Source organism: Tiliqua scincoides, chromosome 2 (genome assembly GCF_035046505.1).
Source record: "Tiliqua scincoides isolate rTilSci1 chromosome 2, rTilSci1.hap2, whole genome shotgun sequence".
Taxonomy (NCBI): domain Eukaryota; kingdom Metazoa; phylum Chordata; class Lepidosauria; order Squamata; family Scincidae; genus Tiliqua; species Tiliqua scincoides.
In genome coordinates, this window is record NC_089822.1 from 139,231,975 (window position 1) to 139,302,619 (window position 70,645).

Below are 70,645 nucleotides of genomic sequence, written 5' to 3' on the forward strand. Positions count from 1 at the left end.
TTCTCAAGAAAAAGGCATAGTAACATTGGCAGAAAAAAAAAAAAAACACTGGCAACCTCAATACACACTGCTAAGGAAACCAAAAAAGGCAGAATTAGATAGTATTTCACCAAACATTGTATGTGGTTTCAGAAGAGATGCAAAGGTGGGGACACTTACAGGGGACACTTGACAGGCAAGAAAGGGATGCTTAACCTATTCTCTACATGGCAATTCTTCCCTGTAAATTCTGCCCACCCATCCCAAAGCAGTTATTTCTTCCAGTAAGTTGATTTGGAACCCAACTGGGAAACATTTAAAAGTGACCTTGGGGGCATTTACAAGATAGAATCAGTGGGATGGAGAAGGGCTAAGCATCTCATCTCATCCATCAATGCTAGTTCTCCCTCATCCCTATATTAGTAGTACCGTATATGCAAAACTCTGCATTTCCATCTAATGTCTAGTTCTACCTTTTGACTATATGTCTTCCAAGATCAAACCTGGATCTATAGTCAGAAGAGCCATCTGAGGAGATACAGAATTGACATGTGAAAACAAGAGAAGCTGAAAAGCTAGGCATTGGTTCACACTAGCCTAGGTCACCTGACCCAACAGGAATCTTTGATAAGGATACAGGATCAGAAGGACCTCATCCTAAAGCTGTTTCAAGATGACATCACCTCGAAAATGCCGTCAAAGAAGTCCATTGTGAACCACATTTCAGACTGGGTCAGCGACATGGAATTCTTGGTTTTTGGTACAACTCTCCTAACTTCAGGACTGCTCAAGGGGATGCTGTATCTCTCCGGTGTGAGACTGTATTCTCTCATGTACCTTCATCATACAATGCAGATGCTCATTTTCATCTTTAAAAATTTGTGTTGCCAACTGTTTATTGGCCTTTAACAGCAGCATGAAGCAATGACATTAACAGGTTGTAGCAGGGGTGTCAAATATAAGGCCCACAGGCCAGACCCAGAAGCTCTTTTTTCTGGCCCTCAGGCTTTCCCAGCATACTATCTGCTGCTGAGCTGTGTTGAGGTATCACTGCTGAAAGGGCATGTTGGGTAGTACTTCTTGACCAGTGGTGAGATGGCAAGATAACGACAGGTTTGTGAAATAGGAATTCATATCTTCCCCCCTATACCTGACTGTATGGTTTAATATTTATTTCTGCTGAAAGGGCAGCACACATGATAATTGGGTTCTTCCATATCTTAAAAATATGATCAAGATTTGCATATTTTCTCTTGTCATTTGCAGATGATGACTTGCTAAGAGAGAGAAAAAGTGCATATTTCTGGTCATGACCTGCTTAACTGATATAACTTCCTGCTTAATGACATCACTTCCAGGCCTCAGCAGGCATCATGAATGCTATTTGGCCCATTGTACCCAAATAGCATCATGAATGCTATTTGGCCCAATGAGTTTGATACTCCTGGGTTATAGTGTTTAACTCCATTCTTTGAAGAGCTCTGTGAAAAGTTCAGGCTGCTCTTAAAGGCACAAGAGCAGGTCATTCTGTTTTTCTGGTCAGCAGGCAATGCTTCTAGCTAGCTAACACCAGTGTGCTGTGTCTTTATAATGGTGCTTGTACAGAATGAATTTGAAGGGTAAGTTCACATGGTCAGTTCTGGCCTCAGATTTATAAGGGAAAGGATGTGCTCAATGGCTGATTTTGTACTATGTGCATGTTAACCACAGGCAATGAATAAGTTCAGGCAACAAAAATATGGGGCAATCACGGTCATGCAAATATATCTCAGGCCCATTCCTATTCAACCTGGTTGGCAGCACAAAGTTACTTGCAATAACAGTGTTTTATACTATGGTTGCCAGCTGATGAACTGGCCCCTGTAGTTGCATCTTTAACAGCAGCATGATGTGCACAAACTAGGAAGTAATCATATTTATCTTCGTATTGTGAAAAGCTTCACCTGCTAACTTTTCCAGTCAAGCTGCATTTAACTTCATGAGAGGGCATTAGGGTATTCCCCCCCCCTCCTGTGGGTTAGCTGGTAACATTTCTCTAGTAAGATGGATCCACAGGCTATATCCACAGCTTAAAATGTAGCTTCTGAGGAGCATAAACAGAGAGAGTGACAGTGTCTTCCTCCTACACATTTAGAAATAACCAATTGCACTCTTTCACCTTGTTCACTGTTTACATGCCATAAACATGTAACGCACAAGACCTGGTGGAACTTCCTCAAATGAACTAGTCGCAGTGTTTCTCAAACTGTGGGTCGGGACCCACTAGGTGGGTCGCAAGCCAATTTCAGGTGGGTCCCCATTCATTTCAATATTTTATTTTTAATATATTAGACTTGGTGTTACCCCGATATGTGACTGCCTTTGGGGAAATGTTATAGATCTGTACATTTAACAGGCTACTATGTATATACTTTAAACAATGATAGTCAATGGGACTTACTCCTGGGTAAATGTGGGTAGAATTGTAGCCTAGGCAGTAAGTGTTACCCTGCACATGCCAGATCTCGTATGATCTTGGAAGCTAAGCAGGTTTAGGTCTGGTTAGTACATGGATGGGAGTCCACCTGGGAATACTGGGTGCTGTAGGCTTATACCATAGTCTTTCGAGACTGAAGGTTGCCAACCATGCAGCCTAGGATTGTTAAAAATTGTCCTGCTTGATGATGTCACTTTACTTCCGGTGGCTCCTGCCAGATTCTCATTCTAAAAAGTGGGCCCCGGTGCTAAATGTCTGAGAACCATTATACTAATTGTATTTGCAGGGGACAGGGCTGATAGCTCTGAAAAGGATTATCCAAACCACACATTTAGACAACTGTGGCTGCAATCCAAACCACACTTTCCTGAGAGTAAGCCCCATTGAACAAAATAGGACTTACTTCTGAGTAGACCCGGTTAGGATTGTGTCCTGTGTCACACACAAGGAGGATTTTTTTAAAACCAATACAACTTTGACTCGATAAAGAAAACACCAATACAACAGAAGCAAGTTTTGTTTTAAGCCTGTATTGCATTATGCAATTAACAGAAAAGCTAATGCTGAGCAAATATTGCATTTTATTCTGAAGCAATTTGCAAAAATTACAGAAATTCTGTTACTATATTTGGCTTGTCTTCTAAAGCAGCCTTGTCGTTTGCCCCATGCATGACCTTCAGTGAAAGTATCTATTCCTTCCACGACCTCACACACCAAGCATTTCTAATTACATATGATAGTTTCAATACATTTCTAAAATGTCAAGGGTGTGTGTGTTCTGAGAAGAACTAAGATTCTGAGGGCACAATCCAGCCAAAGTGAAACAATCCCATGCATGCTTACTAGACAGTAAGGGCCCAATCCTAAACTACCTCAGTGCTGGCACTGAGCTCCTGTGCCAGTGCTAGGTGTTGCAACTGTGCCATAATAAAGCCAAAGGAGTAATCCAATGGCCAAAAAGGCAGTATGTAAATACCAGTTATTATTTTTATTATCAGGCACATCCACAGCACCTGGGGAGGAGGAACCGCCAGCAATGTTGGCATTGGGTCTCAGTACAGAGAGGAGACACTGCAGGAGTGCCCGGAGGTAAGTCGCACCACCGGGTGGTGGTGCGGGTTTGAGGGGAAGGGAAAGGCATCCCAGGGAAGGGGGAGGAAGGGGCGGGGGGGATTGGCTCGAGAGGAGGGTGGGCCGACACGGAGGTTCTCCAGTCTGCACTGGCAAAACAGCCAGCGCAGAGTCAAATGTCCCCTTCCCCTGAGGAGACCTTCAGCCAGTGGCGTAGCTAAGGAGGTGCAGGGGGTAGCAGTTGCACCAGGCATCAAGCTTTAGGGGGGCCACAAGCTGAGCTTGACACTAGTGACCAAAATTGTGAAAATCTTGGTATGTATGAATAATACCATCATGTTTTACGTATATCACTGGAAAGGTGATTAAATGCAGAGTGCAATGAAACAAACTGCACTGGAATATCTGTGTTCTATCAAACATTATGGCCAATTAACCAGAAAATGAAAACACAACTGTCTTGTGGAATAAAAAATGAATTTGCTTAACTCCAAACTGACCTATGAGACTGTTTGTTCTGAGTGCCAATGAGATGTTATTCTGATACAGCATGGAACCAATAACTTTTTATTTATTTACTTAATTAAATTTGATTTTATCATGCAAGGGGGCTACAAAATCTTCTTTAACCCCGGGTAGCAAAGAGATGTCTTAGCTATGCCACTGACGGGGGGAGGCAGCAGAGCAAGTGGGTGGTGAGCTGCTGGGGGGACGAGGTGGGTTCCTCCCAATTTTCACTTTTTAAAAACCCTGGGTGCAATGTCACTTCCGGTTGTGACATCACTTCCAGGGCAACATTTTGCGCTTGGCATCGGGCTACACGATCATTAGCTACACCACTGCCTCCGGCAGCCTCCATGGGGCCACAGGATACAGAGCCCAATCCTATCCAACTTCCCAGCTCTGGTGTAGCCACAATGCAGCCCCAGACTCGACAAAGTACTGCTACCAAAAACAGCAGCTCCCCCTCCCCCCGTGTCACATCCCTCACCTCTGAAAAATGTAGAATCACCCATGCTGTTTTCCTGCATTTTCCTGACCCCACTCCATATCATTGGCTGCTGCTGGCAGGGGTGGAAAATGCTGAGAAAAATGCAGGCAAGTCTGTCTAAACGTTATGGGAAGAAGAGAGAGAGCTCCATACAGAGCTGTCATTTTTAGCAGCAGCTCAAATTTGACTATCAAATCTAGTTCTGCCCCTTGAGATGTGGGGGAAAGAGTTGCAGCCAGGAGTGATTGAAAGGAATAAGGTCTGGATCACCAAAGTCACAATCCACAATTACTTAGGAGTAAGGTTTCTTCTTTAAATTAAATTCAGTGGAATTTATTTCTGGACAAGCAGGCATAAGACTGGATTGCACAAACAATAGTTCTGTATGAGTAAAGGTTGCAGAGAAGGGCCACTGTGACCAGATACAATGGAGCACAGAGCACCTATACTTCTAACCATTATACAGAAGAGGGAATTTTGGCATGTGTAGCATTTTTAACCCTTTCATGGGTTGCACCTGCTAAAATTCTTTCTGTACTTGTTCAGTTTGTATCCTTTTATGAACCTACCATTCTTTTTTTAAGATAACAATAGCAAAATGTTGGGACCTTTCTAAGGAATCAATCACTTTCTAGAGAGCCTAACCCCATGATTCACAGAGTGACTGATGACAGGTAGATATCTGGCATCTATGCATTACAAAGAAAGCTTGGCTAGATAGCTAAGACTGAAAAGCAATATCAAGCAGTATCAAGACAATATCCAAAGTCTTCAATGCTCTAGATACTCAGCAAGTCTGCAACCATGTTGTTCCATTTCATGTTGGTTTCTTGTTCCTTTTGTGTTCATTCAGAAAGATGATCTGGAAAGAAATATTGGAAGATATTAATTTTTTAAAAACATGAAGTCACTAAGGGCGCAATCCTAACCCCTTATGTCAGTGCTTTCTAGCAATGCATAAAGGCAATGCAGCTCCAAGGTAAGGAATAAACATTCCCTTACTTTGAGGAGGCCTCCGTGAGTGCCACCCAACTGCAGGATGCAGCACATGTCCCATTGGCACTGCTATGCCAGTGCTGGGAAAGCACTGACATAAGGGGTTAGGATTGCGCCCTTAGACTGTGAAAGTCATAAAAATCAGATTTTTGCTCAGAAAGAAATATTGAAAAATAAGGGGAAAGCTTACTGTACTGGGGCTGGGGAGAGAATCACTCATTATATCGGATGAACTAAATTCCTGTTGCAGTGTGGGTAGCAGTGTGGATTCAACCAATGCTCCAGAAATTGTTCTTCAGATCTCTGCTCTAAGATTTGGAGGTAAAGCAAATACTCCTGGCAAAAAAGAATATATGTTTTTAAATAAGACCTCTTATAGACTCCTTCAGTCCTTGCATACATGTCTTGGTTGGAACCTTTTTATAAAACCCCTTGGCTTGCAATTTAGATTGCTAGACAATTTTATCTAGCACTACTGGTTTTGACATGGGAAGAAGCAGGAGGATCACCACACAAATAGGTGCATCCCACTGTGCACCCAGAGATCTTGCACACTTAAGAGTTTCCTCATTCATTTGTCTGGAGAGGCCACATTACAAGGATGTGCACATGAAGGTGAACTTTGATTGAAGTGAATGTGGAAGCCTGTTCGTGTAGGATTGCTGAAAGTGCATCAGAACATGTGTAGAGCTCTGGGTTGGGAGTAATACCTTTTGAATCAGAAACAGCAAACATCACAGCAGCTGCTATCAGTGGGCAGGCAGCAACACTGTGGTCCCTTTAGTAAGGGTTTCTCCCTGCAGTGCAGTTTGCATTGAATCTTCCTTGGTTGAGTGTTTCTCAACCAGTGGTGCCTGCACCACCAGTGGCACCCAGGGGCCCTCAGAACCCTGTTGCGAGACAGCAATGCAACACGATAAACAGCATTAGGAGACTCAGTTCAGCAGACAGAGCTCCAGTGTGCACTTTTCTCATGTTCAAAAAAGCCCTCCCATCCACCTTGAGCCTCTCACTGGCAATTGTCACATTGCGTCTAGCCTCCCAATCTGGAAGGAACTGGCGCTGACGTCATCGCCACTTATTTCCAGTGGTACTTCCAATAGATAGACCATGCAAAGTGGTACGGTGGGGGACAAACATTGAGGAACACTGATATAGAACAGCTAGTTGTGCTCCACTTTCCAAGAAACCCCGTTTTCATCCCTTTCACTGGGCAGATTTATCTCTGCATGTGATGTCAACAGGCTCAAATGTCCCAAGATATCAGCCAAGGGAATGGAGTCGGGACCCGACCTTAGACCTGCCCCACCAGAGTGGTACAATGACTGGCGAGCGGGGGGGGGGGACTGAAGAAAAGAGCCATGGAGCACTGCCAAAAGCATCTGTTACAGGGCTGGAATAAGTTCCTAGTCAGTGATGTAAATGTGCAAGTGAGGAGTGGTGGCAGAAGGCTTAATGGTTGTATGGTAGCAACGTCCTAGAAGTTAAATATTCCATACTTTGAAGGAGGGCTTTGCCCTGTTGCATCTGAAGAGTGTTGTCAAGAGAGGTGGGCCCTGCTTGTAATTTCTCAAAAAAGAGAAGTGGTAATGGAAGTTTTAGGCCTTTGTGGGGCCATATATCCTGGGAGAGAACTCCTGATACAGAAGGTTCATCTTTTATAGTTCCATTTCTTTAAAATAGAGGCATAGCCAAAGATGGAAGGCAGTGGAACTAAATGGGTAGAGTCAGGAGCAGAGACATGGGACATCAAGACCATGAGTACCTGCAAGATATTTTTTTCTATTTACATCAGCCATAGTGATCATCTTCTGGTGATGTATTCATTGATTTATATTAGGGCTGCAACCTTTAATTTGCAGAGTAATCAACTAAAGCCTTAATCAATTTGTCACCGAGGACTAATTTTGATCAGTGATGCCACATTTTAGTGCAACAGAAGGAAAAGAAATTATGAAATACAATCTAACAATGAGCAGTAGCTTTTGTTGATTAAATTATATATCATCTTACCACTTTTTTCAGCATCTTAAAATTTCACCTATGTTCACATCTACGTAGTACCAATGCAAATTCATGTCAATTTAATATGTCAATCAAAAGACAGATCTAATTGATGAGATGGTAGGCCGATCAGATCATACATATGCTATTGGATAACAGCAAATTGAAGTAAACTGAGGGGTTTGGACAAACTACAGAATAATTTACACATGCCTAAATCCTAGTGAAATCAATGCAATTTATGCATACAACACTTAGCACCAATGTTGGCACTAAATAAAGAAGTAACAGTGGGCATGATCCAGCCACAGATGTAAACATCTGTAGAGAGAGGCAGCTCTCCTGATGCTCTGCCACAGCAAAGACCTTCCCTAGAATGGCTCATATGTAAATATGAGAAAGTATAATTAATCAGTCATAACTTGTATAAAGCTTAGTCCTGGCTGGCGCACAGCAGCCAAGGGAAGACAAAGAGTCAAGAGCTCAGTGCAGCCTAGGTACATCAAACATATCAAGCATATAGAATAAAGTATACCTACAGCAATCCATTTTTTTAAAGAGGCAGATCAATGAATGCAATGAATGTTCAATACCAACACAGAGCTACCTAAATCTCCATGAAAACCATGATCACCAGCATCCCTAGTGCCTGCTTTCTATATAAGGCAATGAGCCCAATCCTATCCAGCTTTCCAGTGCTGATGCAGCCACAAGGCAGTACTGAGGTAAGAGAACAAACATTCCCTAACCTTGAGGAGGCCTCTGTGACTGCCTCCCCCTGGATCCGCATGTGCTTCTTTAGTATGGCTGCATCAGTGCTGGAAAGTTGGATAGGGCTGGGCCCAATGTTATTTCATTTTATAAAAAGTTACTTGATAAGTACAAACTAAGGGCAACACAAAAAGGAACCTTATTATTTAAGGTGGCCTCTCTACACAAATATTACACAATAACAAATGGTCTAACATTATGGTCCTTTCTATATGTAAATAGTTATATGTGGTTGGAAGACTGGAGAAACAGCAAAACAAATTGAATATCTGCAAATAAGAGAGTGGAAGTTAACAGGTTAAAAATATTATGGACTCCTTTATTAATTGTCTGAAAATGAGATATGTTACTCATATATCACAACACAATAAATTCTCCATTCAAACTTAAATGTAGCAACTACATTTCTCTTTACAATATACCTGTATATTCACTTTACTCCTGAGTAAACATGCACAGGATAGTGCTGCATGTATACTAATGTGTACATTAATTAAAATATTGCTTAATAAATGCCATTTTCTATGGATGAGTACTATTTTCTAATTAAAAACCAAGCCCTTCTTAGAAACATATGCATGTCATTAATTCTCCAGTTTGGAGTGCAGTGGAAGAGGATGCATATAGAATATAGAAGTATATATAGTCATGTCATTATAGAAATGATCAGCGGGTCTATTTCTGCAAAACGCTCAACTACTAAACAAGGGATAGTTGGTATGATTTTAATGGTTCCTGCTATGCATGTCTACTCAGAAGCAAGTTGTTGTGTTCAATGGGACTTATTCCCAGGAAAGTGTATATAGGATTGCTTCTTTAGAATCTTTCTAAGCAAAAGCAAAAATGAATCAAAAACCCTATTTAATTCATGTAAATATAAAAATCACCCTCATTGGTTCATCAGGGAAACCAGCTTTTCTTGGTCTATCTTCACGGCGGGTTCTCAAAAGCTGTTTGGCTTCTTTTTCTGGCAGTATTGGAGAGGCATCTAAAATGCGAAATGGACTAGAATAGTTAAGCTTTCAGATATAGGATAAAATGTTTGCACCACACACACACATACACACACACGTGTGTGTATACATATACATTACATATATATTACAATTCACAAAGTGTTCTTTCATTACAGTGCCCTCTCAGGAGGATATTACATTCCAGGAGGCATGAGTGGAATCTGAAACCATTTTTAATAATAAACTACGGCTTGTTTATAAGTTGGATAGGTTAAAGTAAACTCAACCTACACAGAACACATCTCTTCAGAAAATGAGGAAAGTAGAACAGCACCATCTACTATATTTACTAGTTTTTCCATTGGGCACAATCCCCCCAGGGAAGAGTTCCCATGCAAGTCCCCATTGAAATGGAGTGTGTTTGCACAGCATTCATCAATTTCAGTGGTGTTTGTTCAGGATAATGTTCTGAGATCTCACATCCTTCAGGGCTGCTATGCAAGATAAGCCCATTATAACACTTCTATTTTGACAATAATATCAAGCCAAGGACATTGACATTGCAATGCTGAGAAGAACCATCTTGAAATGGTAGCTCTAAGAAGACCTCCTGCAGCCTTACTTGGAAATAAATTCCATTAAATTAAAAGTTGTTTACACTTGGTAAGTGTATATAGGCTTGCAGCAGTGTAGCAGGATCTAAATTTAGGGTTTTAATTTAGAAGTCATTTCCATTGAGTTCAATGGAATATACTCCCTGGTAAATATGTTTAGGATGGCAGTCAACATTTTGTTCACTGATCAATGACCCTCCTGTCCATATACTGAACACCCTTAAGGCTACAGTCCTAAACATACTAAAGAGCAAGCCCTGTTGCAGCAGGGCTTACTACCAAGCAAATATGTACAGGTTGGGGCTGTTACTGCTCTGTAGACTATCAGTAGCACTGTTGTTAAAATGACACCATTCAATAGCTGCAGTGTCATAGCATATGACTTTATATTGTAGGTGTTCCGTTAGAATGATAAAGACAAAAATTAAAATTAAAGAGAAAAATAACAGGAGCCAATGTTGCTAGCTACAGAGAGCTCTAGATAGAACAGTACATATCCCCCCACCCCCAGTGAATACCTACCTACAAAAATGGTTAGAAGGGTCAAGATAAGAACCAAAGTTGTCTTCCTCATTTTGATTCTGCAGTCTCTTGGTCTGCTTCTTGAAACTGCATTATCCTGATGGAAGTATTAGCCTACTTGAGGCAGCTACGTCAGTCACAGATGTTTGTTTATTTTTCGACTACTATGACTTAAGAGTATGGGTCTGAGGACATCTGGTCCCTGGGTTTTCAATATGGCTATTGTAGGCTTCCACATTCTTTTTGTGCTAATCTATTCCAGTGGAGAAGGAAACAGAAAGGCCTTTTTGCAGAGTTACACTTTGAAAATAAAAGGGAGGGGGGAATACCAAGAAGGTAGAAGTAAACAAGGAGACAGGAGTCCAAGGGGTGCTGGTGGCCAGCTGTATTTCCTCAGGTGTTTTTTCTTAATTTGAGAACATCAGTTATGCAACATGACATGCTTTAGATGTATTGAAAGCTGTGATTCCTACTGGACTATAATACACATGCGTATTTCTAATAAACTTGTTCTCACTTCCTTGTTGAGATCCATTTCTAGGTTTCTGAAATAAAAGAAACTGCATTAAGATTTTTCTGATTTTTCTCAAGGAAAGGTTGATGGAACTGTGCAGTCCAACCCTATGCATGTTTATTTAAAAGTAAGTTCACTATGTTCAGTAGGACTTACTCCTAAGAAATGTATTTAGGATTACAGCCTTATTTATTGATTTGTATAATCCCTTTGTTCTAATGCCTGTATAATCCTTTGTATAACCCCTGTCCCTTTGTTCTAATCTGCCCTGTCAATTTCATGACCCAATAAATATTAGGTCATGACCCACTGGTGGGTCCCAGATCCACAATTTGGGAACCACTGTCTTAACCAATTTCCCCAGCTCAGATTCAGTATTAGACAACTGATGCAAAATTTGCATACTGTATTTAAAATGATCTCGTTTATGCAAATGAAGAGCACATGGGCTTATTCTAGTTCTGGAGAAAAGGAAAGTTCTGGGCACTGCCATTGAAAAACAGGTACTGGGACTGGCTGATTCTTGGGGAACCTTGGCTCAATGAAGCCAGATCAGCAATTTTTGGCAGAGCTAAATGCTATAAGAAATGCACCCACTACCCAATCTATAAAATAGGCCTCCCCCCCCCAAGAAACACTTTCTTTAAAGTTGCCAAAGATGTTTGAACAAAATTAGAATATTTTTGGAATGCAGAATCCAAAATTGGCATTGGTTTTGCCCAGTTGGCTCTAGTTTGGGAGGTTTGACATAGCCACCTTATATGACAGCTCAAGCAGCTTCCTCTTGAGGAAGCCAACACCTCCACCTATTGGACTCAAGGAAATCCACCTTGATTCGAGAAAATTCCCCCTTGCACCATTGTAAGTGTGTTAGAGGGTAACCAATCCTTATGTAACTTTTTTTGAGTGTTTGTGTGTGTGTTCATTAAGAAAGTTAAAACATACCACAATCCAAACAAGGAAAATAGTGGGAATATAAACAATTCAAAAAAATGAGAAGGGGAAAAGAAAAGATACACAGGCATCAATTAATTAAACTAGATCAGAGAAGGTCAACTGAAACAGAAGAGTGCTCAGCCTTCTCTGAAAGACTGGTAGCTAAGGGGTCAGCCACATCTCATGTGGAGGAGGATTCAACTGAAAGGGAGCCTCCATGCTCCCATGCCATACATTCCCAAAAGCTATGCCTTTCCCAAAAGCCAACACCAACAGGACTAGCAAACTTAGGGCATGGGTTTACTCATATGGAGAAAGGTGGGTGTTCCACAACCTCAGACCTCAATGTAGGTCTTTATACCTGCAATCCCATAGATGCTTACCTAGAAGTAATTCCTACTGAACTAGGGGACTTACTTCTTAGGCACACATAAGCTTACATGGTAAAAGTCAAAACCAGTAGCCTGAATTGTGTCCAGAAGTGAAATGGCAACCAGTGCAGCTGGAACAACAAACATATAACATGATCATGAGCATTAACACCCGTCAAGACCCACAGTTGCATTTTGCACCTGTTGAAGCTTCTGGAGGGTCTTCAAAGGCAGCCCCATGGAAAGCTCCTTGGTGGAAAGGCAGGATTAAAAATGTAGTAACACTTTTTAAGTATTCTCCCCTTCCTCTTTTGCAAGCAGAAGAAAGTTGGAAGGGACTCAGGCTACAATTCCACATATTTACATGGGAGTAAGTTCCACTGAACTCAGTGGGGTTTACTTCTGAGTTCACATGTATAGGATTGGACTCTTAGTATGTAAATAGAAGATTGATAAACATTCCAGACTTCAAATAATGAGCATTATGACCAACCCCAAGTAGCATCAGACCAGTTAAAGGCTAGAGAAAGAACTTGTAGTCACTGAACAAACCTGCAGTAGGCTGCTAACTTGGGGTGGAAGGGAGAGAACTCCAGTGCTTTAAGAGCTGTGTTAGTAGTAGTATAATGAGTAGGGCACAATCTTATGCCTGCCTACTCAGAAGGAAATCCTATTGTGTTCACTGGGATTTTTCCCCAGGAAAGTGTGGATAGGACAGAGTGCCTCTACCTTTAACCATTGTATAGAAGAGAGAATGTTGGCAGGGGCAGCTCAGCATGGAAGGGTTTTAAAAGCTGCCCCTGCCAACATTCCCTCTTCTATACAATGGTTAAAGGTAGAGGCAGTGTCCTCATAAGAACATAAGAACAGCCCCACTGGATCAGGCCATAGGCCCATCTAGTCCAGCTTCCTGTATCTCACAGTGGCCCACCAAATGCCCCAGGGAGCACACCAGATAACAAGAGACCTCATCCTGGTGCCCTCCCTTGCATCTGGCATTCTGACATAACCCATTTCTAAAATCAGGAGGTTGCGCATACACATTATGGCTTGTACCCCGTAATGGATTTTTCCTCCAGAAACTTGTCCAATCCCCTTTTAAAGGCGTCTAGGCTAGACGCCAGCACCACATCCTGTGGCAAGGAGTTCCACAGACCGACCACACGCTGAGTAAAGAAATATTTTCTTTTGTCTGTCCTAGTCCTCCCAACACTGAATTTTAGTGGATGTCCCCTGGTTCTGGTATTATGTGAGAGTGTAAAGAGCATCTCCCTATCCACTCTGTCCATCCCCTGCATAATTTTGTATGTCTCAATCATGTCCCCCCTCAGGCGTCTCTTTTCTAGGCTCAAGAGGCCCAAACACCGTAGCCTTTTCTCGTAAGGAAAGTGCCCCAGCCCCGTAATCATCTTAGTCGCTCTCTTTTGCGCCTTTTCCATTTCCACTATGTCTTTTTTGAGATGTGGCAACCAGAACTGGACACAATACTCCAGGTGTGGCCTTACCATAGATTTGTACAACGGCATTATAATACTAGCCGTTTTGTTCTCAATACCCTTCCTAATGATCCCAAGCATAGAATTGGCCTTCTTCACTGCCGCTGCACATTGGGTCAACACTTTCATCGACCTGTCCACCACCACCCCAAGATCTCTCTCCTGATCTGTCATCTCTCCTCCATTGCATCTGGTCACCCTGGAATAGGATTGCAGCTTGTGAGCCCAACCCTATGCAAATCTACTCAGAAGTAAATCCCATTAGAGTCAATGGGGCTTACTCCCAGGAAAGCGTGGACAGGATTGCAGTCTGAGAACCCAATCCCATGCCTGCCTACTCAGAAATAAGTCCCACTCCAGTCAATGGGGCTTACTCCCAGGAAAGTGTGGACAGAATTGCAGCTTTAGAAAGCAACTCTGGTCAGTTTTAACTCAGAAGCAAACCCCATTGGCTTCAACAGGACTTCCTCCCAGGTGAGTGGATGTAAGTGGACCTCACTTTCCTGGGAGTAAGTCCCACTGAACACAGTAGGACTTACTTCTGAGTAGACCTGCTTAGGCTTCTGGCCAACTGAAGCCAGCGTGCAGCAACAGCATCCGGGCCAGCCCCAGAGCCACCCCTGGGCATGCAGGAGCCCGCCCAAGAACTGCTGGGTTCTGCAAGGGAAGACTCCACGCAGGAGGGTTCGAGGGAGCCCCGCCGGGTGGACCACCCGCCTCCAGAGCTCCAAGGCGGCAGCCTGTGGACTTGGCGGGACGCAGCACTGAGCCCTCTTTGAGCGAGCGACGCTGCGCCGGACGCAGCTGCACGAGGAGCCTCCCCCGCCCCGACTGAGCCTCCAGTATCCTCAGCCCTGCCTCTTTCTCCGGGAGGCGGCCTGCAATTGGCTGTCCGTTTCCTAGCAACCCCCTTCGGCAGCTTCCCTGCTGCTCGTCCTCCCTGCGCTGCGCTGCGCTGCGCTTGGCTCTTCCGCTTCCGCCGCTCATCCATTGCCGGGCGCGATTGTACCTTCTGAGGACCGGGTAGGAGTGGGGGCAGAGCGCGACTCTGTGGGGCTGGGCACGGGGCTCTTGGGGGAGAACTGGGGGCCGCTGGCTGAGTAGCTGCAGGAGCACCTGACGTGGGTGCTGAGCAGTCCCCACAAGTGACCTGTTTGGAGGGGAGCAAGGCTGCGGTCCTCGCCACACGTACCTGGGAGCAAGCCCCGCTGACTGTACTGGGATTTACTACTGAGTAGACATGCATAGGGAGCTGCAATCCTAGCCACACTTTCCTGGGAGTAGGCACCAGTGACTCTCATGGGACTTACTTCTGAGTAGACATGCAGAGGATGGGGCTCTGAGGCTGCCATCCTTTCCATTGACTATAGTGGGACTTACTTCTGAGTAGACAGGCATAGAGCTCTGCATCCTAACCACACTTTCCTGGGAGTAAGCACCAGTGACTATAATGGGACTTACTTCTGAGTAGACAGGCATAGGCTTGGGCTCTGAGGCGGCAGTCCTATCCACACTTACCTGGGAGTAAGCCTCTCTGAATACAATGAGACTTACTTCCAAGTAGATATGCATAGGATTGGGCTGTCATACCCCATGGAGGCTGATGGCAATTTAGTAGTTAACTCCTGAGGCTAGACATGAGGACAATTCCTGAAAAGGAAAAGCAAGTGGGTGCTGGGGGGTGGGGATGAGTTGCGGATGGTTCATTTAACTGAGGCACAGTTGTTTTTTAAAAAGTGCATTTTTTTTAAAGATAATCTGTCTCTATTTCAGATGACTTAATCTGGAGCTGCTTTTGCCTCCTGAGGTTCTGTCTGTGGAACAGAGTTGATAGATGATGCACAAATGCGCACCAAAGAAGTGGGGGGAATCCACCCTTGCACTGTTGTGAGTGTATTAAGGGGTAACTTTAACTGATCCTCATGGAAGTGTGTGTGTTTAGTAAGAAGATAGTTTTATTTGTTGTAAGAAAAGAGTGGGTGTGACTGAGGGCCCAATCCTATCCAGCTTCCCAGCACTGATGCAGCCCCTAGTTAAGGGAACAAACATTCCCTTACCTTGAGGAGGCTTCCCTCCCTTACCTTGAGGAGGCTTGACTGCCCTCCCACCACAAGATGCAGCACATGCCCTGTTAGCACAGCTATATCAGCAGTGCTGGAAAGCTGGATAGAATTGAGCCCTGAGTGTGATGTTTTTGGAGTTGGTGGTGGCTTTGAGAGGGATTATTGACTATTCTTTGCTTTTGTGAGTAGGTTTTACATTGCCTTTCTGTTAAAATAGGGGACAAATGAGATGATCTATAGCAGGAACTTAGGCATTTAGAGTTACAATTCATAATTTATAATTTTAAAAATTTGGTTATAAATTAGTTATAATTTGGTCTTTAGGGTAAACTGGTGTTAGAATTTTGAGCTGCAGTGAACTGACAAGCTGGGAAATTGATATCTGCCCAAAATATCAGGCATTTTGGTTAACTTTCTGTCTTTCTGAGCTGTGTTGACAGAACTATGCAGGCTTTTTTTAAAAAAAAGTGTTTGCTACAAATGAAAGAGAAAACGTGAGGCTTGTATTGCAAGGCCTGATGAGGAAGGGAACCACCAAATAGTACTGTATATGATATTAAAGCAGATGTTAAGGCTGCTGAAATTAACATGTCAACTGAGAGCCCAATCCTATCCAACTTTCCAGCACCAGTGCCGTCACAATGCAGCTCCAGGGTAAGGGAACTAATGTTCCCATACCTTGAGGAGGCCTCTATGACTGCCTCCCCTCCACAGGATGCAGTGCACACCCCATTGGCACAACTGCACCAACACTGGAAAATTGGATAGGATTGGGTCTTGAGCTGAGCCTAGTTGCTACTGAGCCCAGCTATTGAAAGAAATGCGATTATAGCAACACTGCTACTCTAATGCCTTGGATATCTAAATTAACCTCTTTGTGTCTTGTTTAATTTTAGAGAGATTTCACTAAACCAATAAAGGATGGAAAGGAATAAAAGCACTGAACCCGCATCTTTTTTGGAACTGTTTGCAGAATGGCGCTTAGCCTTCTGGACTTTTTGCTCCGTGGCTGTGCCCATACTGATCACCCTGTGGTGCAGCTTTCGTCGATCTCGGAGGCAAGGATTGGTGCAGGACATCTTGCACAAGAGCAAGCATGACTGGCAGTATACAGATCTCTTTAGCCAGCCTACTTATTGCTGCATCTGCTCCCAGCACATCCTCCAGGGAGCTTTCTGTAGTTGCTGCGGGGTGTGTGTCGATGAAGAGTGCCTGAAGAAGGCGGATCATCTTTTCCTTTGCAAGGAGGTTGTGATGAGGGGTGAAGGTGGGTCCCGGACCTCCATTTTGCACCACTGGATCCGAGGCAATGTCCCCTTGTGCAGCTACTGTGTTGTATGTAAACAGCAGTGTGGCAGCCAGCCCAAGTTGTGCGACTACAGGTAATGATGGCGGCAGTGTTAAGATTACAGTGGAGGTAATGCTGTGTTCAGTCATTCACTCATCTTGGGTGGCTGGAGACTTGGCCACTATAATATGTCCCATCTGGATGTCACCTGATTGTTATGGGTGCTGTTCCCCGTTGTCTATATTGATTTCCATGCACAAGGCGCTATGTCATATAGTGCTTTAAGCATCACCTTTCTTATGTTCTATCACAATCTCTGTAGTCTGCTGAAGACTGCTTCTTGATGGTATTCCCCACGTACAGAGGGGCAAGTTACAAGATGTTAGAGTAGATGCATTCATGAAGAATGCTTCTCAGCTTTTGAGTTCCCTTCTTTGGATAGCAATATAATTTGTTCTTATTGACCAAGGCAATCCCAATCCGTTTTAGCAGCTTTAAAATATAAATAAGAGGAAAGTTGCATTTATTTCTTAATAATGTGAACTGGCCCAAATGCAAGTCATACACTTGGACTGCAATTCTGTATGCATTTACTTGAGAGTAAGTCCCATTAAACTCAGTAGGGCTTAAGTCTGCGTGGATAGGATTACATTGTTTCTTTGGGTGAAGTTGAAGAAACTTTGGGCACCAAGAAGAAACAGTCTTCTGAATTAAAAAGGAATATATAAACTTGTTGTCTATAGCAGGCCACTGACCTTTTGGTTCACTATTATCTTCTCTGGCAGCAGCTTTCTTGGGGCAGAGGTCTATCCCAGCTTTGTTAGCTGAGATTCCTTATCTCTTGTTACTGGACATACCAAGGTTTGAACCTTAGGCCTTGTGCATGTGCTTTATAGCTGGTCTGAATTCTCTTTCTTGGAGCTGATTCTCTTAAAAACTATTCAAGTGTGATTTGCTTGGGTTTTTAATTGGGGGGGGGGAGGGAAGACCAAATATATGTAACTAAAATAGATTTTACTCGCTATCCCCAAACTGTGGGTCTGTGACTCAATTTTTGTTGGTTCATGAAAATGGCAGTGCAGATTAGTGTATGTGTATCAAGGGTTAAACAAGTTGCTACTGGGGGAGAAGCACTGCTGCCCAATCACCTTTATAGCCACACCCCTTGGCATTTATAAATCTGGCAGCAGCCTCTAGGGCAGAGGGCCAAAGTTAGCATTCAGGACACCTGCTAAAGGCCAGAAGTGACGTCATTAAGCAACTGATGGCCAAAAATCAGCACTTTGATCTCGTTAACTGCAAGTGACAGAAGAGAAAATACATAAATCTTGATCATATTTCAAGATATGGGAGAACGCGATTTTCATGTGGGCTGCTGTTTCAGCAGTAATAGCAGCTGAGAGCCTGAGGGCCAGATAAAAAGCTTCCGGGGCTGCATCTGGCTGCTGGGCCTTATGTTTGACACTCCTGCTCTAGGGCATCTTAAAAAATTTGGGAACCACTGTATTAATCAAAATAAGCATGAAATAAAATCTGAGCAAGGACAGCAAAATCAGGGTCATAACTGCGAAGTTATGGACCGCTAATGAATAATGCATGGTGAGCGCTTGGGGAAATGAACGTTAAATAACAGAATTAAGTAAAAAAAAAAGTCCATTATTTAAAGTTTTGCATTTGAGTGGGATGGGCTATGCTGCTGATCTATCACAGTGGTTAAGTAGAAAGGTTTCTGGTTTTGCTCTGCTCCTGTTGGCTTTAGTTTAGTGCCTTTCTTTTGCATCGCCCTGTGTGAACCATCGGGATCTATTTGTTCTGCATATATCCTTACACGGTGCGTTTTGTGGCATGCTACAGCCTGCCTCACTGTAGAGAGTTGAATGATCTGGAGTTCTAATGCTACAATTCTGTCTCTCTTGCATGACTCAGAACTGGTTTTCATAGCACTGCAGCTAAGTAGCTCTCAGCTTATTCTGAACCACTTTTAATCTCAAAGTGCAGCATGAGGTCTGTGTAATTTTGTGTGTATGTTTTTACAGTGTGCTCCACTTTCTTCCTCTCTAGGATACTCGGATGCAAATAGGGTCAGGGCTTTCATTTTATCTAAGGTAGTATTTTTAATCGCAGAGTATAGAAGAAGGAGCTTTGGCAGGTCCAGCTTGTCATACTGGTGACAAGCAGGATCTTCTGAAATGTTCTTTTCAACAAAACAGTTGAAAGCTCAGAGACTGTGCTGTCCTGTTTTGCATCTGATCACTTCTTATTGCACTTGGGGGTTTTTCCTTGCATTTGAGGGTGTAACGCATATGCAAGTCTTACAGTGCAATCTTGTGCATGTCTACTCAGAAGTTCCATTTATATTAGTTGTATGAATTCCCAGGTAAGTGTGTGTGGGATTGCAGCCTTAGCTTACCACCTAAAGACCAATGCTGTAGTTGTCTTCTAAAAATTTGGGAGTCAGTTGTGTGTAGATATTCAGGTGATCATTTCCGCAGGCAGTCTGCTCATGAGTAGATCCATCTCTGAAAAAGCATGAGCTTTAGGGTTCTGTTTTGATTTCTGGCAGATTCAAAGATGTTATGTATGTTTTCACTACTTTCTGTCTCTAGCAACTAGGATAACTGGGGAGTTCTGATGTAGCATAATAAAAACAGCTTGATTTCAAGGGCCCTGATCTCATTGTGTCAAAGCATGGTGCTGCATTCAACTTGTGGACTAGTACATTGTCTCCTTCCTATGTTGGTATGAACAAAGAGTTTCAGGTTTATAATAAGATGGCTTGTGCCTCAGAAGGTATGTGGTCTTGCATCATGATGACATTCTCCAGTGAGGCAAGGAGTGAGATTTTATAAATAGGCTGTATAATTATTCCACTGGTATGACTTGATGATACAGATTGGTCTACTGCTCAGATTATAGGCACAAATGTTACATTATAGTGGTTCTCAAAATGTGGGTCTGGGGCCCACTAGTGGGTTGTGACCCAGTTTTTGGTGGTTTGTGAAACTGACAAGGCAGATTGGGCTATGTGCATCAAGGGTTAAACAATTTGCTATTTGGGGGGAAGGAGCACTGCTGCCCAATCACTGTTATAGCCGCACCCCTTGGCATTTAAAAATCAGGCAGCAGCTTCTAAGATCTCTGAAAAGTTTGAGAACCACTGATCTGGCATATGATTTCAGCTTTACTGGAGGCTTTGAAATTGTTTTAAAAGTTCATAAGAGGCGTGCACATGTGTTTTATGACTGGCATATAATACTTGCATTAGATGCTAATTGTTACATCACTGAGGAATTGTAAAACCTCTTGCCAAAACAGTGTTGTGCACAGGGATGCTGGTACAGTATAGGAGCTGGTATGGTACGGTTTTAGAAGTGCAACATGCTATTTATTCTAAAATAGACATCTGTTAGGTAATTTTGATAGGTGGATGTATTCCATCCACGGTCATGTCGTGAGAATGGATGATGGAGGCTAAGAGGCAAAGACGGAAGGCCCATAGCCAGGGAGACAGACCAGGGACAGACTGCACTTGCTCCCGTTGTGGAAGGGATTGTCACTCCCGAATTGGCCTTTTCAGCCACACTAGACGATGTTCCAAAACCACCTTTCAGAGCGCAATACCATAGTCTCTCGAGACTGAAGGTTGCCAACAACGTATTCCATGTTAAAATAAAAATCTGCATTCAAGCAATTCAGATTTTGCACCAAGAAAAACTGAACTCTGCAACTTGTCTAAATAATGCAAGTTTTGCTCAAGTAGCCTATATTTATGCTGTGCTTTTGCTACTTTGCATACTTCATTTTGATTTTGGCAGTCATAGGTAGCAGTAAGGAAGCTCTGAAGCCTATATTCAACCCCTGCAAATGTTGTTTGTTGTCCTTCTTTATAGGTACAGTGTTGAGATGCCCATGGCAGATCTCTTAATAATAATGCTGCCTGCGACTTTCTTTTTGTGTGTTTAAAAAAATAGATCCTGTAGTGCGCATATTTGCTATGTGGCAGCTTCAGTCTGGAGCACTTCAGCTATCCAGGCAGCAGGAGAGACTGTCTATAAAACACATCTGCTGTCTTTCAAGCTTGCATATCTAGGCCAAGGAGCTGGTCTAGCATGTTGTCAGCAGAGTGAAGTTCAATACTTGTTTCATTCTGAAAATGGAGACGTCTGTGCTTATAGGTGCTGTGACAGGCACCTCAGTAAAGCTCTCTGGAGCAGAAAACGCTGTGACAACTCTCTCTTCTGACTTGCTAGAGAACTCCTGAAATTTTTTCTGAAGTTAACAGTGGGTGAAAAACTGCCTCCGTGTTTTCACCTTCTTCATGCATTAGGCAATCTCATTTTATATATTTGGCAAGAACAGGAGTACTTAAGAACAGAGAGACTGTAGATATGATTATACTGAAACAGACAACGTGCATCTTTTGGCATAAGAAACTAATCTTATTATTTGGGGAATTTAATCTTATTATTTAATTTAATCTTATTATTTGGGGCATTTGGTGGGCCACTGTGAGATACAGGAAGCTGGACTAGATGGGCCTATGGCCTGATCCAATGGGGCTGTTCTTATGTTCTTAATCAAGGAGACAGGCTCCACAGTGCAAATCTGCATTGTAGTACTGAAGCAGAAGACCAGCCTTTGATTGTAGGTGGGAAGGAACAAGCTATGACTACTCAGTTGTAGTGAAGAAATGTCTGTCTAAACATCCTCATGGGTAGTCTATTGTTTACTTACTACAGCTCAGAATTGTCAAATTGGTTTCTTGGACTTAACCCAGGAAATCTCAAATCATTAAAAAACTTCATAAGAAGTCTAATATATAAAGCTGAGCTGAGAGGTGATGCTGATCAGTCATGTTCCATCTTTGTAACAAAACGAGATGTTGTATATCCCTTGGACAACGGCAAAATAGTCTTCTCTTCAGAAAGCTAGTTCCTCTCTAGCTGCATAGAGCTGGCCTCCTCCTGTTCTACTTTAGAGCTGGATTAGCACACACTAAAAATAGGGCTGAATTTTTTTTTTCCAGTCTGGGGTTGGGATACGGAGAACTGGGACTAATCCTCTCTTGAGCTACAGTAGGCAGTACTAGCCGCGGTGTTGCTTTTTGCCCCCTCTCAAACATTCCCTAGTATCTAGCACTGTTCATCATCGGGGGCCTTGAACACATAGAACAGAAGACACTGCGTTGCATACATATTGAGCCCTCTTCCTCTTGTCTGTCTTCTCCCCCCCCCCCCCCAAGTAGTATCAGCAGCTTTTTTGGACAGCTAAATGGGCAGAGAACATTGTGTGCAGCCGAGTGTGTGTATTCCCCTGTTGTGCTTGAGGATCTGTTAATTGGATAAGCTATTTTAACAGAAGTGCTTTCCCTCCCACCCAAGCCCATTTTTCCCCAGTCTCTTGCCTGGCTGTAGTCCCTCTTGCTCCTCCTTTGAATAAAACCGCATATCCCAGTGTTGTATATGTGTTTCCGTCTGTCTTCTGTTTCTAAAGAGTTTAAAGATTAGGAAACTGAGGCCCATAAACAAAGCTGTGAAGCTGCTATGCTGTGGCCTTCCTAGCTGGGTATAAAGCAGCACTGTGGAGGTAGCCTAAGTGAGGGCAGATGCAGTTTTGTCATGTGACTGCTACTAGACCTGGGCAAATGGCATGGCTGAAATAATATGCAATTGATTTGATGAGTTGCTGCTCCCTGCTCTCCCACTTCACCATTTGGATCTAATTTGGATCTAATATTTTTGGTTTTTTTTTCCTTTTCTTTGTATTTATAACTTATGTTACCATGCTTGGTTACCAGTTACCAAGGGCACTGAAGGCAATTTACATCGTCTCCACAATAGTGAGAACTCTGCTTCTGTTTGAAAGGAAAAAAGAAAAGCTTAACTTGTTCTGGCTGTGTCTTTGTGGATTTTAACAGGAGTTTGTAAACCCCATAGAGGCTACTTGCTTACCTGGTGGGCATTCAGTTCCCCTCTGTGGCATGGAAGATCATGGCGGCTGCTTATAGAAATTGTTTCTCTTGGATTTTTGAGTGCACCTTTTTCTGTGGATCTTAAGTTACTTTGCCAAACTGCCTCTTAAACTTTTTAGCCAGGCTTGAGTGAATAGTTTCTTCTTAGTAGGCTAGTTTATTCAGCATGAATTAAGGCCTCATTCACTTTTATTCTCTGTGAATCTCAAATATGTAGCATTTCACAATATTTTAATATTAATAAGTTAGTACCAAAGTACACAGTGTCCCTCTTCCAGCAAGAACGCTGAAGACATTTTTGTATGTTTTTCCTCTTCATAGGTGAGGGTATTTATAGCTAGCCTCTTTATATGATATACTACATGAAGATGTATTTTTATTAAGATGTCCGCAGCCTGGCATTGCTTCCTAGTTATGGCTGTTATCTGCATCTTTTTACAGTTGGCCCTGGTCATTCTTTGGCGGTGACAGTTGTTTATCTGACACAGTATATTGTTCATTGAAACTACTAACAGACCCATAATCATACATATTTCAGATGAAGAAAAGTAAAAGGTTTTGGCAAGTGGAAACTCGGGATGTATGAAGTAATTTAATTGTAAAATTTGCATTTTATTTTGTATATAGTCCATCCTGAAGTCTCAGGGTGGTTAATAAAGATTTTTTACTTGGTAAAATAGAATATTTAATTCTTCTCTGACACTTTTTTGCCCTGTCCTAGCTGAACCCAAGTCCCAGAGGCCCTCTGGAAGAGGCCTTAAAGTTCTAGAAAGGGGTAGGCAACCTATGGTCTGCGGGGCAACCAAAACCATCCGGCCCAAGGTGGTCCTTTTGAGTGTTTTTTTTTTTTTAAGTTTGTAATTCTATCTCTGTAAGGCCTACAGCCTTGGTTTGCAAACTCTTCAGGAACTTGAAACCCAAGGTAAGTGTGGCAGGCCACGGCCCCATCTAGTTCAGCTTCCTGTATCTCACAGTGGCCTATCGGATGCCTTGGGGAGCACTCAAGATAACAAGATACCTGTATCCTGTTGCCATTCCCTTGCATCTGGCGTTCACAAATGGGTTACCTCTAAAATCCAGAGGTGCCATATAGTCATCATGGCTTGCAAACTGTGATGGCCTCTTCTCCATAAACCTGTCCAATCACCTTTTAAAGTTATCTAGGCCATGTGCTATCTCCACAAGGAATTCCACAGATTACTTGTTGGGTAAAGAAATATTTTCTCTTGTCTTTTCTAACTCTCCAGCTACTCAACTTTAGTAAATGTCCCTGGTTTTGGTATTATTTGGGAGGGGGGGGGGAGAGAATTTCTCTCTATTTGTCCCATGCATAAAGCTGTCTCAATCATGTTGCCCCTTCCAGATGCCTTTTTTTTAGACTCCCAAACGCTTTAGCTTCTCCTCATAAGAGAGGTGCCCCAGCCCAATAATCATTTTGGGAACCCTCTTTTGCACCTTTTTCAGATCCACTCTATCCTTTTTGACCAGAACTGGACACAATACCCCATATGTCACTTTACTATTGATTTGACTAAGGACGGCCATGTTTAGAAAAGGGAAAATGTCTGTGACTAATCTGAATAATAACCAGGTAGTGAATAAGCCTCTGGAGTTTAATGGCTGCACCATGCAGACTTCAGTTCCACCTCCTTTTTTTAAAGAAAGCTATCTGTTGGGTAAACGTCAGCTTCTCATGAGCAGAATAAAAAGTCACCATGGCAGCTGGCTGAGCTTTGTTGTCTTCTTTTCAGGTGTATCTGGTGTCAGCAAACTGTGCATGATGAGTGCATGCAGAACTCTTTGAAGCATGAGAAGTGCCACTTGGGAGAATTTTGCAACTTAATTATTCCCCCATATTACCTGTTCAACATCTGTCAGATGCGTAAAGACAAAAAAGTGGACTATGGAAAGGTAAGCCATGTGTTCTTTGTTGTATAACTAACTGTAGCTAGGGAAAAATTTGAAATGACTTGCTTTGTGGGATCCTTGCACTTTACAAAAGTGAGCCTGACTTGTGGCAGCCACTGTTGTGCCATACTGTGGCCAGCTGAACAGTGGGAGAAGTACCAGAAACTCTCATGCCTCTGGTGCGCTTTGTGGTTTGTTGAGAATAGACCCAATGAAAGCAAAGCAAAGACCCTATAGCAGAGAACCCATAAGACTGAGTGGATGTATGTGTGCCAGTACAGTCTAGCCCGTTGCCTCTGTTGTATTAGTAGGGGAAGCATCTGGGATTATGCCACCTTCACTCACAATTGCCCAATAGACTTGAGCTAGACTGGCAGTCATTCCTCCCAAAGGGGTGGGGTGGGAGGGAAAGGAACATGTTGTATGCCTGGCATGAATTCTGTCTGTCTTGGATACTTCTAAATCTCTCTCCTAAATGCAGCTGGCTTTAGTAAAAGGCTGCAGATAAAATCTGGTCTTCATGCTGGATTCATCTATTTGGAAATGAGCACTGTTCGTTTCAAATGAAATTGCTTTCCAGTCAAAAGTCGGTGTGGGGCAATAGAGAGGGCTGTTGAACTTCTGGCACAAATGTATAATCCTGGGTTTTAAGACTTTGGCAAATTGCTATTGAGATTATGCATCCATTGCAGGATCAAAGAGTGGGCGAAAGATTACCACTTGTTCACATACTTTTTATTGCCTAGCAGAAAAGGCATGTGGTGGGTTTTAATATAACGGTGTCAAATAAGGGCCGATTCTCATGACCGTTTGAACGTGTTGGCTTTCTTTGTCTTTTGGTGTGTTGAGCTGGCTCAGCAAGCGTTTCTGTACATGGCCAGGTTGCAACTCGTCATACTCTGACCACTCCTCCAAATGTGTATTGAGCCAAGAAGTGTGCTTAGCTGCTGTCTACTGTAGATGCCCAACTGAGGGCTATTCTGGACACTTTTTTCCTACTTGTGCCTTAAAGACCCCCCCCCCCCACATGACTACAAAACATCCAAAGAATTGACCAAGGCAGTAGGAGCTGCCTCCCCTTCAGACATTTTGCAGATTCAAGACATGCACTAATTCAGCATACCAAAGTTGCTTGGTCAGTACTAACCCATTCAAATCAACACTTGAGTCTGAATCCCCACTTAAGTCTTGCATTGAATTAGAAAATTGTATATAAACTTCAGTGTTGCCTATTTTTCTATAGCTGCTGTTCTTTCTAGTTGTAAAGATTCAGACTCTCATCATTCAAGAAAGCAAGTTTTCCAACTCTTTGATGAAGAAGCAAGAATGGAAAGAGTTCAAAACTGCCTTTTTCTCTCCCCCACCCCCACTTTGTCTCACAAATGTAAGAATTTGTTTCTTCTTGTGCAGGTAACTTCCTCCTGCAGGAAGGAATGGACGCCAGTCATAATTCTGGCAAATACTCGGAGTGGAAACAATATGGGAGAAACATTGCTGAGCCAATTTAAGAGCTTGCTCAACCCAGTTCAGGTAATTGTACCAGTTCAGGTTGCCTTGTTGACTGATTCAGAAGCGGAATCTATTTAAATATTGCTTGATTTAGACGTCCTTCTAAAGACTATGATATGTTTCAGTTTGCTTGAGAAACGGAAACTGTGTCCATTGTTAGAGCTAGACCCAAAGTAAGTGTGTTTGTATTTGGTTAGATCCGATCAATAAATTGTCCTTCAGTCCCTTTGTCTCCACTCCCTACGCCTCCACTTTCAAGGTTAAGGAAGGGGAAATAGAAGGGGAGTGGGAGTCTTTGCAAAGACTTTGTTCACAAAACTGACACTAATCATTGACTGACAGTGCAATCCTTATGCATATCTACACATAAGAAAGCCCCATTGAGTTCAGTGGATCTTAATATTAGATCTTACAGGTAACTGTGTATAGGATTGCAGCCACCATCAGTTTAGGGGGGTTTTAGTTACTATGATATTGACATAAGTGACCATTGGTTACTACTTTTGATAATGACACAAATACTGCCTCTCTGCTTAAGCTGAGAGCAAAATCCAAAGTCCAGCTGAAATGTCTGCGTGACTTCCTCTTTGCCGACGATGCAGCTGTCACTACCCGCTCTGCCAAAGATCTCCAGCAGCTCATGGATCATTTTAGCAAGGCCTGCCAAGATTTTGGACTGACAATCAGCCTGAAGAAAACACAGGTCATGGTTCAGGATGTGGACTCACCTCCCTGCATTACAATCTCTGAGCATGAACTGGAGGTTGTCCATGACTTTGTGTACCTTGGCTCAACGATCTCCGACACTCTTTCTCTCGATACCGAGCTAAACAAGCGCATCGGTAAAGCAGCTACCACGTTTTCCAGACTCACAAAGAGAGTCTGGTCCAACAAGAAGCTGACATACCAAGATCCAGGTCTACAGAGCTTGCGTCCTGAGTACACTTCTGTACTGCAGCGAGTCATGGACTCTTCGCTCACAACAGGAGAGGAAACTGAGCGCTTTCCACATGCGCTGCCTCCGACGCATCCTCGGCATCACCTGGCAGGACAAAGTTCCAAACAACACAATCCTGGAACGTGCTGGAATCCCTAGCATGTATTCACTGCTGAAACAGAGACGCCTGCGTTGGCTTGGTCATGTCGTGAGAATGGATGATGGCCGGATCCCAAAGGATCTCCTCTTTGGAGAACTCGTGCAAGGAAAGCGCCCTACAGGTAGACCACAGCTGCGATACAAGGACATCTGCAAGAGGGATCTGAAGGCCTTAGGGATGGACCTCAACAAGTGGGAAACCCTGGCCTCTGAGCGGCCCGCTTGGAGGCAGGCTGTGCAGCATGGCCTTTCCCAGTTTGAAGAGACACTTTGCCAACAGTCTGAGGCTAAGAGGCAAAGAAGGAAGGCCCATAGCCAGGGAGACAGACCAGGGACAGACTGCACTTGCTCCCGGTGTGGAAGGGATTGTCACTCCCGGATTGGCCTTTTCAGCCACACTAGACGCTGTGCCAGAACCACCTTTCAGAGCGCGATACCATAGTCTTTCGAGACTGAAGGTTGCCAATACTATTGTTTCTTGTTTGAATGATATGTGCTCCACTATTGGCCAGCCTGAGCAAGAGATCAAACACTTAGTCTTGTTGCCATATGGCACTTGTTCTACTACTATTATCTACAAAAGGACAGGAGTGGTCCAAGTCGAGCTGGCATCTGAAGCAGTGCCCAGATTTTCCAATTCCCCTGTGCAGGAGGTGGTGGTGGTGGTGAGGGATTTGTCGGGCCCTGCCACAATCCTGATTGCTTTCCGGGAAGGAAAGCAAATCAGAAACAATATTATAACAGCCTCCCCCCCCCCACCTCTTTCAGTCTTACTGTTGCTGTCTTTGGCAGCAGTATTGGGAGGGGGGAGATAGGCTACTGTCAGTCTCCTTCTCCTTGCTCTCAGGTTGAATAAGAGCAAGCAGGCTGAAGCGGATGGGCAGGTACAGCCCCCCCCCCCCACCAATTCAATACCCTAGCCAGGGGTCTCCAAACTTTTCAGCCAGAGGGCCACATCAAATATCTGGCAAGTTGTTGAGGGCCGGAAAAAAATTTAAATATAAAATTTAAATAAATAAAATAGAGATGGAACTTAGATGAGTGAATAAATGAATGAATGGGCTCGTTCATTCATCCTCTCCAGCCCTCAGAACACCTTCCAGATGCAACCAGAGCACAGCTCCTGGTGTTCAGTTGAGTGAGCCAGAGGCTTTCAGGGGACAAGAGGCTGACTGTGGGCTGCATCTGACCACCAGGCCAGGGTTTGGAGACACCCACCCAAGCCTACTGGTCAGAATGGCAGTTCACCTGGCCTCTTATGAATAAGCCAAAGGAATACAGCCAGGGCTGGCCCGTCCATGAGGCTAACTGCTGCCCGAGGCAACCATTTCAAATTGGTAGGGTCACCCATCTCTGTCCTGTCCCCCCTCCTCTTCATTGCAGAATGGCTGCAGTGTAACTGCAGCCAATTTTGAGTGCTCATGAAGAGCGTGTTCAAATCCATGTTTAAATTCACTAGTAACTGCCAGTGAGTGAACTCTTCCTTGGGAGTGTTTAAGAGGAGAAGCAATGTTAACTTCTTTTTTTTTAAGTATATTTTCATTCTGTGAGGCTTTGCTAAAATATTTAATCTGCTTTTGGAAACGGTTTGAGCTTTCTTCCTTGTTTTGTCACTTGAGCTCTAGGGGGGGATGGCACAGGATGCTGTGATAGAGCCCAGTGTTTTCCAAGTTTCCTGTTTAACTTTCAGTCAACTTCTTCTGAATCTCAAAACAGTGTTTAAATCTGGGCGAGCCAAGAATTTGAAATTCTCTGTGCAAGCGGACGTCTTCTGAAATAGAATAGCTCTCCAGATCTGTTTAAATGATATGCTGTTCTCTTTTAAGAAACAATTCAGAGGCGCTTTCCTGCACAGATGTAGACTCTGTTGAATGCATACATTTGCACTCTTGATACGATGGTGGTATTTGAACTGTGAAGTACAAGCCTTGTGGTTTCGGTCTTAAGGATGAACTTTCTTTGTACACAGGTTTTTGATCTGATGAAAACTCCACCTGCCAAGGCACTCCAGCTTTGCACTTGGTTGCCCTGCAATTCCGTTCGAGTACTTGTTTGTGGTGGAGATGGTACTGTGGGCTGGGTCTTGGATGCAATTGATGACATGAAGATAAAGGTATGGTGTGTTCGCAGAAACTTAAAACTCCTTCTGTCCAGTGTTGTCCACGTAGTCATTTTTTTCACTATTTATACCAACTGCATCCTACCTCTGTTGCACGTTGGACAAACAAGTTTAGTGGCTTTACCACCCACTAAGATGCTACGTACTACTGAATTGCATGGGAGGAATGTGGCTGCGCATGTTGTCTCCTGCCTCCCCATCTAGTGCATTGCCTCAGCCCTGCATATTTGTGGGGGGTGGAACACTTGAACTATCCCATGCCACACAATTTGAATATGGAGCTTCCAAATTGCCCTTCACTGAGTGAGCTAAATAATACTTTAACATTTGGGTGTTCTCATCCTGCCTCCTATTTATATGACCATGGGATGGATGGGACACACACACGCCCATACTCCTTCCTTGTAATTTAGTGGGGCCGGTCAGGTGTATCATCTGAACTGGCTCAATGTAGTCCTTTTCCATTCCTTTGCTTTCTCTCAGAGCTGCCATTTTTAAACATTGGTAGTGGGGCGAGTATTTTCAGTAAAGTTTAAAGGACTGTTGCTAGATATATTCAAGGTGATTATAGTTTAAAAAAATTAGCATTGTTTACAGTTACTAGCACATATGAAACAAATAAACCTTATGCCACCCACCCCACCCCTGTTTTTAAGTAAAGTCCTCTGGCATTCATTCAGATTCATATCCACAAACTTTGCCGTGGCTTTACTTGTTAAAAGCGACTTATTGGGTCTCTCCAGCTATCTTAGAAGTCATATCTTTGCCCTGAAAACACTTCTTTGTAATGCCAGATGTAGGAAGTTTCTTCCAGTGTTCCATTAAAAGAATCTTCTCTCTTATTATCAGGCCAGGAATCAATCTGGGTAACAATGGAAATGGGTTGTTGGCTATCGAAAGAGGCCCCCTTTTCCCTTTTGAATCCCTGTTATAGGTTTCTCACGAGTAGCAAGTCCATGCTTCCCTCTTCCTTACTTATGTTTTCTAGTCATACATGGTCTTTCTGTATTTCTATTGGTCACTAAAAAGTCACTAACAGTACATAAGAAGAAAATGACATACATGTTTCTTCATGTTTTCTGTGCTTGGTTTGTAACTTTGCCATCTGCTCTCCTTTAACCTGCACCTGTGCCATGTAATATTAATCCTTGCAGCAGATTTTCAATTAATGGTACTTAAGCAATCATTAAAATTTTGATTAAATATGGCAAGGTGGGGAGTGGGAACAATATTACAATCACAAGCCTTAACAAAGAATATTGTTGTATGGCAGGGACAAGAGCGGTATATCCCGCAGGTTGCAATTCTGCCCTTGGGAACGGGTAATGATCTGTCTAATACTCTGGGCTGGGGTGCTGGATATGCTGGAGAAGTTCCCGTTGAGCACATTCTGCGCACCGTAATGGATGCTGATGGAAACAAGTTGGACAGGTAAGCTGCATAGCAAGAGGTCTCTGTGATCTTGAATGTTTCACAGGGAAACTCGCTAAAAATTCTACCCTTGATATATGAATGTTGTGTTAAGTTCTAGCACCTGTCCTGAATTTCAACATAGCTATAAAATCATAGAGTTGGAAGAGGCCTAACAGGTCATCTAGTCCAACCTCCTGCCTTAGGCAGGAAATCCTCTTAAAATGTATTCTACTTTGATGTCTGTTGCTAGTTGCAGGCTATATCTTCCATGCACTACAAGTAATTATCATTTAATTTAACCAAAAAAGATGAGGTGAGAAAAAAATAAGCAAGGAAGTCTGATTAAACAGCTGAAGGTTTAAGGGGTCATTCACAGAAACAGCTGTGTTTGAAAGAAAAGTTTACCATGATTACAGATCAGGGAGCCCTTAGTAAGCAGCTAGGAAAAACCTAGTATTTCAGTATCAATCTAAATCTGTTATGTACAAGTGTAGCAACAACATACAACAAACCTTTATTAGGCATATATACAAGTGTAGCACTGCCAACCTCGTAAAACTGCAGCAGGATCGTATGTGTTTAGTGCCTTTTAAAATGTGGCTCTTCTGTTGCAATTTTTCCAACAATTAGTTTTTTTCTTTTTATTGTAATTGTTTTGCTGTTATACTTGGTAGCTTTCTGTTTTTCTATGGCTTGGTCTTCCTCTGAAGGACAGTAAATAAAACTACCAAGTATTTGTGAGCAGAAACACAATTCTCACTACATGCTAAATGGACAGAAGTTCGGGCTTTGGTCAAGGGGTGCAATACTGTTTGCCTCCACACATTCTATAGCAAGTAGAAGTGAGAATGTGAAATTGAGAACAAGGTATCATAAAAGCTCTGTATTTTCTGATCCTTATAAGGTGTTGGTGATGTGACAGTGTTGCACAGCTCTGCCATAAAGCCTTGGGGGCCTGTTATGACTAATGGCTTTTCTGCTCTTATAGAGAATTGACCTTACTTTTGCTTACTATTTGCAAAATGTGTGGTTTATGAAAAAATGGACAAAACCATATTTGTCTTTCAGGTGGAAGATACAAATAACAAATAAAGGATACTACAATTTAAGGAAACCAAAGGTAAGAACATGAAGGCCTTGCTGGACCAGGTCAAAGGGCCATCTAATCCAGCATCCTATTTCCCACATTGGCCTGACAGCCGCTTCTGGTAAGCTCAAAAGCAGGAGAGAAAGGCATACCTGTCACCTGCTATTGCTCCCCGCAGTGCTGCTCCTGAACCCAGAGGTAGCCCATAGTCATCGTGACTAAAGCAACTGACAGTTCTGTCCTCTGTGAATTTGTTCTCTTTTAAAGCCATCCAAGCTAGTGGTCATTGCCACATCTTGACACAGAGAATTCTATAGATTAATGATGTACTGCTGACTACCGATTGTATTCTTCTTTTTTGTTAGGTTTTTTATTTGTGTTTTCCTTTTTTCTTTTTTAATGATTTCATTATGGTATTATGTTGTTCATTAATAAAGAAAAGTTCTGGTAGCTGTAAGCCATCCTGACTAGCTTTCATACAGCTCTAACAGAGCCTAACTCTTTTCAGTTAACCCCACCAACAACTCCCTTCTCATTATCTAGGAACTCTAATTGCTCATTCCTAATTGGCCATGCTTTAGCACCGTACATTCTTTTCCTGGGCGGAAGGTGATTGGCTTGTTAACCATTTTAGGCAGAAGGCACATTTCCATGTCCAGCACAACAGGATGATGGCGAAAATGCATGCTGTTCTTTTTCATATCTCTGACATTTTGCAGGGTCTTTTTCATGCCTGCTGCTACTCTATTTTTATTTCTTCTTACCTTTACAGGTGTTCACAATGAACAACTATTTTTCTGTAGGGCCAGATGCTCTCATGGCTTTAAATTTTCATGCTCATCGTGAGAAGTCTCCCTCTCTCTTTTCCAGTAGAATTCTTAACAAGGTATGTTGGAGAAACCAAAACTAGCTGGCCGCCATTGTGTCACTGTTGAAGAAATATTTGATTTTTCCTGTTAAGTAGCATGTGCTAATGACCAGCCTGTAAAACTTGCCCAGTTGAGTTATATGGTTTATGGACACCTATGGTTTTCAAGCAGATATTTTTGTTGCAAAGTAATGGAGTCAACCAGGCATGTGTATGGTTTCATTGGGCACGGTTCATGAAGACTGTGGTAGTGCCTGTGTTTTGGCAGTGGTCTCGGGAGAACAAGCTTTTCATGTGAAAATGTCTTGATTAGAGGTAGAGCATGCAAAGAACAGCTTCACCATCTCCATGCAGGATCAGTCACTGTCGGTCTTCCCCCCACACACACATATATATACACACACACAAATCTTTTTTCTTTTTTTTAGGCTGTTTATTTTTTCTATGGAACCAAAGATTGCTTAGTGCAGGAATGTAAAGATTTGAACAAAAAGATTGAGGTAAGATGGCTGACTTTTTTTTTTTCCCCTTCTGTAATGAATTTGCTTTTTCTGTGTGGGAAATGTGCTTCCCTCCTTGTCAAACAATGAATCTGAAATGGAAAGCATCTGGGAGTCAGTAAATCAGGAGTGTACTTGGAGTGGGAAAACTCCCATTTGACCTTCTGGGCAGATGGGAGTCAAAGTATGAGATGGAACACTTTAGAGTGGGATAGATGGTTGCCACAGTGAAGATTGACAGAATGCTTTTGACTTGCCCTCACTCCCTCCTACTTTTAAGTCTGGGAGTATATACTAAGTATGCCATGAAGCACTCAGAACTGCTCTACTAGAAGCAAAATGTTGGTTTGGCTCTTATTGATCCCCTTCCTTATGTGCCACGGGGCACATAAGTGTGGATTGCTAACAATCTGTTGTCTGCCTTTAAAGCTAGAGTTGGATGGAGAGAGAATTGATCTACCCAATCTGGAAGGGATCGTAGTTCTGAATATTGGCTATTGGGGAGGCGGCTGTAGACTGTGGGAAGGAATGGGGGATGAGCCTTATCCTCTGGCAAGGTAAGGATGTACTTACTCTCTTGTGGGCAATCCATGTGCTGTTGGCCTGTTACTAAATTAGTAATTGTCTGGATGTAAAGACTGCTAAACTGGTTGCGATGTCATGTATATGAGACTTAAAGCTTTATGCTAAACTGGAATTGGGGACATGATGGCTGGAGTCTAAAAGGAAGTGGGAGGAAGAATAGAAGGAAGAGAGAAAGAGGGTGGATTTGTTTGGATTAAAATTCATTTTACTGAAACTTATGGATGATATAACAAACAGTCAAGTTCAGTAAATGTTAATGTATACTCTACTAAGCAGCTGAAACAACTTGATGATGATGATCATTATAGTTTTGTTTGCTGCACTTTGTTATTGTGAAGCCTATTTAAAGTTGTACCTAAGGTGGCTTTGCTGGCAATAAATTTCTCCTCTTCTTCTTTCTAAGACATGATGATGGATTGCTGGAAGTTGTTGGGGTCAATGGCTCTTTTCACTGTGCGCAGATTCAAGTGAAGCTGGCAAATCCTGTCCGACTGGGACAAGCTCATACTGTGAGGGTAGGTGCTGGGCTTTGGGGCATATGGCTGCTTCCTGTGCTCTTGGTTCTGCACTTCACTGAGCTTGAAAGTGCAAGTAACATTCTGGGAAAGGAAGCAAGAATCATGGTTCCCAGTTACATTACAGCCACAAGAACTGCATGTCACTCTGTGATCAGTTTGATCTGTTGTATGGACAGCTGGGTAAAATAGTTCCCTGGTGGGACACAAAGCAACATGTGGAGTGGTGGGACACAAAGCAACATGAATCCCCTTCCATTAACTTTTCAGGAACCTTCTGTTGCTTTGAACCAGGGTATTCCTTTTCTTCCATTGATCAAATCACCCTTCAATTAAAAATACAACACTCAACAACTGCACCTGACCCACATTTGTCTATTTGGAGTCCTCTCCAATGCTTTTTTTTTTTTTTGCTTTGCTGAAGATCTTGTTTCCTTTCTTGTCTCATCATTTACTTCCAACTTTGCCTCAAGCCTCTCCACAGTCTCCTAAGTTTTCCTCTTCCCCTTGCATTTCTCCTTCCCCATTTGCTCTTGCCATTTCTTGAATGGCATTGACTGATCTGCCAAGTTAGTTTTGATGCAACCATTCTGTAGTAATGCAGTGTTCTGCCATAGCAAGACTTCCAGCTTCACTACATTTGTTTGACATCTGTAATATGTCTTCCTAATTCCAGCTGATCTTGAAGAATTCGAAGATGCCAATGCAGGTGGATGGAGAGCCTTGGGCACAGGGGCCTTGCACTGTTACCATAACTCACAAGACCCACGCTCTGATGCTCTCTCACTCAGGTGAACAGACAGATGATGATGCATCAAGCACATCTGAACAGGAGCTGGCAAAGGATCAGACAGATGAAGACACATAGGTCTTGCCTGGGGATTTCACATGCTAAATGGTAATTCAGCTTGGCTTTTGCTGAGAAGTTTAGCGCTCATCATCTGTCCCAAATAAACCTCTTTATGCCATACTACGTCTGTACGTAAAAGTGGCATAGGTATAACAAAGCCATGCTGTTAGTGATTGTAGAAAGCTGACTCAGGCTTAAATTCAACAGGCGCTTTTGTTTTGGTATGTAGATCCAAGCTGAAAGGGGGCAGGGGAAGGGAGGGGGAAACCCTCCATGGTAACTTACACTGACTGCTCTGCCTTTTTAAGTAGGGTTTTGGAATTCATGTGTAGTTCTGTGGAACAGCTGCCAGGTTCTTGGTTTGTAATTATGTAGATCTAATTTTCAGGGACATGTAAAAAATATCAATGTACCATTTCTGATCACGTGCAGACATAATTCCCCCCAATCTTCTTATGATGGTTGGAGGATCAAGAAGGTCTTGTGGGCTCCTCTTCTCTCCCACCACCTCTTCTTATTAAATTAAAGAGTTAATTGCACAACAGCCGTTAGCTCTGCACTAGCATTCTTGTCAATGCTTTCATTTTATCCAGAAATGGATTGGAGAATTTGGGAAAAGAATGAAGGAGCATATACACTCCCAAGGAGTTACTGAGTGGGCACAGCCCCATCTGCTCTGGGCCATAACCAGCCTCTCTTTCTATACTGATTTGCATTAAGTATTACTTGATCTTACAGCTTTCTGTAATTCCATAAGACAATTCCATATCAAAGCAGTTTATATGGTGAGAGGATGAATACAGAGGTGCCTGCTCCTGTTGGCTTTGCTTGTCTGATGTGCAGCTTATCTGCATATATGCTTTGGTTTTCAAAGATAAATACTCACAACTGGAGTATATTGATCTTTCTCAGTTTGAAGGAATGTGTTCATTTCCTGCATTCAAATGTCCTCAGTTTTTATTATTATGGGAAACAAAAGCAGTGGATATTTGAAATAAGACTGTTTGTTGCAATGAACATAGAATATGTTTACACCCCATACAACAAAGATTATGTTGTTTCTTGGAAAATACTGATGACATAAGAACAGCCCCACTGGATCAGGCCATAGGCCCATCTAGTTCAGCTTCCTGTATCTCACAGCGGCCCACCAAATGCCCCAGGGAGCACACCAGATAACAAGAGACCTGCATCCTGGTGCCCTCCCTTGCATTGGCATTCTGACATAGCCCATTTCTAAAATCAGGAGGTTGCACATACACATCATGGCTTGTACCCCATAATGGATTTTTGCTCCAGAAACTTGTCCAATCCCCTTTTAAAGGCATCCAGGCCAGATGCCATCACCACATCCTGCGGCAAGGAGTTCCACAGACCGACCACATGCTGAGTAAAGAAATATTTTCTTTTGTCTGTCCTAACTCTCCCAACACTCAATTTTAGTGGATGTCCCCTGGTTCTGGTGTTATGTGAGAGTGTAAAGAGCTTCTCTCTATCCACTTTAGCCTTCCCATGCATAATTTTGTATGTTCATAAAGTGATAATTGAAGAGTGTCCAGCTGTCAGATGCTCATTACATCCAAATGGAGGGACAATTGAAATCTCAAAAAACTTCTGAAACTCTTTATCAATGATACACTGATTTTGTCCTAACAAAAAGAGATTCCTGAACTGTATAAGAATATGTTGTTGGAGATCTCTGTAACTTAAGCATGTTGAAGGAATTTTGTGTCTTGAGGTTCAATCCCTCAGAAATTATCCATGCACAAACTTCACTGAAATTAACAATTGTTCATTTAAAATTTCTGTTGGTTTCAGTGCAGCTTGTGAAGGACATATTTCTGATAGGTTATCCCCTTGGTCTTAGCATTGAATTATTCTCCTCACTTTAGAAATAATTCCTATGTCCCTTTGTGCATGTGTTTGAAATAGTGTAAAAGGTTGTCTAGTAATGCATGCTTGTCCACTTGAAATTACACAGTCTAAGTTACAAAGCAATAGGTTTTAGTAGCTCCAATTAAAACTACTTTTTTCATTTAAGTGAAAGAAAAAGTAGAGCTTTGACAAATCAGTCCACTGTCTATATTAGGAAAATAATATAATTGTTTGAATACTAAATGCTGAAAACAGAGTTCTTGGTTTCAGGCAGCAGACTAAATAGTAGTAAGAGATCACATATTGTCCATCAAATGCACAATCTTTTTTTTAAAAAAAGAGTTCAATAATTTAGATTTTGAGGGTATCCAGTTATCCTTGTGTATATACTTAAGCTATTTGTAGTGTAATGACTGAAAAGTGATAAGTTTTAAACCCTACCTGAAGGCTCCGTCATATCTGGGTATTTCTTCTGATGCACAAAAGAGTTTCTGCAACAGTTGACTTTAAAATACTAATTTTATTTAAAATATTTTTAGGCTGTCCTTCAGTTCTATTTAAGGGATTCCCAAGGCAGTTTAGTAGTTGGCAACCTTCAGTCACGAGAGACTATGGTATCGCGCTCTGAATGGTGGTTCTGCAACAGCGTCTAGTGTGGCTGAAAAGGCCGATTCGGGAGTGATAATCCCTTCCACACCGGGAGCAAGTGCAGTCTGCCCCTGGTCTGTCTCCTTGGCTATGGGCCTTCCTTCTTTGCCTCAGTCTGTTGGCCAAGTGTCTCTTCAAACTGGGAAAGGCCATGCTTACAACATATATTAACTATAATATGAACAGGAAAAAAGGTCAAGCAGAACAAACAGAGCCAACCAATTAGCAGTTCTAGAAAACCAGACTTGAAAAATACCCTAGCCCTGTGGGGGAAGCCAGCTGTAATAGAAAAGTTTTTCACTGCCTGTTTAAAAATGAACAGTGTAGGGGCCAGACAGGCCTCCTGGGGGAGGGCCCACTGCAGTCAGGATGCCATCACCAAAAAGGGCCTGTACTACATTATCACTAACCAAGCTTCCATTGGTGAAGGGAAGCAAAGCTGGGTCCCTGATGATAATGCAGTGTGAGGGCAGGTTTTTATGGAAGGAAACACCTCAGTTCCAAATGTATAAGGCTTTTTAGGTAATGACCAGCACTTTGAATTGTGCCGAGGAATATACTGAAAGCCAGTGCAGATCAAAAAGCACAGGTACAATACACTCCAATCAATGGGTGTTCATAAGCAATTTGGCATTGACAGTCTGAAGTTTTCAGACTTCAAGAACAGCTCCACGCAGAGTGCATTTAGTAGTCTAAGGGTCCAATCTGATCCAACTTTTCAGTGCTGATGCAAACACAGTGCAGCCCCAAGGTAATGGAACAAATGTTCCCTTACCTTGAGGATGCCACCTTGAATGTCCCCACACTGCAGGTTGCAGCATGTGTCCTGTTAGCACAGTTGCATCAGTGCTGGAAATTTGGATAGGATTGGACCCTAAATTAGACGTAACAGAAGCATGGAATATTGTAATGAGACAGACCTTCAAGAAGGGCCATAGCTGGCATGCTGCATCAGCTGAAGCTGTGCAAAAGCACTGTTGGCTGTAGCTACCACTTGTGACTCCAGGTGCAGAGCCTGGGTCAGAAGCACTCTCAGTCCATATGAATGGATTGTGAATGCGGTGTCACTGAAAGATGTGCATGCCAGCGGTCCAAGAATCAGGCTTGCTGCACTGTCACTCGGTGGTCTCTTGCAATGCCTGTGTGCAGGTGTGCATTCACTGGAAAGGCATTGCAGAGAGGGATAGTTCTTTCATGGGTGAAGGGGTCCTTGATCACCCTTTTGCTACTCATCTAAGTCTTAGACATGTCTTAACCAACATGTAATTAGAAAATGTATGTGCAAAGTTCTGGTCAATTTGCTGACCAATACACTTTGCCAGCATTAGAAAGAGGAACAGACCATAAGCTACTAGCTGGATGTAGTTTCAAACTGAACAAATGGTGGTCTGCTCATTCCAATTAAGCTCTGTATATCTGAGTGCTTGTCTTGTTTTTGTAAATATTTAAGTACTATGCTCTGATTTTGAGTGTCCTGGTGTTTACATAGGCAAATAAGTAAGTGGACCAGACTCCAAAAGCAGCTTGCTGAATCTGCTTCAGTTATTTTTCTTGCTAGTAATGTTCATATGATTCCTTGGAGGTGATAAAGTACAGTCACCTTTTTAGTCTCTTGTTAGAATGTTCTAGACAAGAAGTGTAGGAACATTCCTGGTTTTGAGTTACTTCCTTTGCAGACCTGTTCATTTTCATCTAGCTATTGAGGGAACAAATCAAGCAGTAATTGGACTGTGTTGAATGAAACTAACAATCTGTAGGTACCCTTCACACAATCAAAGGGAGGTCCTACCCAGTTATGCACAGATACCTTCCAGGTTAATGAAGCTACAAGCCAATTATAATAGAACCTCATGACACATACATCTCTTTTGATCTCTCTTCTTTTTGCTAAACACCTGAACAGGAATCCAGAACTAACATTCTGGTAGTGATTTGAATTACAGGATCTTGAACAGGACTCTGAATACTGAGAAATGAAGCCCACTGAAAATATTGCTGTTCATCCATTGTCCAAAAGGGGGTGCACAACTACTGAAGTTCTAGTTATGGCTTCAACTCACTTATTCATTCATTATGAGCAAATTCCAAATGCTTGGTTTTGAATGTTGCCTGAATTCTGGTTTTTGCTTCTGTTTCATCCAAAGCTAATGATGCAGATTAGTTTGTAAAAAGACATTAGCTTCACAAAACTTTCTAATTTGACTTAATGTTTACTGTTTCTCTGACTGGTTGGTGTCTCAATAGCTAGGACTGATTTACATGTTCCAGTCCACCATAAACTTCACAGGAACTGCTCTTTGCTGTGTGGAGTGTAGAGACCACATGAACGCTTCCCATATCTAGGCATGGCATGGAGATTCCATTTTGATTCGGGTGATTCATGAGGCCAGCTTCTCTATGCTGCAACTGATTCTTTGTGGAGCAGTTGACACCTAGATGTTGCAATGATTTCTTGGTGACTGTAATGGGTAAGCCGTGCTTTGTAGCTAAGTGCAAATCTACTCCTAAACAGTAACTAGAGGTAAGCAAACATCCACTACAGAGATTGCAGTCCACTGCTTCTGGCTTAGTGTGAGGATTGATAGTGATTACCCTGGCACTAAATGCTGCAGAACTAGAATATGTACACAAGCAATCAGGGTGCTGTAGCCATATACTCTACTACCTTAGGTGACACTTAGTCACTGTGTGTTTGAACTTCCCCCACCTCCACCCATCCCTGATACTGAACCTAATATTGTTTACATTTATCTGTGGGCAAAGAAATTGGCCCTTGAATGGACCAGTTGTTAAAACTGCTCTTAACTCGTTTCAGCCTCAAATTAACTTTAGTAATTGTGTAAACCAAGCAAAGGCTGAAATGAGTTAAGAACTGCTGCTCTCAGGCTAATGAGACCTTAATAAATTAGTCCTGAGTTTTGGACAATAACCAGAAGAACACACTTGTTACGTGCCTGTTTGCAATCATTTCTGAATGTCTCCCCTATGGAGTTTGAAAAGGAAATCTTTTCTTGTGTGAAACATTTTGCTGCTGAAATAAAGTGGTTGAAGCACTGAAGCCTGAAATCCAGGTGCTATTCAGGTCCTTTCTTTTTAGAATAATTGATATGGTGTATTGTTGAATGTTTTGTTTGTATTTCTGTGTAGTGTAGCTAAACCAGATGGAAATATAGCTCCTCCTGTTGCTGTCTGAATTTGTATAGTCTGTATCAACAAAATCTGACCCTCTTTATTTGTATCTGAGTGCTGTTTTCTTTTATCTACCCACCCCCCAATACTGTTAAATTTTAACTGGAGGAGAATTAAACTTCAGCTTTACACGTGGAGGGAGAAAATGGCAAAAGCCATGAGTTATGCTAATACTGGAATAGTTAGTTGCTAATCCACTGCGCAGAACTTGCCACTATCTTGTCAATGATCCACAAATTCTGTATATCAGACATGTAACTTGATTGTTTCCAATTTAAACACAGTAAATCCCCCTTTTTATTCATCAAAGTACAGTATATATATATTTGCAGATCAACAGTCCAGCTTAGAGGAGAGTGGCAGTATATACATCCTATCTCTGTGTGTGCACTCTCTAGAATGCATGCATATACTGCAGGCCCAATGGCTCCCATTTATTTTAGCAGAAGGAACAGATCCACATGTACAGAAGATCCAGCATATGGATTTGTTTCAATAGAGGGAGCCACCAGGAAGCCTGTTGCAGGCAAGGAGAGTGTTGGAGCTCCTGTGCCTGGTACAGATCACTAGATTAAGTCTACAATCCGATACACACCACACACTGAGTAGACCTGCCTAGGACCTCAGGGTAAGACAGCAGTCTGTCTGCACTGAGCAAAATGTACTAATGTTCATAAGTGACCATGTTCATAAAATAGTGAAACTAGTTTTTGCAATAATGGCAGCCTCTCTATTATGTGTAGCCCAACTTCCCCTGTGTCATTGCACCGAAAATTTGTATAACCCCACTTGACAGCACTGGTTGCTGCTGGCAGGCAAGATCTCAGATAATGATACCAAGACAAATTGGAGTGGGAGGGGGTGACTCCACATAGGACTGGTTTTTTTGTAACAATTCAGCTCCAGTGTTAATTCTGTATGCTTATGCTGTGATTTAGTTTAAAGGGGGGGGGGAGTTATGTGTTATAATGAAAATTATGTAGTTTCCCATTGCAAATGAGAACTCTCATTTCTTCTTTAGTACAAACACTGCACCTTTCTCAGGTATCTTTTATAGTTCTGTTGCTAGTTATTTGCCATCTAGGCTGTGTTTTATGTCTTATTTGTTTCATTAATGCATATATCATTTTAATGGGAATCTTAACTGTAAGCCTGTCTAACTCCAGGGTGTTCTTTCTAGAAATCAGTATTTCAGAAAAAAGAATGGAATCTAATTGTGTGTGTGTGTGTGTGTGTGTGTGTGAGAGAGAGAGAGAGAGAGAATTGAATCTCAGATTACTAAGCTACTACTTACAGCAATTTTAGGTTTTCAAGCCCAGCTGACCAGTGTACATCTGACCATCAATTTAGAAACCTGTTTTTCCACTTGGGCAAAGCCAGGTTATCACTGCAGAGCAACATCCATACATGTTTGCTATGGCAAAGGAGTCTGCTGGGAGTGGGGAGGTGGCAATTCTGTGCATGAACGATTCTGAAGTTCTAGGGCAACAATCATTTGAGCCAAGTTGTGCTTATTATATTCCAGAAAGTTTGTGTTATACCGTATAGTAACTAATGCCTAATTCTCACAAATGACTGAAGAAATGGTAAAGCTGTTCTTGAATGCTTCCTTCATCAGACTGCAGGAGGGGGATCGCAAGATTGAAAGCTTCCTCTTAGAAAAACAATTTCCATAAGCACAAAGCTAGTTTATATGTTAATTTATATCCCATTTTTCTGCTCAGAAGTGCATTCAAGGCAGCTTACATTTACTGCTATAAATGGACAGCATGCATGTGCACCCATTCCCCCAATAATAAAAACCAGAATGTCTATGAGAAGGCTGGGCTAGAACTCTTTGCCTTTTTTTGCAGGGAGAAATGTATAGGGATTCCCCCCCCCCTCCCCAGTCAAAGATTCAGAAGTTGGCATCAAGACTAACCTTAACCTCGGCCCACCATCTGAAATGTAGAGATAACGGATCTACCTTAATAGAGTTGCTGTAAGAATGATAGTGATAATGATTAAATAGAATGTTCAAAATAATATTTAAATATTATGTATTAGCTGGCAGAATTTAATTAGCACAACTCCAAACCATTCAGCACTCAGATGAAGACTTAATTGTTACACTGACTTCATTTAGTTTGTGTGTGTGTGTGTGTGTGTGTGAGAGAGAGAGAGAGAGAGAGAGAGAGAGAGAGAAGAGTTTGTAATGGGTGTGCTAGAAGGAAACCTTTTAAAGAATGTTTCTGTGTTTTGTACGTTGTTTTTTAAAAAACACATTTTCATACTTTTCAAATTCAGTCAGTCACTGGTGTGTTCCACTGTGTAAATTCAGAGTTTAAAAAGTGTGTAGATTTGAATTCACATTGTCTTGTCTATTGCTGAGACACTGTCTGTCTGTTTCCATAAGCAGTAAGAAAACAAGCTTGGCACCTACTGTTCCTTCCCCCTACCTGTACTTTCTTTTTTCTTGTAAAAGAACTAAGAAACAACTTTGAAATATTAATAGGGCTTTGTCAGTGCACATAAGAGACAAGGCACAGGAGCCTTGGGGCAGAAAGAATATCCCATTCTAAAAAACAGAGGTAGCAGTGTAGCATGGGCATATGTAAATCAATCGATTATAAGGCTCAGAGTACTGTATACCAGCATCTCCATGGAGGGGTTCTAATCAGGCAGCTTGGGAAAGCTGTTATGCCTGTTGTGATTGCATAAAGCATGGTGGCCATGTGGGCAGCCCTGTGTAGGTGTGTGTCCATACAATGTGTCTGTGTGAGCTTCTCTTGGCTGCAAGTCCAGTGGCAACCTTGCCTAGATGTGCTTGGATATACAAATTGGTCCATAGTCTGAAGAGCATTTTAATGTGCTTTCATATATTTTGTGTATAAACCTGCACTGTAAAGTCAAGTTACATCTTCTCTCTTAAAAGTGGGATTACCTATTTCCCCAACTCAAACCCAATAGAAATGAAAACACCCCAGGGTCAATTCTTTTTGGCATATACATGGCTATCTGCTTTTAAAAAATAAAATTGGACTGTGGGATTGCTGGTGGTAGAAAAGAGGTTCAGAGATCAAGTGCTTCAATACCTTCTGATGGGAGCTGATGGGCTGGTTTTGGGTGGGGAGGACGCTGGGGTTGAATGAATCCTCCCAGGAGGTCACTTCATCATGGTGTCAGCATCCTCCCAACATCCTTTCCATTCTGCTTCTCTCACTGACTTTAAACAAAAGAAAAGCTTTGGCATTTCAGTTCTCAGTACTGTGCCCATGATCAGACCTTTTAAAAGACTATTTGCATGTAGCTTTTGATTCCAAAATGAGGTCAGGTCAGATACATTCAGCTGAAGTTTTCCTTAGAGCAGCAGCATAATTGTCTCAGCCAAATGGCAGAGATCATTATGCTGCTATTGTTAGTACAAGATCTTGTGGCCAGTTTTTCTCCCCTTTTTTTCTGCAACTGCAGAATTATTTTCATATGAGGTCCTGAAATTAAATGGGATTTCATTTAGAAATTTAACTTAGAAAATCACTTTCCTTCACTTGCAAAGCACTATGTGGCATGATTTTTGTCTCTGTCAATATGAAAGCAGAAAATAATGCAGAAATGCAATATTTCAGAAAAGGCAAAAACTATCGAGAATACTGAGCATGCTTGAAATAAAAAGTAATTAGAATGCACCTTAAATCTACTTTCTAGTGTGTAAATTGGGACTAAAAGGAACATCAATTACAATTGACAGGGAACTAGTTGTTTTTTTAAACACGTCTTCTCAAGTCAAGAAATGGAGCAGGCAAAGCCACACTTGTGAAAATTCACATGAGTTTATCGGTTGCTCGAGACCTCATCACTCTGGGATGGTCTTAAAAATGTTGATTGAACAAGGTGTGATGGAGGCCTAGCTGCTTAGATAGGACAATAGTTGTTTAAGCATAGGAAATCCTCCAATCCCCAGGAGCCCCTCTCCGCTGTGGTTGCATGGATGGATGACCAACAGACAGGTGTGAGCACAACTCAGCAGGATGCCAGTGTTTTCTCCTGGTTCATTGTTCTACCTGAGCTAGGTGTCGGCCACATTGTGGTTTAAGCTTTTTGTGTGGATGTGTAAGTTATATACATGAATTTAACAGGATAATGAGCTGTACTAACTGATGGAGGCAAGCTGGCTCTATGGTGTATGGCGGGAAGGGCTTCCTGATAAAGTGGTTAGCACAAAGAGTTTTGGTATTTTATTTTACTTTGGAAGGTTGAAATGGTTCTCCCCCTTTTCCCCAAGAGGGGAAAACAGAGATGGTGGTGAACAGGTGAGATTTTCCAAGAAAGAGGGAGGGGAGTTGGGCTCTGATTAGGGTCTGCATTGGTGTGGAAAGGATATGCTTGGGGAACAATAAGGTTCAGTATTGGTAAGTTAATATTGGTTTATTCCTGCAGGGCATTCTTGTCTTGTTTTATCTAACCTCTGTAAAGCGGTGGCACTACTGTAACAATTTTCTCTGGAGATCTTTGTTTTCAAATTGTAAGCTGCCCAAAATATTTGGGGTAGGGCAGGATAAAAGTCTAAATAAATGTTTGTCATACTACAAAACAGAACATCTGCTGTCTTGTACTATTTGTTCTTCTATGCATGGGTATAAGGACATCTTATCTTCCTCTGGTCATGCTGACTCCAGTAGCAAAGCAACAACTGATTACTCCTGGGTCAAATCTGCCTTCCTCCATTTATGAAAGTTTGCATTTTAGAGTGCCTGCAGAAGATGACTTAGCACATTTGGAAACTGCCTTTTGTCCCTGCAATGGGGTTGCTTAAAGGGACAGATTTTTATTTTCTCCTCACACTTTCAATGAATGTTTATATGTACTGAAGTGAGCCTGATTAGGGACACCACTTGACTAAACATATACAAATCTAACCAGAAAGTTGTCCTCCTGGCCAGCTGCCAGAAAAGGGTATAAAACCAGAAAATCTCTGTGCTGTGTGCTGATTACTACCCTGATTTCTACAAGGCAGATATGGTTTTTACTTGGATCGTATTATATCTATCCACATGCCCTTGTGTTCATGACTCTTCCCACCCCACTCTACGTAGCTAAAGGCTCTTTTCTGCCTGCTGTGTATTGTATTTCATTCACCCTGTTATACACTGTCCTGCATTGGTTTATGCAGGATATGTTAGTCAACTGACTGTAAGTTTTTGTTTAAAATATTTAACCATTTTTAGAACCCAATCCTAAGCTGGGACAACACCGTTGGCCAGTGCGCTGCCCCAGTAATGGCTGTTGCAAACATGCCCTCAGGCATATTGCCAGAGGTGGTAAAGCCCCAGTGCCAGGATGACACATTGCTGGGGTGGCCAGCAGTAAGTTCCCCCACCTGCTGGCAAAGAGGATTTTCAGGATGGGGAAGGTGGGGGAGGGTGGAACTGGACGGAGCAGGGGCAGACCAAGGGGAGGACTAGGCCCAGGAGGGGGACAAGGATGGCAGCAGAGTCAAATCCTATGCGCACCCCCATGCCTAGAAGCCCAACATGGGCCTCCTTGGTTCTGCGCCCATTAAACAGCATGCACAGATCCAAGGAGACCTGTTGCTGCCACAGGACTTGGCAAGGGGTAACAAATGTTCCCTTGCCCTGAGGAGATTCCAGTGGCAGCCCTGGAGAATATGGCAATGGCCATTTTGGCTTAGCTGTACCTTGCAGGGACAAAAGCAGCTGTACCTCAGGGACAAAAGCAGCACCTGCAGGAATGAAAGGGGGGGTGGGTAGTAGGAGGAGGAAAGCTGGAGGAACTGAACTGATGGATTAATGGACTGAGGAACTAATAGACTACTGAAACTGCTGATAGACTAACTAACCAAAGGACAGGTGGGTGAATGGACTTTGGAGATTGCTGGAACAGAGACTGCTGTGTGTGGCTGCCATGCCCAAGACCTGCTGAGAATCAAGGTGTTGCTGTGGTGGCTGAAGGAGCTGCTGGCAGAAGAAGGGAGGAAAGAGGACCTCTACAAGTTGAACAGGCAAGCCACCCTGCTGGTGGGGTCCAGCAGTGCTGCAGGGCAGAACTGTTGCCATTCTTGGGGAACACAGGGGAGCGAATTAGCTCAAAGTGGGCATGGGTTCTCTAAGTGAAGCTTGGACTGGGAATCTGGCAAAACAAATTGGTACCGGGAGTGGGGTGTGAACCCAGGGCAATTAGCTTCCTCTTTGTGTAATAGGAGAGCAGAGCAAATGGATCTTTGGCAAATCTGTGAGGCTGTAGATCTCACTAACAAGGCAAACACTCCCACCATATTAGTGAATGTCTGGACTACTTTAAGCATTTTTTGGACCACCTTTCAGATAATGCAGTACATGGGGGACCTCATTAAATGTGGCATCCTTTCCCTGAAAAGTCTCAGAGTCAAGTGGGGAGGATGTGGGGGGGAAAAGGCCCTGAGAGAGGAAGTTGCCAAGTTAAAAGGGTTAATTCGCATGGAGAGCCAGAAAATGTATATGTAGAGGCCTTGGCAAATGCCCACAAAGGTATGAAAGCAGCAGAAAGCCTTAAAAAGGTACAGGCAGGGTGCCTGGCTGAACCGAAGTGCTGGTCTTGGCTAGAGATAAAGGAGCAGGCTGCAGGAGCAGCAGAAGGACTTTTGAACTCTCTTCAGGCTGGCCGACTAGGAAGCATGTATTTGTGGCCAATCTGAATTACAAAATTGGCTGGAAGAAGCTGAAGGAGGTGTTCAGCATGGCCAGCGTGGTTGTCATGCAGACATTCTGAAAGACAAATATGGCAAAAACTGAGGGATGGCACTGTGACTTTTGAGCAAGTGATTGCAGCTATTCAAGCCATCACCATGTTCCATAGGCAGTTGCTGTTTGATAGACCAATGCATGTGAAGATGAATGAATGAATGCTTCCCTCCAGAGCAGCTCCAGCAGCTTCCTCATGGACGTGAGGGTGTTGGTAAGGGGCTGGGAGCAGGAGGGATACCTATTGATGCAAACCACTTGAACAAGGGTCTGGGTATGGGCAACTTGGGACCTGGAGGAATGGGTATAGAAGGCTTGGGCTTTAGGATGAACAAAATGGTTTGTGTTCAATGGCACTTATTCTCAAGAAGAGGTGTACTGTATATAAGATTGCAGCTTTAGTAAATCTGATGGGTTCAGTTTTTCATAATAGTAGCCAAATCAGTGACTTCTGTGGCTCAGAAATAAGGAGAAGGTTGAGAGGCTTGAGCCTTTTCCCCTGCCACAGTCCCAATCCACAACGATCCCCCCCCCCTCAACCCTCCTGCCATGTATTCAAAAAATGGCAATTGGCACCAATGGGATGTTTTATTGCAGGGTAAACAGCAGGACCCCCATGTACACTGGAATGTAGCAAGGGGTTAGTGATTTAGAATGATAGTTATTCCAATGGAGCGAAATGAAAAGGTCCACACCATTTCAGGAAGGGAACTCTGTCCTCCCAACAACTTCTTAGGCTGCAGTCTGCTTTGTTTCAGGAATATTATTTCTGATTTGGGATTTTTTTGTTGCTGCCATTCATTAATTTTGTATTTTTCTTTTCCAAGTTCTGGTGCTACCCTGTCAGACTAACAACTGAATCCTAAGCATGTTGACTCGGAAGTGAGTCCCTCTGCGTTCAATAGGACTTCCTTTCTAGTACATGTGTTTAGGATTGCAGTTTATAAATGAATGCTTGGGTGCATATGGCAGCTATCTGAAAAGAGCTGGTTTGCTGTATGGTACAAAAAAAAAAAAATCTTGGTTCATAGTCTCCATTTTCCTTTTATTAACCTTTTTAAAAAGGCCTTTTTTCATCTGCAAAATATATCTATGGAGCCTAAAATGCTATTTCAAGGGCCAGAGAGTGACAGCTTTCAATTGCCACTCCCACCTCTTGGTGCAGCTGTGGACAATGTGAGAATGTTCTGTTGGCAACAAGGTAACAGATGGCCTTAAAGTCTTGCTGCCCATGAGCCTGCCTGGTCTTATTGAGAGGGGGATGAACAATAGCTCAGAGAGCCTAGCATGTGCCACCCAACAGCGCACAGACCCATTGTTAGTGGCTGAGTGCAAAATCCCAATTCCACGCTTAAGGGGGGGACAAAAAGGAGCCTCGCTCCTCCAGACCTGCAAAAGAGCAGCTCCCCATGTAGCACATTGAAAATAAGGAAGGGCAATGCATATAGAAATCTAATTATTGGCAGGCACCGAACAGGCTTTTAGCATGATAATCACAGGGCCCTGGTGCTTTCTTGTGCATGGACCCCTGAAAGGTGATCCTGAAAGCAAAAGTTAAAGCCATTGAATTTCCATCAATCATTCAATGTTCGCTTTGATTATGCTGACAAGATTCTGTTTTGTTGGCTCTTAAAGTGCAGTGAGAAACTCTTATTAATCACTTTAAGATATTTTTATTTTAAGACAAAGGGAGGTTGTCTCCTTATTAGCCGTCAAGGAGCGCCAGAAGGGCTGAGAAAGGAGCTTTGTAGGGCAGAATGGGCTCCAGTTAGCAATGTTCACGGGGTGTTATTTCTGTGGTCATCAATGTGGCTTTGTAGATTTCAAAACGGGGCTACCGTTTCAAGGTCAGAGGCTGCCTTGGGCTGCAGTCCTAGTCACGGTTTCTTGGGCATAAGCCCCACTAAATACTTCCAAGTAAATATGCATAGGATTGTTAGTGTGCATCAGCCTAATGGAGACTACAATCCTGTCCGCACTTTCCTGGGAGTAAACCCCATTAACTATAATGGGATTGGGCTCTCACTTGCTGAAACCTAGGACAAAGGCAAAATTCAGCAAAATTTTGGCTACTACAATGTTAAGCACACTGAAGTGGGAGTAAGTCCCACTCAATACAGTAGGGCTTCTGAATAGACCTGTATAGGATTGTACTGTTCCTTGCAACTAACAGCCCAATCCTCTAGTGTAGCTGTGCTGGCACAGGCTTCCTCTGCCAGCTCTTAAGTATTGGCATGTTTGCGCTGGTTCAAGAGCTGGCAGCGCTGGCATAATGAAGTGTGCCAGCCTGCCAGTACCTGCTCCAATCCCCATGCTGGCTAGCATGGGTAAGTGTTGCACCGGATGACGCAGGGAGTGGGAGAGGATAGCAGGCAGGTAGGCAGTATGAAGGTAGGGAGGGGGTATTTCTGGGCATGAGAGGGCAGCCATGGATCATCAATATACAGCCTTTAATCTGGCATCCCGCACTGGGTGACGCGAACCCTAGTGATGCCACTGGGGGGGGGGGCAACCAGCAGTGCAAATTTCAGACACACCTGCAACTTGTACAGATTGTGAGAAAACAGTGGAGGCAGGTGCGTAGGTGGAGTCTGCCCATCAGTCTGCCTGATGCAACTACCTCAGCCAGCCTTATGGATGAGCCAGTCCGGGTGTACATGCATGAAACGTCATGCTTGTTACCGCTAAGGGCACACTGCAGCTGCTGAACAATAACATACTGCAGGACAATTGTGATTGTGCAGAACCTATTGTGGAGTACCTACCCCAAGAAAAGACTTCTTCGTTTTTAAACCAACCATTTTCAACCACTGGGCCGTGGCACAGTGATGTGCCACGAGTGGTCCCCAGGTGCACCACAGGAATTTGGGGGAAGGTCATTTATTAGTAGGGCCTTTGGGCGATTTGAGCCCCGTACCAGCAGCACCGTGTGCCTTGACAATTGTAGTGCCTCGTCAGTGTGCCCCGAGATGCAAAAGGTTGCAAATTGCTGTTTTAAACCCAGAAGAAATGAACCCAGCCTACAACAGATGAAGTGTAGGAGACAAAGGTCAACGCCAGTATTTGGCACCTCTATGAATGTGGTGGTTTAAAAAAAATGTCAAGGCAGGAGCACAATTCAATCCAGGATGCCCCAGATGTATGTGTGTTGAGGGGCTGGGAAACAAAGGAGAGCCTTTCTGGTTGTGCCTGCCCTCCGGGAAGGGGGAGTTCTTGAAAATGAGGGACATCTGTCAACTCAGCCGCAGATTAGACTCCTTCAAATGCATGGGTGGGGGGGTGGGAGGGATGCCCAGTTCAATCAGTCCTCTGCGCACTTCAAAAGGGCTTCTCCTCCCGCCCAGCCCTTTGCAAACGCTCAGCCCAGCCTCTCTCTCCCTCTCCACCGCTTCACGCTGGCTCTAGCAGAGGCTGCCCCGCTCACCTTATGTCCCCGGGGCTGCTGGAGGCCTGGAGCAGGTGCTCTGGGCACCCCGTGCTCCAGCTATTGCTCTGGCTGCTGCAGCCATGCGCCGCCGACTACTGCAGCTGGAAGGGCAGGTAAGCGGGACTGCGCAGCGGCTGAGCTCTGGCAGGCAGCGAGAACGCGGGATTCGAACTCAGGACACCCACGCAGAAGGCTGTGGCTGCCAGGAGGGAGGAGGAGCCCTGGGGGGATCAACAGCCTCAACCAGGGTTTCCAATTCCCTGCAGTGGAGATCAGTAAACCTCCCATGTGATAGATGCTGTTTTGGGGTTATGATGAAAAACTGTCGGTGGCTGATTGGACCCACTTATTAGAAATTTCACTAATCGGTTGGGGGGGGGGGCACTTACTTGGCAGGCAGGACTCATTTGCATTTCAGAATAAAAATCTGAAATAAGGAACACAAAAAAAACTACGAGTAGGGTTTTAATGCAAAAGTTAAGCATGTGCTTAACACTTACCCCAGCCCATTAATGGCATTTAGAAGGATTTAGCTTTGGCTGGCTTGTGCCATAATTTAATTTTTTACTTGTTCAGGGTTCTTGGCAATTTCCTCCCCTCCCCCTTTTGTGGAGTGTTGACGCTTTATTTTAAGCCATTTCTGCCCAAGGTTGCTTATATGCAACAGGGACCAAATGCGTACCCCTGTGGGCTGGGCAGAAATGGGTTAAGAAAATGATTTTATGTACAGTATTTAAAAAAATTGAATTCAAAGAAAAGATACACAAATCGAGAGACAAAGCAGAGAAAGAAAAGCAGCATATAATGCTGTATTGCAATTTCTTTTTAAGAGAATGCAATCTACATGTATATCACACCATTTTACATATATGTAATTTTGTTATTGGGCAGATTTAAAGGCAAGATCCTGCCAAAGTATTTGGAGATGCAGTCTGAACTCTTACTTGGAAATAATGTGGAACTCATTAGATAACACATTCATGCGTTCACAAAATCATGCTAGAAGTTCTATTAATTAAATGGGAACAGTTTAAGCTTAACTCTCCCACCTAAATTAATGAGATTTAAAAAGACTATTGTTTGGATACTGCCCTGAGTTTATGCTGATTTATTTATTGATATATTTGTTTAAAGAATTTATATCCTCTCTTTTGCATGTCTCAAGCCTGCTGGTGGGTATTATTTGTCCTTTAATAGTTGATTGTAATGTAAAATGTTAATTTAATAAAACTCCACCACATCTGGGTTCTGGGCATTTTATAAAAATAAAACATTACAAATGATTACATTTGTAATCATGTCGGCCATTTTTCATGCCAAGAACCACATTCAAGGTATGTGGGCCATAGGTGAGAATGGGGCCAAAACCTTAGTCCGGAGCACCAGCATCTAGCACCAGCAGACCTTTGGGTTTGTGTTTGTCAAACACCAGCCTGCCTGCCCCTCAGTACATCATGGTACATCACATCTGAAACATGAAGAGTTTCGAAACAATTTGTGATCTGGTATCATGTGTGTATGGGGGGGGGGGAGTTTACAATCACTGTGTGGGTTGTGGATATTGGTTTGGAATATCCTGCTTCTGTTAGCAGCTCATTTGAAAAAAGGCTTACATCAGTTAAATTATTGGCTCTATGCAATTCTTAGAAATATAAGAGCACCATTAGGGTCTGGATCTGTCAACACAGATCCACTAGGGACATCCACTAAAATTGAGTGTTGGGAGAGTTAGGACAGACCAAAAAAAAATATTTATTTATTCAGCGTGTGGTTGGTCTGTGGAACTCCTTGCTACATGGTGTGGTGATGGCATCTGGCCTTGATGTCTTTAAAAGGGGATTGGACCAATTTCTGGAGTCAAAATCCATCATGGGTTACAAGCCATGATGTGTATGTGCAACCTCCTGATTTTAGAAATGGGCTATGTCAGATGCAAGGGAGGGCACGAGGATGCAGGTCTCTTGTTATCGGGTGTGCTCCCTGGGGGATTTGGCGGGCTGCTGTGAGATACAAGAAGCTGGACTAGATGGGTCTATATGGCCTGATCCAGCAGGGCTGTTCTTATGTTCTAACACAGGGATGCCCAAACCCCAGCCCTGGGGCCACTTGCAGCCCTCAGGGAGCCCCCAGTCTCCAATGAGCCTCTGGCCCTCTGGAGGTTTGTTGGAGCCCACACTGGCCCGACGCAACTGCTCTCAGCTTGAGGGCGACTGTTTGACCTCTCACGTAAGCTGTGGGATGAGGGCTCCCTCCATTGCTTGTTGTTTCACGTCTGTGATGCAGTAGTGACAGCAAAGGAAAGGCCAACCTTGCTTTGTGCAAGTTTTATAGGCCTTGAGCTATTGCAAGACCTTCATTCATTCATTCATATAAGTTCATCTTTAATATATTCATGTATGTAATGTAAATTTATTCAGGTTTTTAATGTAAATTAATTCTTCCCCCCCCCCCGGCCCCTGACAGTGTCAGAGAGACAGTGTGGCCCTCCTGCCAAAAACTTTGGACAGCCCTGTTGTAACACATGTAGGAATAGAACTAAAGACCCAGGCTCCCTTTCCTTGTATGCCACATATTGCCAAATGATTTCACTCATGTGTTTTTTATCTCTTGTTTGTCACTCTTGTTGATTCTTTTGTTTTCCAGTGGTTTGAGCTGGGAGCCCCACTCGCGTGCAGTGGAGCAGGTCCACCTCCGCTGTACTGAGGGCTTCTTGGAGTGGATGTACCCTGCACGAGCTCTTCGGGTTGTCTTGGAGCCCAACCTATCAAGTGCCCGACACACCACTGTCTGCATCAAACCATCCAGCAACTTCCAGGGGGCCAACATCTACGTGGAGCGCGATGGGCAGCTGCACCTGTTAGTGAGTGAGGCTGAGGAACCTCGCTTGAACCATGTGTCCTGCTTCAGCACCCACACGCCCCAGCGGGTGGCCCTTTTCCTCCAGGCCAGTCCTCAAAGGGACATCAGTCGCAGGACAGCCAGTTTCCAGTATGAGTTGCTAAGCAACCAGAGCACTACAGGCCCCGACTTCCAGAAAATGGCCCTTGTGGAAGGTATGGTTGGGACAGGAGGTGACTTTTAATTATCATTCCATAGTGTGGCAGAGTTGGGCCTGAACAGAAGATACACGAGGAAAACCGGCAGGCAGCCACTATGCTGGAACAAATGCTCTCCCCTCGCTAAGGCCCAAATCCTAACCCACTTTCCCGCACTGGCATATCTGTGCCAATGGGACGTGTGCTGCATCTTGCAGTTGGGGGGCACTCACAGAGTCCTCCTCAAAGTCAGGGAATGTTTGTTTCCTTACCTTGGAGCTGCATTGCCCTTATGTCAGTGGAAAGTGGGTTAGGACTGCACCCTAAATATAGCTACCACTTACAAAGTGACTCATAGCCCATTTAGCAAGTGTGACCAGGTAGAAAAATTTTGCACAGGTTTTAGTTTTGCCTCTTTGGCATGTGAAGAAGCCAGGCAGTATTTCACAGTAAGAGTCGTTTGGAAAGCAATTTGTGTGTTAAAAATACAATAGAAATGTAATCCTTGCGAGAATGACTCTCTCAAAGGCATTGGTCTTCCTATTGAGCTTGATCCACGCACTGCTGAGGTCAGTGGGCCAGGCGTGCATTTACACACTCCAGGGCCTCTTGGCAGAGACCCTGACTCTCCTGTTTGATGTTTCTGTTCTGCAGCCGTGTGCCGGCCTTGTGACAATATGGAACTTCTCATGGCCATTTGCAGCAGTGATTTTGGTAAGTAGACTGGCAGGGGGAAATTTTGAGATTGCTGATGTACTTTCCTCTTTCTTGTTACCTGTTAAGCTTGGGAAAGATATTCATACACCCAGAGAGCCTGACTACAGTCCTCCTCCCTCTGTGGAGGGGCGAAGAATTGCTCTATTGGGCCTCCTGCACGTATGGACATTTGTGTGATGTGCCCTCATTTCTGGCATCATGTTATGAGCAGAATGCATGATGGAAGGGAACTATTCACTCCATCATGGAACAGGATCTTTGGCCCGTATAATCAACTGAACAGGCTCAAGTATCTTGTTCCTTTGCTCAAGCAAAGATACTTCTTGAAACTAAGCATGTGTGGAGACATTAATCCTGGCTGGACAGGACTGGACACAGATCATGTGCCAAAACCATGATTCTGTCATGATCTCCTCCGTACCTGCCCTGCTCCACCCCATTGCTACAGGCCTTTTTGTTTACCTGCAGGACAGGGTTTACAGAGCTGGCCATGTACATGTGTCATGTGAGCCACCCTGAACTTGGGAGCAAAAAGTGTGTTAAATAAATCCGTCTGTATGAATACAACTTGCCAGCATTCCTGTCCGTGAGCAGTGTGAATGGTTCTCATATCAGTCCTTTAGGTGTGCCTTGAATGTTGGTCTGTGAGAAAGCTAAAGAGCAGTAATCGTATATGTGATAGGAAATAAAACAGGGCCTTTCCTGTGCCACTATGGAGAAGACCCACTCTTTGTGACCCCCAGCCTTGTTTGTGATGACAAGTGTTTCGTTTAGGATTTGATCTTAATGCACAGCTGTGGTGTTAGGGATGACAGGCTAACGGACACAGTCAGTTTGCATTTAAATGTTCACCCTTTACCCAGGGGGAAAAATGGCTACATTGATTTAATCAGCTCCATATAAGCAATAACAATTAGCAAAGAAAAATATCCCTGGGGCTTCAACACATTAACATCCATGTTGCTCTTGCAGTGTTCCATTTTATTTTGTTCCCCAGCTCTAGCCCATGACTTTGTTGTTGATTCATTTTTTTGTAAGGACTTGCATTCCTGCTTTTCCTTGGGGAATGTTCAGAGCCACTTACAGGATACACCAAGTGGTATCATCCAGGCACTTATCAAATCCACAGTCACTTAGCTTCAGCAGGGCATTTGTCTTTGGTTGATGTGTCTGGACTAAGGGCACGTCACACTGATAGCAACATCATAATTTAGTTGGCTCTTTTTGTTTATGAAGGGTGGTTGTCCTTTGAGAGAGAGACGGGGGGGTAAAAAGAGAGAGGGAAAGAGAGAGAGCAAAAGCAGAAACATGGGCATGTACAATAAGAAAATTAAAATTGGGTCTAATGGTGCAGGGTATGGCTAAAACTGGGCGTTGAGTCTATAAAGGTTTAGGACTACTGTCCTAGACTATATGCCAGTCCAATTCATTTTGCTCTGTTAAAGATATTTGATCATTTTCCTCCTTTATTCTTTGCTGGGGCAATCGGCCTTGTTGCTTTTGCGTAACAAGTTATTGGGTCTCCAATGAGACACGCTCCTCCTTGCTGGCTGTGTGACACACACACACACACACACTCATTGAACCCAAGACTGACAGATGTGGTGATGAAGGACACACAATGAGGAGAATTTATACTTAAAGCACCAACAGACCAGAAGAAATGGCCCTTTGAACTGACTCTATTTACGATTTGACATCCCTGTCCTGAGTTCACCAATCGCCATCATCAAGGGTTTTTTTGGATTAGAGAAGATAACTGCTAATGAAATTGTAAATGACCCCCAAAGTGAATTGGGGCTTTATGGTTCTTAAGAGGGAGGTCTTCCGTCACTAGACCATGGGCTGCACTGGAGCAACTTGGAGCGGTAGGAACAAGAGCATTATAGCTTGTCAATAGACTTGACTGCATCCCAGTAAAAGATGCTCACACAAAGGCAGTGTTGGGGGAAGGGGAGCAGAGCAGGGGGACATCTGTTATGCTAAAAGACGGGCATCTCCAGGAAATTGGATTAGCCCAGGAAGTTCCTGAAATCTTCCTAAATAAGATATTTGTGCTTGTGACATGAGTGAGGTAATTATCCTCATAAAGGAAGGATTTAAACAGGGTGCTGCTGCTGCTGCTGCTGCTGCTGCTATTATTATTATTATTATTATTAAACAGTATTTATATACTGCTTTTCAACTAAAAGTTCACAATTGTTCACTATTTCGCAAACCAATTCTGTTAATGATTATCTGATTTGGGTGTGTTTGGCTGCAAGTGAATTTTGACTTTGGAGAACTGTTGTTTTGGGGGGGGGGGGAAAGAGAGCCTCCAAGTCTCAATGACAATCAGAATGAGTTTGTTTAGCTGTAGGCTTATTTTTGAACAGGGGGAGGTTGTCTGCCAGAGTGAGATGTGTGAAGTGGATCTCTTGGTGCTTTTCTATGGACACCCATCTTGATCAAGTACATCACTTCAAGCACCGTGATGGGGTGACACTCTGAAGCCAGACATGTATGATGTATCATTCTAATATCCACATTCAGTCTGAGATGGGTGGGGGGAAATTTGACATGCCTTGAAAATATTCCACCAACCCTAGTCATGAGAACTGTCTTATGCTTTTTGGAGATGCCTCCACAATGGACTAGCTCACAGATGCCTATTGCCTCATTTCTCTATACTTGATTTCTGGACCTGTGTGATGACTGGCAACTGACTCTATGAACTGATTCTGCCGCTGAATGTTGAGTAAGGCAAATGGGAAAGTTCTGCCTGTGGTGGTGCATGCATGAACAGGCCATTCCAGATACAAGATAGTATCTGATGTTGGCATTCACACATACATGTGTGAACCAGGTCAGTGCCTGTGAACTTCAGTAGTGCAAAAGAATCAGACCTTCAAAGAACCTGGGGACAATGTAATTAAACATGAACGTTCTTGATTTCTGTCATAAGAAGCCTCTCCCTAGGTCCGTTAAAAATAGTTTGGTTCTCTCCTTGTGTAATTACTCTTAATGCCTGTTGAGTGGCCACCTAAAGCTTTCAATTCTAGGGGACAGGAAGCATTAAGGTAAGTCTTCCTCTTTGCCAAAACCGTTCCTGGGACTATAGTAGAATGACTGACATTCACAGAGCATTCTGTGTCACAGTGATGGTAAAGATGCAAATCGGCCCTCTGCCTCTTGGCCCAATTAAGGCATCTCCACCTTGGATCCTAGCTAGGTGGGAGACTGGCCTGACTACTCCTTGTAGGATTCAAGTGAGAAAAATAGTAAAGGAGCACTTATCCTTTTAAACGGATTTCTGTCTGCTGTGTTTACATCTAGTGGTGAGAGGCTTGATCCGAAACATCACCCACGATTCAGAGAATCACATGTCCCAGGTTGAAGTTGGCGTGCAACGTGTCTACAGGCAGAAAAACCGGATCTTTCAGCAAGATAAAGCCAGTGGTGAGTGGCGAGGACCCATCAAAACTCTGCTGCAGTGTAAAGTGAAGAAAGGAGCTGGGGACTTCCTTTTCACTGGCAATGAGCACTTTGGTGAAGCTTGGTTGGGCTGCGCCCCGAGGTTTAAAGACTTCAGTACTGTCTATCAAACAGCCAGAGAAAGAGGAGCAAACCCTTGTGAGTTTCAGTTTGACTGATTATTCTGTGTATGTTGTGAATGGGAGAACTGATGTCAGGACAGTTTTTAAAAAGGTGGTGATCATGAGATTTGGCATATGTGGAACCTTGTTTCCTGTAGGGAAGAGAGCCAGTGTATAGAGGCAGACTTGCACCAACAAGCTAAGTCTTGACTTGAAGTCTCATGACTATCACGGACCCTGTGTGCTGTCTTGGAGCAAGTTCGGTTCTTAACACCTAGTTTCCAATTTGTTATATTGGAATGAAAGTGACCTACCTCACAGGGTTGTTGTGAGGGCAAACAATAAAGAATGCAAAGCACTTTGCAAATAAAAAAGACAGATAATTGATGAGTAATAGTTGTGATGTCTCTTAAATTGGAAGCATGTAGTCTGAATTCCCAAGAGAAATGAGCCCATTTCAGATGTTCCCTCTCCATTGCAAAGGAAAATTAAGAAGGACTTGAACCTCCTTCTTTCCCTGCAATCAAGTGTTTGTCTACAGAGGCAACTACTCAACACAACGAACACTTCTCCCCATGATTGCAACCCAGCGTAGAGCTTGTTCTGGGATGCAGAGCAGGGAACTGCGGTGGGTGGGGAGACAGGTGAGGCACAGCCTCCCCACCAGAATCCGTGTGAGGTGAGCAAGCAGTCAAAACCCATCGCAAATCTCTGATGCAGAGCAGTCTGTGCCTTGATCTAAATGAAGCCCTGGTGGTGGGGATTGGGCAAGATCTTTATTCCCAACACAGAAAGGCTTTTATTTGAGTCAAAGTTCCCCCAGATGATGAACAGAGGCCAGGAATAGACATTACATAATTGCATTGTACAATTCTTCACTCTAGTTGCAGGGATAGGAAAACCCTGAACATATTAAAGTTTGAGCATCCTTTTTCGTTTGCTAATTTAATGGGGCAGAGGAGATTAGGTGATGCCAGATAGCTGTTTTCAGTGTGGGCCACACAATCTTTTGACACTGCTGTGGCTGCAGGCTACAGGGAGAGAAGGCACTTTCCCCATTATGAAGTCAATAAAAGACAAAACAGCCCTTAAGAATCTCTAATGAGTTTTTGAGTGACTAGGCCAACCCTATCAACTGCAGGCTTTGTGTGCAGAACATGCAGTCAGATTCTACTCTTTTCCTATGAAAGAGTTCTTATTTAAGCCAAACCAAAATAGACCCTTCTGTTTTACAGTTCCTTTTTCCTCATGGTCCCCAGTGTACTGCACAAGCACACACACCCATTTTTAACATTCCATTCTGAAAAGGGATGAACCTTTTCTTAAGGAGGGTCATTTCATTTCCATTCATAGCCAAGATCTTTTCCCACTCTTTGAAAACGTTACACCCTATTTCCTGACCAACAACTGGTAATGAAGAAATCTACTGGAAGTTGCTTTCAGCCTACTTTCTATGTACTTGAGCGATTTCAGATTGGGACATGAGCTGTGTGGATCAAAGATATTTGAAAAGCCAAGTCCCTGTGTATAACACTGCCAATAAAAGTATTTTGTATATTACTGGATCACAACAAGAATGCCATTCTGGGTGAAGCATCTGAAAGCTACCCTTGGCCCATAAAACATAAGAATTTATAATTTGTTCATTGCAGATGACTAACAGCACCTGCTAGATGGTAACATTCCTTCAGATGTTACAGAAAAGACACTGAGGGCACAATCCTAACCAGGTCTACTCAGAAGTACGTAAGTGTTTGGCCTGTTAACATTTTTGCTATACTCTTCTTCCCACAAGGGAAAAATGTGAATTTACTGTTAATTTAACTATAATTGCCCAGCACTGTGTACATCAAGTTTCCAGCTCAGGTATTCAGTGCAAACACTGGCACCTGCTACATACACAGGTATATGCACACTTTTTCATGCTCTGGGGATGGAGGAATCTGAGATGCCTGTCTTATTTCACCTGTACTGGAGGGCCAAAATGAATATAGTGGCAGATAAGTGGTTATAACCAGATTTATTTCAATCAACAAAGTTCCAAACAACACAGTCCTGGAATGTGCTGTAATCCCTAGCATGTATGCACTGCTGAAACAGAGACCCCTGCGTTGGCTCGGTCATGTTGTGAGAATGGATGACGGCCAGATTCCAATGGATCTCCTCTATGGAGAACTCGTGCAAGGAAAGCGCCCTACAGGTAGACCACAGCTGCGTCACAAGGACATCTGCACGAGGGATCTGAAGGCCTTAGGAGTGGACCTCAACAAGTGGGAAACCCTGGCCTCTGTGGCCCGCTTGGATGCAGGCTGTGCAGCATGGCCTTTCCCAGTTTGAAGAGACACTTGGCCAACAGTCTGAGGCTAAGAGGCAAAGAAGGAAGGCCCATAGCCAGGCAGTCAGACCAGGGACAGACTGCACTTGCTCCCAGAGTGGAAGGGATTGTCACTCCCAAATTGGCCTTTTCAGCCACACTAGACGCTGTTCCAGAACCACCATTCAGAGCACGATACCATAGTCTTGTATGGGTGAACCTTCATAGAGACCGAAGGTTGCCAACATTATTATTTCAATCATGTAGGAAGCAGGCTGGTGGAAGGATCCAATGTTAAGAGCAAAAGAGGTGGGCAGCTGATGGGATCCTGTTATAATTTTCCTCTCCTTTGTCATTCCAGGCATTTTTCTCCCAGACAGAGATGAGAAGAGAAAGGAGTTTTGGCAACTGTCCCCACCCACACACCTCTTTTTCCACTTAAATCAGATTAAGCAGTTGGGGATGATCCTAGTTTAAACACATGAATATGCTCAAAACCACTGGGATGTTAACCAGTTTCAGTTGAAACTGGACTGTACTTTAGGGCTGCAATCTTATACACACTTACCTGAGAGTAAGTCCCATTTAATAAGGTCGATAAGACTCACTTTGAGCAGACCTGCATAGGATTGTACGATAAGCTTTAAAAGATGTAGTTGTTTATTCATCAATGAGAAGGGAAAAAATATTTGTGGCACTTGAAAACATCATCATTTGAGGTGTAAGTAGAATTCTCCCCCCTGCCCCCCCCCCGTTTTATATATGTTACCATAAACATCTGAAGTTCAGTTAAAACTAGTTCCAACTAGTAAAAACTAAAAACTCCCAACTGTCTTTGGAGATTCTCATTTTGACTAGTCAAAACTTGAGGCTCCTAACTATAGGAGATTCTAGTTCTAACTAGTCAAAACTAAAAAGTACTGGACAAAAACACCCAGTAGTTTCTAATTTTGACTAGTTAGAAGAACTAGAATTTGTGACGATGGTTTGGAGTTTCTAGTTTTGACTAGTTGGAACTGCACACACAAAAGTGTTTATTCTTGGAACCATGAATCCCTGGAGTTGGCATTTTCTCCTAAATTATCTCCTTCTTTTCAATTAGCTTTTATTATCTTAATGGAGGATCCTCCCTCTCTCCCATAGCCTTTCGGACTTGCTCACATAATTGCCTATATTTTATGTAAATGGAATTGTTACACCGTAAAATGATATACAAATGTGTCTACCACACAAAGTCCAATAAAGAGCCTGAATAAACCCATTATTTACAATGTAACGGCATCTGATAGCAGCCTGGGAAACACAGACCTGACAGATGCAGGCCCGTGACAAGGCCTGAAAAAAGTGAATAGGGAGGGCTCCAATAGACCACAATTAATTGACTTTTAAAATAACTTCTTTTTTCACAGTTCTACTTGGCTGAGCAAGTTTCACAAATTGCTGTCTTGAACTTTTTAATGGGACAAAATAGCTGCCAATGAAAGTCTAAATGACATGGACCTTGAATGGGAACGGTACAATGACCACACCGTGACATGTTTTTAACTGACATATTGATTATTTGAGAAGTAGCAGCCACTCAATTGAAGGCAGAGGAGAAGGGGAGAGGAAGGGGAGGGGGGGGTGGAAGCAGTGGAAAAAAGCTGTGCATATTCAGAGAAATTGACTTTATTTCACATTCTGTCTTTCCTCATCTTGGGGCTAGCTTGCAAGGGGGGAGAGATGTATCCACTGACTCCCCTCTCCATTGGCAAGCCCCCCACCCCAAGTCATACTCCACACTATTCCTAGGGGGTTCCCAGACAAAGAGGATCAGCTTTGGGGAGGTGGAGACCAGGGGACGCAGGGGAGAGTAGGACAGACCCAGTTTGCAAGCCGTGCACTGCACCACCCATGAGTCTCTTTTAAGACTTGTTTTAGTTTTTAAGACTTTTGTTTTAGACAGGCAGGAGGTCTGGCTCAGTTGGTAGAGCTGCCGCCTTGTATGCCTGAAGATCTGAGGCTGCCAGTTCGAAACAACCGGAAGTACCTGAGAACTGACGACACTGATATACTGATGAGCCGACCCTCGGTGGCAGAGAGGAGTTGCCGTCAAGTGGAGCGTGGGAGGCGAAGGGCCAGAGAGAGGAATCCAGCTGGAAGGAGACCGGGAAGGAATCCAGCTGGAAGGAGGAGTTCTATGAAAGACTAGAACTATTCAATTGTAAAAATCCCTATGGGGGATTAGAACAGCCTGCCTATGTAAACCGCCTTGGATTAAAAGTCTGAGGAGAAATCTGAAGACCAAAGAAAGGCAGTATATAAGTACCTGTATAAATAGTTTGGTTTTTTAATGTACAACATGCGCTTTGTTAATGCTCCATTGGAGTTTCTCTAGACAGAAGATTTTCTATCCCAGGGGTGCCCAAACCCCAGCCTTGGGGCCACTTACACCCCTCAAGGACTCTCAATCCGGCCCGCAGGGAGCCCCCCAGTCTCCAATGAGCCTCTATCCCTCCAGAGACTTGCTGGAGCCTGCACTGGCCCAATGCAACTGTTCTCGGCATGATGGCCAACTGTTTGACCTCTCACATGAGCTGTGGAATAAGGGCTCCTTCCTCTGCTTGCTGTTTCACATCTGTGATGCAGCAGCGGCAGCAAAGGAAAGGTGGCCTTGCTTTGTGCAAGGCTTTGTACAGGCTTTGAGCTGTCGCAAGACCTGCATTCATCCATATAAGTTCCATTTGTAATATATTCATTTATGAAAATTTATTCAAATTTGAAATGTAAATTAATTCTTATTTTCCTCGACACAGTGTCAGAGAGATGATGTGGCCCTTCTGCCAAAATGTTTGGACTTTCTGTTCTAGCCCATGGTTGCAAACTAAGATTTTAAATGATCCCTCATTATTATCAGTGGAGGCATAATACTGCACCATGATTAGCTCAAAAAAGGTGGGGAGGGGATATGAAACTCACAGGGTTTGGCCAGACTCTGAGGAATTTGTGGCTGTAGTCATGTTTGAACCAGGAGACAGCCAGGACTGAAGTTCTGATGATTGTGCTCCCTCTAATTTTAAACATAAGGTCTTTAGAATAAGAGTCAACAGGAAAGCCTTTCCTGTTACCCTGCACATGCCTGATCTTGCTTGATCTTGGAAGCTAAGCAGGGTCAGGCCTGGTTAATACTTGGATGGGAGACCTCTTGGGAATACCGTGTGCTGTAAGCTTATACCATAGTCTTTCGAGACTGAAGGTTGCCAACCAACAGGAAAGCAGCCTCCCTGAGATACTTTGGCACAGGAGCCAAGAACAGGGAGGGAAGTTCTATGCTTTGTAAAAACTGCATGGTTTCAGAAGTGGGCAGTCCTTTTTTGACAGGTGCCACTGAATCCTCCCAGAACCAGGGGACACAACAGATAACACTGCTCTGATGAGCATGAAGAGCCAGAGAAGTGGTTCAGAACCATGATCTCATGAGAGCACCATTGTGTTGGGAAGAACCACTCCCTGGGGGAGGGGGGCAAGCCTACCACCTTTGGGGTCAGAGCCAGGGCCCTGCAAGCTCTGTCCTACCCACTGGATAGACCAAGATCTAGATCTTTATGCTACACTGAGCTGTAACACTTGAAGAGTCAAGTGTCTCAGGGACAGCCAAGAGAATTTCTCTTGAATTAAGAACCCTGCACCAATTGTCCCCATGTTGCACATGATGCCCCCCCCATGCCTTCTTGTTTCCAATCCTGCCACTCCTCTTCTATAGCCTCCTTTCACATCTGCCTTCCTGCCCTCTGACTCCTTCCACTTTTCCTTCTTGGTTCTTTCCCCACCATACCTTCTTTGTGCCTTATTCCCAGTCTCCTAGTCTCTCTCTCACTCTCTTATCTCCTTCCTCATCCCCCTGCCCTCTCTCCCTCCTCAGATTTCCCCACTCCCTGCTGCACTCCTAATCTGCAAAACTTTGGCCTGCTGAGGTGCTGGTCAGGTCTTGAAGGCTCCCCCCACCCCACCAAGCGGTGACATCAAAGGTGAGCCAGCAACATGGATGGAAGCAGGGATATGCCGGAGCCACAGCACCAAGTCTCAAGTTGAGTCCTAAGTTTCCACCCGCCTTGACTTGAGTCACCGTCTTAACAGCAGCTGTCCCAACTTGTCCAGAGCTGTTTTTTTTTCTAGTCATTTTGACTGAGTTTGAGTCTTTTCAAGAAACAAGTACAGTCATGGAAGCTGCAAAAAAAAAAAAAAACACACACCACCACCAAGTACAAACACTAAGCAGTCGCAAGTCTTGACTCAGGTCGATTCAAGTCTTTTCATTTTTTAGGGTGAAAGCACCAAGTCAGTCCCCATGTTTTTGACATGCGTGACTCAAATCCGTGGGAGTAATGAAAAACACGTTATTGTGACTTGAGTTCAAGTCATCCAAGTCTTGGCCCATCCCTGGATGGAAGTCCTGATTCTCAGCTGTTCCCTGCAGCACATGGGAGCTGCAGATGCCACCTAGGGGCAGAATTCTCAAGCCAGGTCTTAGAAAAACCCTCTTCATTCAGCTATATTCACTCCATCATGAACTTGATTGCCTTGCATCATGTTTCCTAACCACCATGCGTTATACCTTTACTTTGTAAATTTGCCATGCTGTCTGTAAAGGGGCCTGAGTGATACTCCAGGAAGTCCACATCAAAATGCATCTTTTGTGAAGCAACATACTAAAATTCATGTTTCATTTCCACATAAACTGGGAAGGCCTTCTGTGGTTGAGACGTTTGCTTTAATTCATATTTTCTGTCTGTACTGTGTGTCCTAATTGCCTATGACTGTACACCCAGTTGATTTTTACTTCAATGCTTTTGAATACATTTTAGATTTGGATAGCCTATGGAACTCCTTCCTGCAAGAGCTTCTCTTGGCTGCTTGCTAACAATTGCTTATGCACCCTTTTAATTGCATTGTGTTCACTCCGTAACTCATAGATCCTATAGGCTTGGGCAGGTCTGGCTGAGTGGTAGAGCTGCTCCCTATAAAACCTGAAGAACACCTGGGAACACAGTTTGAAACAACCAGAAGTGTCCAAAAGCTGCAGAAAACACTGACAAGATGAGTCATCCCAGCTGGTGAGAGAAGCAAAAGATTACTCACCTTTGGTGAGAGGGAGGGAGTAAGCTACGCGGGGGAAGGAAATGCAGCCAGAAAGAGACTAATATGTGAAGGACTCCATCTGGAATGAGATGTTCTTGGAAGATAAATCTTGTAATTATAAAAAACCATATGGGGACTTAGTAAACCCTGTCTATGTAAACTACTACTTTGAATAAAGTCAGAGGAGCAATCCAATGACAAGAAAGGTAGTATATAGATACTATAATATTATTGTTGTTGCTTTATCAACCCATTTCAGGCTTAGGCTGTCTCTGGTCCTTGCAGATTCGGGGAAGTGTGATGAGTGAACTCTCTTTGCTCCCTTCTTTTTTGCCATGCACTGCCCTTAAGGAAAACCTCAGTGTAAGGATTCAGTTAAAAAAGAGGCAACCCTGAGACACTTTGAAATCTAAACCACCATATGGTCAAACTGGCAGGTTGGTTTGTATATTCACTTCCATCTTCATTTGGGTCCAGCCAAGACAACAGCTCTAGCCAGCCCACCTGCTGGAAGTTGCATGCACCAGGTAACTAATAAGAACATAAGAACAGCCCCACTGGATCAGGCCATAGGCCCATCTAGTCCAGCTTCCTGTATCTCACAGCGGCCCACCAAATGCCCCAGGGAGCACACCTGATAACAAGAGACCTCATCCTGGTGCCCTCCCTTGCATCTGGCATTCTGACATAGCCCATTTCTAAAATCAGGAGGTTGCACATACACATCATGGCTTGTACCCCGTAATGGATTTTTCCTCCAGAAACTTGTCCAATCCCCTTTTAAAGGCATCCAGGCCAGATGCCATCACCACATCCTGCGGCAAGGAGTTCCACAGACCAACCACACGCTAAGTAAAGAAATATTTTCTTTTGTCTGTCCTAACCCTCCCAACACTCAATTTTAGTGGATGTCCCCTGGTTCTGGTGTTATGTGAGAGTGTAAAGAGCATCTCTCTATCCACCTTATCCTTCCTGTGCATAATTTTGTATGTCTCAATCATGTCCCCCCTCAGGTGTCTCTTTTCTAGGCTGATGAGGCCCAAATGCCGTAGCCTTTCCTCATAAGGAAGGTGCCCCAGCTCAGTAATCATCTTAGTCACTCTCTTTTGCACCTTTTCCATTTCCACTATATCCTTTTTGATATGTGGCAACCAGAACTGGATGCAATACTCCAGGTGTGGCCTTACCCTTAAGTAAGCATCCAAGCCCATCTCATCAGCTCAGATGACAGGGAGGCATGATGCCCAGGTAGCCATCCAAACAACATCAACCTACAGTTTCTTAAGGTTATGATGGTCACATGTGCTCCAGCGTTTACATTTTAAATACCTTCTTATCTTTGAATTCTTCGCCAGCTATGGTTGGTTCAACTCAAAGGTTTGGTCCTGTCAAGACCCTGGCTACATGCCACAACATAGGTTTTTGGTGAATTATCCATGTAACTAAGAGAGAGACTCTCAAGGGCAGTCTCTTTATCGGGAAATTTACCAATTACTAATTTTGGCCTTTGCATAGGGGCAGATGTGGGAAAAGGGAGGTGTCAGCACTATAGTCATCAACCCCCCTCATTACCCAAGAAATTTCATTTTTTTCTGTGCAATCCTATGTGATTTTACTCAAAAGTAAGTTCCACTAAGTTCACAGGGAGTGTTCTCAAGTCACTGTGCTTAGGAGTGCAACTGTAGTCACTACAGCACCTCAATATATTTACTCTGCTGTAAGCCCCATGGATTTCAATTAAACTCTTTCCCAAGTAAATTTATTTAGGGATTAATGTGTCAAGTAATTTAATTCTGTCTTCATCCCCATGGTGAAGCAAACACACTTAAGTTGTCAAACATCATAAGTAAACTTTATTGAATTTGCAGTGGATTGAGTCTCAGATATCTCACAACACAACTTTTGACAATGTTTGAGGTGACAATAGGCTCATTACAAACTAAGTACACACAAAAACCTGGCAAGTGGTAGAACTTGAATGTTTGGGCATTCACTTCTAATCCACAATTCTTAAAGCTAACCTCAGATATACAGGCATTCTGTTGGTGAAGTGCATCATTTAAAAAGAAACAGTGAAATAGGAAACATTGATTCCAGTTGGGATGTTAACATTAACTGGATGTTAATTATTCCCACTCTGTGTTATAAGATCTATGCTTGCTGCACGTCTTGTACCCACATAAAACATGCCAATCAGACAGGTGTTGCTTTTTCGAGTTTGCTCAGGTTTTCAGCTAGACTGAACAGTAGATCACAATGGGCACTATCAAGCCAAAGTTAAACACTTTACAATCCCATTGATACCAACAGAAGAGTTCAGCATAAGGGTCAGATTCCCTCTATTGAAGCAGAATTTAACCTTTGCTTAACTTCCATAAGTGCAGACTATGCCCCTTAAAATTAGTTAACTACATGAGGCTACAAGATAAAAGCAGCACTACTTGACTAAGAAACAAGCCTCATTTGCTGTGTATGAAACAATTGATCATTCTTCAACTATTTATATGGATTCCTGGTAAAAATCAAGCTCCAGCCGATGGAGAATATTTTACCAGGCTAAAGGCTAAAAGCAATGAGAAGTAACTAGGGCTCTGTAAAAAAGATTCCCAAGAAATCCCAAATACCATTTCACAGATCCATTCTGGTATAATCAGAAGACTTTGATACAGATCAGGAAAAGGAATCAAAATTGAAGCCTAAAAGCACCTGATCATCAGCTAAAGTCAACATAGTGAACATACCCCCATCACACATGTTGGATAAGGGGAACTGGCTTCGAAATGTCTTATATCTCGTGTGGGATTTTTAAGCACATGAAAAGTGTGCCTAGTTCCCAGTCATTTGAAGGAAGAGAACCTGGAACACAATACAAGATTAACTTCCTTTGGGGTGGGGGAAAAAGAAGACCCAAGAGTATTCCTAATGGACAGCCAGTAGGTCTCATTGGGGAACAAGTGCAAAAACTTTCTTTGCTAATAGAGATGTCCTCAAGACCCTACATCAAATAAGCAAAGTTTACTGTGGGAAAGTGAGGATACATATCTCTTTACAAGTGTGCTGTCCTGGAAAATAATCTATTACACAGAAAAGATTCCATTCTCAAATCCAGGAGTTCTCTCATTTCCATATTCCCGAGATATCAACAGACACCACAATTTACTGTCTGCCAGATTCCCATTCCCATCTGTGCTCAATACACTTTGCCCTCATCCTTTTTCTTGCTTTCCTGAAAGCTTTCTGGTTAAGTCTAGACTTTCCACCCCTTGTTCCTGCAATAGTCTCCTGCATTTTGAGAGAATCCAACAGCACACACACCTAAGTTCTCAGTGACTTGTCTTTATTCTCCATTTCAAGATTTTTTATTTTTAATGGATCTGGTAAAAAACACACTTGGCTCAAAATGTAGAGAGATGTCTCCATTAATTTGTGAGATTTAGTGGTAAGCCTTCCACAACAGCATCCTACTACTGGGATTGTTATTTCATCATAAGGTGGTACACATGAGCTAGGCCAATTTTAACAGACATCAGGCCAGTTTGCTATAGCTTGCCACTTCCTCTCAAAACTTCTCCCAAAGGCTCAGTTAATGTAGCATGTTAACACCAACAGCACATCTCAGTTCTTAAATTTACTAAGCCATAATGTGTGCTTCCTTATACTTGAAAGTATGCAGAGTTCCTGAAATGCAGAGCTCCATAATGTCAGTGTAGTTGGTCAAGCATTATGCTCTGGTCCAAGAAAGGCAAGCCAACTCGAGTTGATTACTGGTCTGTGGCACAAGACTTACAAGTGCACAAGACCTTAGCTGTGCCTCTTTTCGTGTCTCCTCTTTTTATGAGAAAGCAGCCGTAAAGTTCTCCTTGCTAACTTAGGATACAAAACTGCCAGAACCATTCTGCAATAGGTTCCAAAGGAAAAACAAGGACTTACAAAGGCTAAAAATGTTGTCCCAGAAACCTTAACCCTGAAGATTCCCCAAATCTTTCCAAGACAGCTGCTCATTTTCCAAAACAAGAGAGCAAGGCAGCTCTCAGGTTAGATTTGAAATGTCAGCTTGAAGAAAAAGCAACATGCTCAGATGTGCTTAGGTTTGGAAAACTGACAGACGTTTCCCCACTTCTTGGAAGTCACACAAGTGATCTTGAGACATTTTACTTCACAGTCAAAGACTACACTTGAGGACTCATATGTTAGAAGCGAGACTAAAACTGCCTCTGCTGTGACTACTCTTTTAGCCAGACACATCCCATTTTTTTTCCCCACCCACAACATTCTCCTGTTCTTCATGATGCTTTGCAATACTTTGGGTAAGATGTACACCTCCCCAGAGGCCAGGAGGAAGAAAGAAACTTCTTCCTATCCAGCAAGCAAACACATAAAGCTGTTTAAAACAGACTGGTACAGAAGAGGCTCCAAGTATTTAATACTTAAGCAAACTGTTGAAGAGGCCTCCCCCAGCAACTGTGCCAAAATTCCATTTTCTCTAACCATCTTAAGTGATAGGATGATCAATATCTGATTCAACAACAGAACAGCTCCATCACCTCTGCTTTTATTTATCA

General features: G+C 43.2%; 2 protein-coding genes across 3 annotated transcripts; one reads left to right on the forward strand and one right to left on the reverse strand.

Moving 5' to 3' along the window:
• Positions 1-5,323: 5,323 nt before the first annotated feature.
• C2H17orf67 (chromosome 2 C17orf67 homolog) lies at positions 5,324-10,533 on the reverse strand. The gene is made up of 4 exons (XM_066618429.1): positions 10,381-10,533; positions 9,176-9,276; positions 5,704-5,849; positions 5,324-5,379 (listed from the first exon to the last, which is right to left on the reverse strand). Exons 1-3 carry the CDS (start codon positions 10,430-10,432, stop codon positions 5,733-5,735), a joined length of 270 nt encoding a protein of 89 aa, XP_066474526.1. The 5' UTR covers positions 10,433-10,533; the 3' UTR covers positions 5,324-5,379; positions 5,704-5,732.
• Positions 10,534-24,880: 14,347 nt separating this feature from the next.
• DGKE (diacylglycerol kinase epsilon) lies at positions 24,881-58,708 on the forward strand. Of its 2 annotated transcripts, XM_066616452.1 has the most exons (11): positions 24,881-24,930; positions 26,338-26,457; positions 29,502-29,645; positions 30,925-31,082; positions 32,133-32,184; positions 32,924-33,037; positions 33,448-33,519; positions 33,949-34,076; positions 34,508-34,619; positions 35,296-35,517; positions 53,968-54,051. In XM_066616452.1, exons 1-10 carry the CDS (start codon positions 24,898-24,900, stop codon positions 35,485-35,487), a joined length of 1,125 nt encoding a protein of 374 aa, XP_066472549.1. In that variant the 5' UTR covers positions 24,881-24,897; the 3' UTR covers positions 35,488-35,517; positions 53,968-54,051. The 2 variants fall into 2 exon arrangements, with proteins under 2 accessions (XP_066472549.1, XP_066472550.1); XM_066616453.1 differs by lacking the exons at positions 24,881-24,930; positions 26,338-26,457; positions 29,502-29,645; ... (5 more) ...; positions 34,508-34,619; positions 35,296-35,517 and adding exons at positions 51,381-51,437; positions 55,014-55,073; positions 58,392-58,708 and having other exon boundaries at positions 53,968-54,377.
• The last annotated feature ends 11,937 nt before the right edge of the window (positions 58,709-70,645 follow it).

Excerpts from the sequence above, each read along its gene's own strand:
- C2H17orf67 (XM_066618429.1), bottom strand. The coding sequence starts at position 10,432 with ATGAGGAAGACAACTTTGGTTCTTATCTTGACCCTTCTAACCATTTTT. Across the intron at positions 9,277-10,380 it reads CCTTCTAACCATTTTTGTAG|ATGCCTCTCCAATACTGCCA; the intron begins GTAGGTATTCAC and ends TTCGCATTTTAG. Across the intron at positions 5,850-9,175 it reads TCCCTGATGAACCAATGAGG|GAGTATTTGCTTTACCTCCA; the intron begins GTGATTTTTATA and ends CTTTTTTGCCAG.
- DGKE (XM_066616452.1), top strand. The coding sequence starts at position 24,898 with ATGCGTAAAGACAAAAAAGTGGACTATGGAAAG. Across the intron at positions 29,646-30,924 it reads TTGATGACATGAAGATAAAG|GGACAAGAGCGGTATATCCC; the intron begins GTATGGTGTGTT and ends GTTGTATGGCAG. Across the intron at positions 33,038-33,447 it reads CCAGTAGAATTCTTAACAAG|GCTGTTTATTTTTTCTATGG; the intron begins GTATGTTGGAGA and ends TCTTTTTTTTAG.